General features: G+C 35.9%; 4 protein-coding genes across 34 annotated transcripts; 3 read left to right on the top strand and 1 right to left on the bottom strand.

The window, feature by feature from the left end:
• Positions 1–11,892: 11,892 nt before the first annotated feature.
• LOC132603788 (protein LEAD-SENSITIVE 1-like) lies at positions 11,893–58,577 on the bottom strand. 4 transcript variants are annotated; one of them, XM_060317021.1, is made up of 3 exons: positions 58,567–58,577; positions 15,863–16,035; positions 11,893–12,919 (listed from the first exon to the last, which is right to left on the bottom strand). In XM_060317021.1, exons 2-3 carry the CDS (start codon positions 15,954–15,956, stop codon positions 12,246–12,248), a joined length of 768 nt encoding a protein of 255 aa, XP_060173004.1. In that variant the 5' UTR covers positions 15,957–16,035; positions 58,567–58,577; the 3' UTR covers positions 11,893–12,245. The 4 variants fall into 4 exon arrangements, with proteins under 4 accessions (XP_060173004.1, XP_060173002.1, XP_060173003.1 ...); XM_060317019.1 differs by lacking the exon at positions 58,567–58,577 and adding an exon at positions 16,222–16,410 and having other exon boundaries at positions 15,863–16,058; XM_060317020.1 differs by lacking the exon at positions 58,567–58,577 and adding an exon at positions 16,222–16,410 and having other exon boundaries at positions 15,863–15,999.
• On the top strand, positions 19,158–26,555 carry LOC132603786 (uncharacterized). Of its 28 annotated transcripts, XM_060317006.1 has the most exons (9): positions 19,158–19,441; positions 19,984–20,022; positions 20,632–20,676; positions 21,457–21,517; positions 23,090–23,139; positions 23,567–23,650; positions 23,991–24,134; positions 24,396–24,440; positions 26,142–26,554. In XM_060317006.1, exons 5-9 carry the CDS (start codon positions 23,131–23,133, stop codon positions 26,196–26,198), a joined length of 339 nt encoding a protein of 112 aa, XP_060172989.1. In that variant the 5' UTR covers positions 19,158–19,441; positions 19,984–20,022; positions 20,632–20,676; positions 21,457–21,517; positions 23,090–23,130; the 3' UTR covers positions 26,199–26,554. The 28 variants fall into 28 exon arrangements, 11 of the variants coding, with proteins under 11 accessions (XP_060172989.1, XP_060172990.1, XP_060172996.1 ...); XM_060317007.1 differs by lacking the exon at positions 21,457–21,517 and having other exon boundaries at positions 26,142–26,555; XR_009568532.1 differs by lacking the exons at positions 23,991–24,134; positions 26,142–26,554 and having other exon boundaries at positions 19,163–19,441; positions 23,090–23,385; positions 24,396–24,598.
• On the top strand, positions 30,580–31,840 carry LOC132601735 (uncharacterized). Its single transcript, XM_060314799.1, has 2 exons — positions 30,580–30,751; positions 31,437–31,840. Exons 1-2 carry the CDS (start codon positions 30,580–30,582, stop codon positions 31,838–31,840), a joined length of 576 nt encoding a protein of 191 aa, XP_060170782.1.
• On the top strand, positions 32,379–33,368 carry LOC132602414 (small ribosomal subunit protein uS12y-like). Its single transcript, XM_060315271.1, has one exon. The coding sequence runs from the start codon at positions 32,381–32,383 to the stop codon at positions 32,693–32,695; it is 315 nt and encodes a 104-aa protein (XP_060171254.1). The 5' UTR covers positions 32,379–32,380; the 3' UTR covers positions 32,696–33,368.
• Positions 58,578–72,089: the final 13,512 nt, after the last annotated feature.

Below are 72,089 nucleotides of genomic sequence, written 5' to 3'. Positions count from 1 at the left end.
TATCTTTAGAAATAAAATTTGCTTCGGCATCATTTTCTGCCCTTTTGAGAGAGGCTTGATACAAATCAACTAGGTGTTTTGGCGTACGACAGGTACGTGACCAGTGCCCCTTTCCTCCACATCGGAAGCATTTATTTTCTGAATTTTTCTTTTGCACAGTTTTATGCTTTTCATCCTTCCTTTTACACTGCTGGTGGTGAAGGATATTATTTGGTGCAAGACGAGAATCATGATTAAAATTCCTTCCTCGACCACGACCATGACCACGACTGGGGCCACAACCTCTTTCACGCCTAGAATGACGAAAATTTGCCTCATTCACTTCAGGGAATGGGGCAGTACCAGTGGGTCGGCTTTCATAATTTTTTATTAATAATTCATTATGTTGTTCAGCCACTAAAAGATGTGATATTAAATCAGAATATTTCTTGAATTTCATCTCTCGGTATTGCTGCTGCAGGAGCATACTCGAGGCAGGAAAAGTGGAGAATGTTTTCTCCAGCATATCATGATCAGTAATATTTTCACCACATAATTTTAACTGAGAAATAATTTTAAATATGGTGGAATTATATGCCTTAATAGATTTAAAATCTTGTAGCCTTAAATGGAGCCAATCAAAACGTGCTTGTGGAAGTATGACCATCTTCAGGTGGTCATATCTATCTTTTAAATTATTCCACAGAGTAAGAGGATCTTTAACAGTGAGATATTCCATTTTCAAGTCCTCATCAAGGTGATGGCGGAGGAATATCATAGCCTTGGCACGGTCTTGGTTTGATGCCTCATTTTTATCTTTGATGGTGTCTGCCAGACCCATCGCATTAAGGTGAATTTCGGCGTCAAGAATCCAAGACATATAGGTATTGCCGGATATATCTAAAGCTACAAATTCACGTTTGGTAAGATTTTTCATTAGTAAAGAAAGATAAAGAAAGATAGAAAATCAATACCTTCGAGGCTTTAAAGTATTTGCTCGGAACGGCAGAGTCTCGTGCTGATAACGTGTTATAAAATGAAGCTAAAAGAGTCACAATATTAAAGGATGAAAACTATAGAAATAGAATGACAAAAGAGGAGAGATTTTTACTATTCTTCCAAAATGTGTTACAAGTGTATTTCATATGAAAACTTATGCCTCTATTTATAGTGCTACATATGCATTCAATATATGAGAAAATGGAGGAACCATTAAGATGGTGGAGGAAAATGGAGGAACCATTAAGATGGTGGAGGAGAAGCATTATATTTGTGTATTGGACATCCATAATATATTTCACAACATTACCTAAATTGTATAAATATTCTTAAGACAAATAAGACAAATACTTATATGTTAGCATACGAAAAGGACAAATAACACCACTTTGGGCTATAAATACTTATATGTTAAATCATATATGCTGTCTCTAATCTAAAAATATTGTAATCCTAATACACTACGAAGAACGAATCAAATTAGTGGCAATCCTAAATCATTTCTTTTAGAAAAATCAATCCCCTCCCTTCCATTGTTCACAAATTTTCACTAGCACCACATATATATGGAGATGGTGATTTTTATCGTCCGTGAAGTTTGAAGGTGATGGGAGTTGAATCTAGCGATTATTCTGAAATTGACATCCATCATCCAATAACTCTACATGTTTCTCCATCTATCAATTCTTTTAATTTCTGCAAATTTTTCTTTAAAGGGAAAAAATGGACTGATAAAATAAAGAAACAAAAATGGCCACGAAAAAATTATCTTACAGTAAGACCCTTTTTATTGTCTGAGAAATCTTACAGTCTTCTTGTTTTACATTACACTATTCAGTTTGAGCAAAACAAATTGTACATATATAGAAAGTAAAAAAGAAGATTAAAGAATAAATATAAAAGGCAAGATATATATATATATATATATATATATATATATATATATATATATATATATATATAAGGGAAAGATACATATGTCAAAAATAACATAGAAAAACAAATCAAATTAGAAGACTCACATATTGTTTTATAGAATTACTCAACAAAATAAAAAGGTAAAATACATAAACCCCCCCCCCCCCCCAACGTATAGTCGGATTAATTATGACGCACCCAACCTTTACGGGCGACCTATTACCCCCCCCCCCCCCAGTCTTAATTTTTCAGTAGTTTAGTGACCTTTTAGCGCTGATCTGGCAGTGTGCGTGACTACACGACCAAGCAACGCGTGAGGGGGGCATTTGACCTGTTATTTTTTGCCACGTGGATAAAAAATAACGGGAAAAAACCCGCCCCACCCCACTCCCTTTATTTTCTCTTCCTTCTCTCTTCATTTTCTAATCTTGATTCCATTGTTTCCAAAGCTTGAAGGAAAAAAAATTGAAATCTGTGTCATGCTTTCTAGTGGTAAGTAATATTTTCTCCAATCTCATTATTATTCTCATATTTTATTTATATGTTATATCTTTCACTTAATTTTTTTTCTAGGGTTCTTAATGAAAGAGTTCAAATCGGAGTTGAACAATCTTTGTACTCAAAATGACGATCCAAAGATGAAGCGTCAAGTGCGATGCCAGCACGGAGTATTATTAAAAATGCAGATTTCTTGGTCTCCTAATAATCCCGGAAGAAGATTTTGGACATGCCCATTCTATGGGGTACGATTATTTATTTATTTATTTATGTTGCGTGCCTTATTTCTGCCACACATTACAGTGTGCCTAACATGAGTTGAATTTATTTTATAGTCTAAGAAATGTAAGTTCTTTGAATGGAGGGATGATCCTATTGATGAAAGGTCTAAGTTTGTTATTCACAAATTGATTAAGAAAATGGAAGAGCAAGCAGTGGAATTAAAGAAGAAAATGGAAGAGCAAGCAGTGGAATTGAAGAAAAAAATGGTGGAAGAAGTTGGTTTGACAAATGAAATGGAAGAAGGAGAGTCTTCTTGCATTGATGGAGATATTGATAATGACAATAGTGAAATAGCCATCGGTAATGAGAATATCACTACAAATGAAGAGATGAAAGTGTTAAAGGTTGAAGAAGAGATGAAAGTTTCAAAGCTTGAAGAAGAGATGAAAGTGATGAAGCTTGAACAAGATAAGAGTGGTAGATGCTTTACTATTAACAAATTTTTGTTTTTGTGTTTCTTTGGTGTTGTTCTTTGGTGTTGTTATTTGGTTTATTGAGTGCTTTTGAACAAGCATTAGCAATGTCGATTGCCATAGTAGGATTACCTATTTGTATGTTGAAGGATGTTTAAGTGATTGTTGTTCACTTTATGTATGTAAGTTGAAGAAGTTTCTTGTCATGGATGTTTAATTAAAAAGTTGTCTTCATTCAACTTGAGAAGAGAAACCATAGATAAAGATAAAGTTCATAGATATAGATTTCATTGATAATTCATAAACTTTACATAATAGGGAGAAACCTAATCTATTTCGATAACTTCCCTCTTGATATTAACAAAGAAGGTTACTTTCTCATTATGTTCACAACCATTAAAGCATAAGACGTGTCCCTCCCTTAGAAGGTTTGCATCAATGAAATCCTTCCATCCTTGGCAGAGGCGGGTATGCGCGCCAAACTTATACATCATATTGTATTCACGCTGCTCGTAGAAAACAACAGCTTGTGTAGTTGTGTTTGGAAGAAAATCTTGTATGTTAGAAGGTAGGATCTGCACAAAATATATGAGGCATTATGAATAATTAAACACATCAATTGAAATAAGTTTGCAAAATACACTTACAAAGTCATCGTTGTCAACGTATGATTTGGTTAGTTTCTTCTCGAAGTAAATCACTTCATCTTCACCTAGAGGCATTTTGCTATGAAATTCGTTGTTTGAATGAGAAAGAATGGTGTAGGGATGAGTTGAAATGGACAGCTTAATAGGCTATTTATAGGCTGATGATATTGAATGGTTACAATTCTTATTAGCCTTCCCAACTACCAGTCAATGTACATGAATTCAATTAGATTGAATTGAATCGTCCAATGCAGACTGACTGAATTCATTTCAGTCAATGTACCTGAATCCAAGCCACCACAGAAATCTGCCCACATTTATATGTACACACACTGCACATTTAATTTTAGTGCTCAATGTACACACTGCCCAAATCACAGTACCACAGCTAACAGAGCACAAACAATGGACACAAACAAGTATGATTAATAAGTTATTCTAACACTTAATTAAATAGGAAACATTAAGTCATTGTAATTGCTAATTCAAGTTTTCCAAACTGCCGAATTCATACAAAGTGTTTAATATCCAAAAACAACTTAATTCTAGTAATCTAAATAATGGTCATCACTTCCATGGCCTCTTTCCTTTGCTGCTAGTGGCCTTGTTGAGTTTGTCCCTTCTAATCTCATCAAGCATGCTTCTTAGGTAGCATGGTTTGCATTTGTACCTCATCCCTTGCCGTGCCTTGTGACCAAGGTCTCCTGTGACTTCAGCAGATCTTATAGGCTGAGTTGCTTGATGTTTACCACCAAAATTCAGCACTCTACTAGTAGGCATGCCATGCTGCAATAAAAAAATTTGAAAATTAGTCACTTCACAACTTCACATACCAATGCCATTGTAAAGAAAATATTAAACTTACATTCAGGGATGTATAACCACTTTCAGCAACAAAGACTCCCATTCCAACTGTTTTAGATCTTTTATTTGGGTAAGAAGGGGGACCCTCGGAATCAACTCTTTTGAGAACAACAGGGGAAGGACTAGCAACAGCCTCTGTTACCTTTGTTGGCCTTCCTCTAGGCTTTAGAGTAGCAACTGCAGGTTTATTTCTTGGCCCCTCTAGGCTTTGGAGTAGCAACTGCAGGTTCTTTTCTTGGCCTTCCTCTAGGCTTTGGAGTAGCAACTGCAGGTTCTTTTCTTGGCCTTCCCCTTGGTCTTGGAGGAGCACTAGGCACATTAGGATCTTTTCTTGGCCTACCCCTTGGTCTTGGGGGAGTTTCAAGTACCATAGGTGTTTTTCTTGGTCTCCTCCTTGGCCTTGGGACATTGTTTGAAGCAGCAGTTGTTTGAGAAGCAGCATTGGTTTGAGAAGCACCAAAGGTTTGAGAGGCATCATTAGTTTGAGAGGCATCATTGGTTTGAGAAGCATCAAATGTTTGAGAAGCAGTACTGGCTTGAGAAGCAGCAAAAGTAGCCCATGTTCCACTCTACAAGTAAAATGCAAAGTCATAAAAATTCAATAGTGCAGTGCAAAGTTAAGAAATTTGTAGGAAGGACATACCCTCTGACAGCCTTTTTTATTGTGGTTTTTAACTCCACATTGGCTGCAAGTCATCAGCATGCCTGTTCTTGGCATTTTTCCAGATTTCTTTGTTTCAATGGCCTCTTTCCTTCTTGCTTTTGAGGGCCTGCCTGGCATTTTTCTGATGATTGGTGGTGCAATAGCAGGATTAGCAGACCTAGGCCACATTGCCATATTTGTCATTGGTTGAATGTAGTGACAATAGGTTTTGAACCAGTTCTTCTTGCTATAGTATTCATGGACATAGTCAATAGGTTCATACTTCTTGTACAACATGGCACAAATGGCATGTGGACATGGTATTCCTTTGAGCTGCCATGACCTACAACTACATTTCTCATTGACAATATCAATAGTGTGCTGATATGGACCATCAAGAATCTCAAACCCATGCTTACCATTAAACACAATATTATAGTTCATTGACTTCCCCATGTTTTCTTCTAATGTCCTTAATGCCATTGGAGATATTCTTGTGACCCAAGTGTTTGCAAAAGACCTCATCACGCTTATCCTAGTCATTACCTTCATCCTAATCTCTTCTAGCATGGTTATCAGGCAAGATCCAAGCCTTAAAGCTCTCAGCCATATTATTGTCAATGATGTCACACTTAGTTTCAATATTAAAGTATACCTTACAAAAAGTGCATTCCTTGTAGTAGAGTAAATCCTCAACAATCTTCTCACCACCAAGCAGCTCTAATTTGTCCAAATTTCTCCTCAAATCTGCCTCAAATGTGCTTCTAGCACATTTCCAAAAAATCAGCTTCCTTTCAAGGCCTCTCCAATTTTTTGACCAGTTTGCAAGGATGTGTCTAGCACATTTCCTATGCTCCACTTCTGGTAGGAGCTCTTTTATAGTGGAAAGAAGCCCCTGAAAAGGAACAGTTTAGTACCTTCTGCATATAAAATCAGCAAAATGTAACAACATAAACAATATAAAATCAACATTTTAGTACCTTCTGCATATCTGAAATGACTGTGTAACCAGTCCCATCCCCTAAGTTAGAGTCTTCAATCAATATTTTCATAAACCAAGTCCATGTGGTTTTGTTCTCATACTCCACAACAGCCCAAGCAATTGGCAACATCTGGTTGTTGCCATCCTTAGCCACAGCAACTAGCAGTTAACCCTTGCTACAACCCTTTAAGAAACAACCATCTAACCCAATGCATCTTCTACAACCACTCAAAAATGACCTTTTCAAGGCATCAAAACAGATGTAGAAACCTAAGAAGCAAGGCCTACCATCTTCAGCAAATTCTGTAGTAGACACTTTCACCACACAAGTACTTCCTGGATTTGTTTTCAACACTTCATCTTTGTAATCAAGTATTCTTCCAAACTCTTTTTCTTGATCAACCATGATCTCTAGTAAAACCTTAGATCTAGCTCTCCTAACAGTGGACCTGCCAACATGTACACCAAGTTCCTTCCTAACTGCCTCTTGGAGTTTGCAAATTCTGATGTTTGGTTGTTCAGTAATTCTATCTTTGTAGTGGCCAGCTAGGTACTTAGAATTGCACATATAGTTTCTTGTGTTCTGAACACATCTATGTTTAGGATAGTATGTTTTGATTTGAAAATTCTTGGTTGAATTGTCCAGTTTAGCATAAATTAACCAAGGACAACCATCCCTACATGTGACTCTCATCCTTGAAGGCTCATTGATAAACTTATCTAACTGAATATGCTTCTGAAGTGAATATCTAGTCATAGCATCTCTAAACTCATTAACACTCTGAAAAATCATACCAAGCTGTCATACTACCTTCTTACATGTAGGGTCAAACCTTATGTATTTACTTTCCCTTCTAGGTTTCATGGTTACCCCCTCCTCAGCATCATCCTCATCAGATGTACAACTATATGCATCAGAACTAAAGTAAAAGGGTTCATCACCACCTACCCTTCCTTCCAAATCTCTTTTATTAGGTTCTGTATCATCAAATCCTATGTCTTGTTCAACTTCACCTAAAGGTACATCATCAAGGTTAGGTTGCCCCTTTTTCTCTCTTCTAGTCCTTCTCTTATAAGCCCTCTTTTCAGCCCTAAATGTTCTAACTTCCTCATGTACATCAGATCCATCATCACCATCTGGACCATCAAATACTGCCACATGGTCTGATTGTACATCAGATTCAACATCTGATTCAATATCAGAATCTATTGATTGAGAGTTAACATAGTCATTACTTACTTGCTTTGCATTTTCACCATCTGCAGGTTCAGTTTGTTTGGGTGAATTTTCAGCAGCTTCTATTTGTGTGGTTGAAGAATTAGTGGGAAATTGAGAGGGTGAAGTAGTAGTTGCTGCAGTTTCAAGTGGTGTATTTTCAGTGGCTGGGTTCTCATTAGGGTTGCTTTGAGAAACATTTGGTTCACATTGGTTACCCTCACCAACTTTATTAAAAGCATCACGTTTTGTTTGGTTGTTGGGAACAATATATTCCAAAGGCAATGGGGGCACATCTGGTTCATCTACCATGTGACAGACATAAATCTCCACAATGTCCCCATCTTTCAAACTTAGGGAAAGGTCAAAAATGTCCTTGTTAGTAAGTACAACTACAAGAATGTCACTATTAGGGGACTTCACCTTAAAACCACAACTTGGACTATATCCTAATTCCTTTATGTAGTCCTTAAGCTCAAAATATGACAACCCATCAACATCAACATCTAAGAATTCTATACAATTACCACCCTCATATCTTGGCACACCACTACTTAAATCAAATACCCCACCATAAAACCATCTCAATGTAACATAAATAAAATCAGCCATACCTGAAAGTTACAAAGCAACAATACTTAACAAAACCCTTAAATTACAAAGCAACAAAACTTCTCACCAACAAGCAACATCATAGGGAAACATATGATTTTTAACAAAATCAGCAGCAAAAGTTACTCGTTCATTTACCTCATTCTACTAAAAAAACCCTAGATTAACAAACACCCGATTCAAAACCCTAGAATGCAAGCAAATAATTAAATGTGTCAAAACCCTAACAACCAAACTATATCAGTAGAGAAATACACTACAAAATACACAAAACGAAAAAATTTAAACCTGCAAAATCACGAATGATAGCCTTCTTCAGCAAAACAAACTTCACCAAACTTGAGAATGCAAAAACGACCCTAGAAATCACTAAGTATTACGCGAATTAATGTATGTGGTGGAAGATCGGTTGAAAATTATCAAAGCAAACAGTGCAAATGCTGTGAAAATCGATGAGAGAGAGAGAGAGAGAGAGGGGAGTGGAAATGAATTTTGTTTATGTTTAAGGGGGTGAAATGAAAAGGGAGTTAAAAAATAATGCTGATTTGGAAATTTAAAAGGCGCGTGTACAACACGTAAGTTAAAAAATTGGGGGTCACAAAAAATCAGTGCTAAAAGGTCACTAAAATACTGAAAAATTAAGACTGGGGGGTAATAGGTCGCTCGCAAAGGTTGGGTGCGTCATAATTAATCCGACTATACGTTGGGGTTTTTTTTATGTATTTTCCCAAATAAAAATGGTTGTAGACACAAAACAAGGCATTGGAAGAAAGATGAGGCATGACACATACGAAAAATATTAGAAAGCCGAGGAAACAAGAAGAAAAACAGGAAAAGAGGAACTATCAAAATGCTATTTTGTGCCTCTTGAATTTATTTTTTGTGAATACTACTTTCCTACGGCTCCACGAACGTGACTCTTGTCAGCATCTAAATGTGTGTGTGCCATCCTCATTTACATGGTATACAAAATCCTAATTCCATTGTGTGTTTTCTGGGACCATGTTCATTAGAATAATATAAGATTGTCTCTACTGTATATATCAAGAGTAGCATTTAAAAGGTCAAGGAGGTTTAGAAAGCAAGTATAAGAATAAACATATGGGAATTGTAAAGGATGCAGATAGCTCTTAAATTGTGATACATTCACGATAAGTTAGAAGAAATGAATTCTAATGAATGGAAAAACGATGACTCCTAGAAAAGCTGACCATTAGTCATCAAATCAAATGACAAAAATAGATGAATTAATTCTTCTCATTTACTTGGTCTTTTTTGTAGTATAAATTTATTATTTGCTTGCTAGTAAATTTACTGTTTAGTCCAAGATATTGTAGGAGTAAGATTTAGGGGAGGGGTAAAATGGTCGTTTAATTTTATAATGGGCGTTATTTTAATTCAACTTTTGCTTTAGATACTTCCTACTTTTAAGTCTAGTATGATGATATGATGATTCTTTATACCTACCTTTTTGTTCTAAATACATACATTATATACTTAATTTGTACCTAATCTTACTTTTAAAGTTGGTCATATGACCTTCGAAGTTCAAATGCAGAGATTAGCAATGGCAAATAACTTGATTAGTAAAATTAACTTTCAAGTATAATTTTTACGGAAAAGCAAGGATTTTTCATGTTCAAATTCTATTACAATATTAGAATTATACGATTAGTGACGGTTAGCCATATGCCGGTCCAAATGAGTTTCATGACCGTTTGGATAGATGAGCTTATGTAAAAAACATAACTGTTCCATATTTTAGAAATATTTACAAAAGTTTAGCATCATTTTTGAAATTACTAGCTGTGTCAACTATAATTTGATTCCTTAATATAATCCTTCTAAAAGTTAACGAGAATCACTTTTCCTTCCTATATTTTCGCCCTAAAAATTAGCCTCATGAGTTACAAACAAATCCTGATATTCCTATAATTATGCTTAAGCAACCAATTTCCAGCCAAACTCTTCCCCAATATATAATACGTGTTTATTTATGCATCTTCTCTTTCACTAATAAGACTTCCCCCTCCCCCTGTTGCCATAGTTAATTAGTGATATTTAATTATATAAAAGGTTTAATAACGGAATCAATTATATATTTATAAAATAATTTTAGTATATCGCAAATTCTATTAAGAATATTCAATTATACAAATGGTATGATAATGGTATAAATATAACGTGTGTGTTTATTTATGCATCAATCATCATGTATTATAACATGTATGTAAAATATATACATCAATAAAAATCATAAAATAATTAAATTATACAATGTATATTAATACATTAGCATACCTCTCGAAAAATAAATTATACCATGTATATATAATATATACATCAACATAAATTATGATATAATTAAATTATACATTGTATATTAATACACTAGCATACCTCTAAAAAATAAATTATATCAGGTTTATATAACGAATAATATTACAAAAAACACTCTGCACGTCTATCCTATACAAATTTGTAAATACTTAATTTTATTTTATTTTTTGATTAAGCACCGGGTGTCCGGGTCTCTTTGAGCCCCGACTAATCCTGGGGGTGCATAGGCCCTCGGCAAGGAGTTTCCCGCAAGTGCACCACGGGTAATTCAGGGTTTTACCCCAGTCCGATGGCCCTCAGAAATTCAGGGTAAATACTTAATTTCAACTGAAAATATAAAATTTTATGCTCATAATATTACTGGTATAGTTGGTAATAAATATATATTATACTAATAATATTACTGGTATATTAATAATATACATATATACATGAGTTCAAAAAGAACGGAAAAACAAGTATCAAGATATACTAATCAATTGGAAAAAATGAAGAATTAGGAGAAATCAAAGCAAACCGCTTAAGATTCAAACATGCAAACTGCCATCTTTTTCACTCACCTTGTCTTCTTCCATTTTTCACAAAAATCTCATTTTCTCCATTTCAATAGTAAAAATATAGAAAAACATTTGGCTTATGTGTTACTAATTTTAGCGAGAGAAAAGAGTTTAGGGTGGGATTAGGAAGAGATTAATTCCTTAAAATTATCGTTGTCCATAAATTTTTCTCGCCTGACCCATCAAAAACTTCACCAAAATCACCATTAATCTTTATTCTAAAGCATATAGAGGTAGTGGGTTTGAGGAGAGAGAAGAGAGAGAGAGTGACTTTGAGGGTGAAAGAGAAAGTCAGTTTCAAGGCTATACACGGTTGAAATTTGGAATGTAGTGATGAGAGAGAAAGCATAATATATTTTATATTTAAGGACAAAATTAATCCCTTAATTTATGGTGTTATTTTTGAAGAACTTTAAAAGTTGTGTTATTTATGTGTATAACTTTAAAAGCTTGACCCGTGGTGTAATTTATCCTTTCATCATTGACCCATTCATCCATTCACTTGTATTATGGAAGGTACGTACAAGCAATGAGCTTATATGTTTCATCAATATTGCATCACTTGTTGTCAGGGGCGGATGTAGGGGTGAACATCCTGAACAAAAAATTACAGTGCATATTTACGGTTAATTTTCTGTGTTCATATACATATATTGACTTTTAAACACCCTAAACAAATGCAAAAGTTGATTTAATTATTTTTCCGAATACCCTGATTGAAAATCCTGAATCCGCCACTGCTTGTTGTCTAATACCCTCCTTTGACGAAACAAACATCTAGATAAAGGTTGTGTTTGTTATAACTTCAAGTTGTATTTTTTTTCTTTTATAATGTTGGTTTGAGACGAATTTAAATGAAGAAAGATGGTTGTGAGAAATCATCTAACTAATCTCACGCCGGACTGACGCATACTAAACCAGCAAATGAAGTGGCAGCAAGAATGGTAACAACGGAAATTAAGGTAGAAGTTAGATTCAGCCAAAGTTAGATATACATATCATCGGCTGGACACAGATAAGGAAACGAAGGACAAAAGACTAGTCCGGCTATTTATAAAGACTAATCCCAAACTTAGTCACACCCCCAATATATCTTAACGTCGTTATTCAGCAAATAAAAAAAGTTTTCATCTAGCTAGGTGGGGGTACCAAAAAGAAGACAGTAAAATACCACAACACATGCAAAATGAGAAGTCTGGCCCGCTGCTGATATTGTTCCACACATCCTTGCCGCTTTTCAGCAGCTGGTTGTATCTGTTTGATTAAGAGTGACCTCTCCAGTAACGGAATGATTCTCATTTATGGTTTTTCTTCGAGGTTTTCTGATCACGGAAGGAAGTCAGTTCCTCCACTTCCACCTTAGTAACACCACTGCTCACACCAAGGTCGCTTGCATACCTGCTAAGACTATAGATTCCAGCAGTTAAGACTACGCCAGCTGGATTTGACACGAATAACTTCAGGGGCAATGAAACAATAGCCGCAAAAGGAGCACCAACAACAGACGCAATTTGACCGCTCCTTCCAATAGCTTCTTCGTGAACACGGCCCGTTTTACAGTACAAGGCAAAATCTTCACAATTATTCATGATGGCATCATAGCTTCCAAAACCATGTTGAAGCAAGTACATGGCTCTATAGATCACTTCCTCGGGAGGATCAGATTGTGCAGTGGTGCATGTACCGCCACGGATTCTAGTAAAGAAAAATGATGGGTTGACTCCATATTCAAAGCGATACAGTTTTCCACCACCCAGGAAACAATTCAAGCAAGAGAGAACAACCCCACTTCTCTTTTGTTGAAATAAACACTCAGGTATACTACAGGTTGTCGACACCTCTGTACCCAAACATACATTTGCACTCGAAGCAGACGAGCATTTAAAGGGAGCAGAGGAGAGAATTGGTTCTCCTGAAACACTATTTTGCTGCGTATAATGGACAACTTTGCCGTCACCAACATAGATTCCTGCTCATGAATTTCAGACATTTGAAAATACTTTGTCAAGTGAAACCAGCCACCACTCAGACACCAGAATATCACTAGAGAATATTTGACGAGAAAAGAAATAATAGGAGATAACGTATACCATGCCAAACGTATACTGTGCCTTTTCACTAATTACCAGAAAGTGTTATCATGATCAGTGTCCAAGATTCAATAGACATGCATGTTAACACTAGGATCTAGAAGTATTTACATGACACATATCTGACACTTCCTACTATATACCCAATTTATCTTTTTTATAGAATATCTGGCTGGCTTCTTTTGATAATTGGAGAGTACTCCATCAGCTCCAGGATGTTTCCTTTGTTATTTACATCTCCTACACCAAAAGTATAACTGTCTAAGATATCTAAATTAAATGGGCAATATGTTCCTTTTCCTTTTCCTCAATAACCAACTAAAGTTTCCATCCAAATCGTCCAGTGGTCATAGAGGTATGCTAGCGAATTAACATCTTAGCAAAGATTGGATTAATAATTTAGCACCTCCAAAAGCAGCACATCAAATGGACATGCTTCTTAATGAGAATTGTGTTATCACTAGTATCCTTCTGTTATGCTTAATCAACTACGTGTTATAGCTAAGGTATATTTTCTTGGCACGACATTGATCTGATTCAAATGCAAAAGTAAAGGCCCATGAGATCATAGAACACCAAATACTCTAAGTCATACTATTTTTTGGTTCATCAACTATATTTTCAGCAATTTTGAAGATCCGTATGTAATGGAACTGATACTATTGGTGTACCTAATTGGCAACCAAACGTCACTTTCATGTTTATGAGTTCCATAAGTGTTTAGCTAGGGAGAAATTGAGTTTAAATGGATAACCTACAAATGAAAATTGTACCGTAGGCATTGTAAAGCCAATGCAAAGTAAAAGATGGAGTAAATTCACAGATTGAAGAAACATCTTGTAATACAAGTGAGTTAGGTTATGCACCGACGATGGGTCCTACTGGTCAATGAAGAAGTATGAAAAGTATGAGGTTCAAATTCGAGTGAATACAAAAACACTAAGTGATTTCGTCCTACCAGTCGAAGTCGTGTAACTTGTAAAATTAGTGTTGAAATTTACTTCAGTTAATACAGTAATTTTTAGCATATTAAGTTGCTTAGTTTTTGGATGAATTTGAATTTTTCTATTAGATTTGTTTAGGTTGTTGAGATATTTTAGGCTTTTGAAATTATCTTGCAGATTTGATGCAGATTCTTTGTTGTTAAGTAGGCTATTTAAAGCCCTCCTATGCTTAATAAAAATATTGAGACACATTTTCAATCAATACTTTTCAACTTTTACTGCACCATCTTTTAAAAACCAACAGTGATATCAACTATAAGAGCCTCATTCATCTTATGGGATGTGAGTTCATCTAAAGAACCATTTTTCAAAAACCATTTTTAACCGATACCTATTTTCAACCCGTGCTTACTTTTAAGGCATTGAGCCGGGGGTCTTTCGGAAACAGCCGTCCTACCTTGGTAGGAGTCAGGTCTGCGTACACTCTACCCTCCCCAGACCCTACGATGTGGGATTTCACTGGGTTGTTGTTGTTATTGTTGTTGCTTACTTTTAAGGCATAACTATTTTCAACCAATACCGACTTTTAACCAATATCAGTTTAAACCTTTTTCAAACATGTCAAGCAACAACCTCTCTTTGAATGCCCCAACAAAAATCCACTGACGAAAACTATCAGATTTGGTCAGTAAAATTGAAATCATATCTTGAAACCTATAATTTATGGGATGTTGTGATGGAAGAAAAATTCTTACAACTTTTTACAAATCCTACAATTGTCCAGATTAAAGTACTTTCAAAAGAATTTTTAGACAAAACAATGTTATTGAGGGTGATTTTTATGCACAAAATCAAAAGAAGGAAGAAAAAAAAAAGAGAGATTAAAAAAGTGGGCAAGTTCAAAAGCAGTCAAAAGATTCAACACCAACTATCAAAGCAAAGATTGAGGAGGAGCAATTTTTTAGATTGCACCTCAAAGGAGGAGTGTTGAAATTTACTTCAGTTACTGCACTAACTTTTAGCATATTAAGTTGCTTAGTTTTAGGATGAATTTTATTTTTCTATTAGATTTGTTTAGGTAGTTGAGATATTTTAGGCTTTTGAAATTATCCTGAAGATTTGATACAGATAATTTGTTGTTAAGTTGGTTATTTAAAAATCCCTCCTATGCTTAATAAAAATATTGAAAGACATTTTCAAAGCACAACCTTTTAAAAAACTAATAATTAGTCAAGATAAGCACAAGCCGGCTAGGATACCTGGGTATTCAAGAAAGTCCTCAGTATTTATGTACATCCACCCCATAAAATGTTGTGGACCTCAAGATTTGTGAATGACTGTAGCACCTTAATTTTTTCCTTTTCTTTCACAATATTAAGAGAAAGATGCCAACAGCCAAACATTTTTTTTTAAAGCTCCCATTACTATGGCTACAGACACAAGAAGAAATAGAATATTTTTGGAAAAGCTGCAATTGCTTCACTAATACAAGAGGACCTACGAACAATAAGTCAAAAAAAATTGCTGTTTTTGGTCATTTACAAAGCAAAAAATTACTCTCTCCGTTTCAAATTATTTGTGGTGGTTACTAAAAACAGTTGTCTCAAATTATTTTGTCGTTTTAGAACTTCCAGACATAATTAATTATTTTTTCTCCATTTACCTTTAGTAGAATTTTGTAGATCACATATAAATTGAGTAAACATGGATAAAGATTATAACTTAAAAATAAATAAGAGTAAAGTTAGTCAAAGACCCATTCTAATTAATATTTTTTAAGTAGCGTGTAAAATAAAAAAACACAAATAATTAGAGGCGGAGGGAGTATAATCTTACAAACTGAAAGTGAAAATTAGTCAAATGTGATTGTAGACTAACCGTGATGAGAATATGCAAACAAAGTTCTCCAAGTGTAGATATGATCACCTGCTACTAACTCACTCCTTTCTACTCTCTGAGTGAGCAAACCCATCTCTTTCTTTCCTTCTCCTTTCAGCTTTTTTCAATAGCAAAACCTGTTGGTACTCCAAATACTGTTTAAAAGACCAAGCTTTTCCACTTCCCACTACTACTACTGCTTAGATTTGATTGGACACATGTTTTAAGAAATATACCCCTCTACTTTAGTTAATTTAGATAGAAATCCTTAATCGAAGTTAACCCAAAACTCCAACCTATAAAAAAAAAAAACAGAAGAGAACTTGACATAATCGGAGACGAATAGTTAAGTTTCATACCTTATGAGCGTTTATATGAGCAAGAACAAGGAAAGAGCTCTAGATCACAGTGATACACACAGCTCTCTCTCTCTCTCACTCGAAAATATATAGAAGCGTAAACGGGTATATTAGGGTGGGGTAAATTTATTTGGTAATGGATCGGGCGTCAACATATGACTGACATGAGGAATGGATATTATTAGGAGAAAAAGAACATTGGAAAACAATTTATATATTCGTACCCTCTTTACTTTGACCCCACTCAAACGAATATTTTTAGGAGAAAAGAACATTGGATGCCCACTAAAAGCAAAAAAATTATATTCATACCCTCTTTATTTTCACGCCACCTAAACGAATCATTTTTTTATTTTTTTTGCGCGGATTGCCCTTATTTTGGGGTGGTCTTTAAATTTTGCCTCTGATATTTGTGATCTTTAAATTTTGACTCTCATATTTTTTGTCTTTAAGTTTTGCTCTTCGCTTGAAAAGGTGAGGGAATACCTGAAGTTCTGAGTTCGAACTCCCGCTCAGGCATAAAATAAAAAAATAATTTCACAAGGCAGCGCTGGGAGGCGTGTATGCCGGATACACCTCTTAAGGAAAAACTAAAGCTAAAAGTCTGTCTCATAAGACAGAATTTTTCCTTAAGGCATAGTTTAATTATGCCTTATGGGACAAGTTTTTAGTTAAGGTATAACCAAAAGCATGCCTCATAAGACAGAACTTTTCCTTAAGGCATACTTTTAGTTATGCCTTGAGAAAAAGTTTCACCTTATGAGGCATACTTTTGGTTATGTCTTATCGGGCACACTTTTAGTTAAGGCATAACTAAAAGTATGCCGCATAAGGCGAAACTTTTCCTTAAGGCATAACTAAAAGTTTGTCTCGAAAAGTAAAAAAAAATAAAAAATATATGCCTTAAGGCAAAGTCTACCCCCTTCGGCAACTTTTAGTTAAGCACAACTAAAAGTCTGTCGAAGGGGGCAGAGCGAAATTCAAATTTTACTTTACGAATTTTTTTAAAATTTTTGACTGAGCGAGGGATTCGAATCCGGAACCCATGAGTTTTAGGCGAAGGGCAAAAATTAAAGACCACCAATTTGAGGGGCAAAAGTTAAAGACCACCCCAAAAGAAGGGCAATTTGAAATAAATTACCCGAAATGCCCATTTGCTTTTTCTGGCTGACATATGCTGATGTCATCATGACGCGCACCTCAGCTATGTTGTCCTTTAGTGTTTTGTCCTTTTGTGTTTTATTTTGAAAATGCTTCGGTGTTTTCTTTCACCTCATTTGTTTATGTTTTTTCCTTTTTGTCTCTTCACTTTTCTTTGAAAAAATGAAAAAAATAAAAAAATAAATATAATAGTTAACTATTATTAAATTAATAAAATAGAGAAAAAATAAATATAGTAGTTAACTATTATTAAATTAATAAAACACAGAAAAAATACAACAAGGAGTAATTAAGAAATTTTTTATTAAGAACCTAAATTAATAAAGAAATATTTTTAATTTTTTTTTTTGCAAATAAAAATAAATTTATGTCTAAAATATATTTTGTACTCCCTCTGTTTCAATTCATGTGAACTTATTTCCTTTTTAGTCCGTGACAAAATGAATGACCTCTTTCCTAATTTGGAAATAAATTCACTTTATGAAATGATTTACAACCACACAAATATTTAAGACTTATTTTGAACCACGAGTTTCAAAAGTCTTCCGTCTTTCTTAAATGTCGTGCCAAGTCAAATGGGTTCACATAAATTGAAACGAAAGGAATATTTTTTTCTTTCTATATCAATAAGATAACTGATATAGTGTTTTTATTTTTTATTTTTCTATATCAATTATAAAAAAATACACTTATTCTAGCATAAAGTATACCAAATCAGTAACAGTTGAAATATACTTTTGCAATATATTATGATACTCACATAGTATATATCATATACTAATAGGGTATCATAGAAGATTGGTTCATTCCTTCAAAATACTACTCAATCCTCTATGATACCCACATGGTAGATCATATACTGACAGGGTATCATAGAGGGCTAGCAGTTCATTCCTTCAGAATACCATATTCAAGCAGTCCTTCAATGAAACACTCTTCAGTCCTACATGATACCATCATGGTATAAATATATACTTAGATGGTATCATATATGACTGTTTCAGTCCTTCACTTGTGTCTACTCTCTACTGTTGTCAAATAGGTGTTATTGTTACATTCCGTGTTTTCGTGCGTTAAAAAGTGTTCAAGTTAGACGACATAAGTAGCTGATAACGAGGTTATCCCCAAAATTATACGTGGTTAGAATGATAATACATATATGTTGTAATGATTAGAAGTTAAATGAATCGAAGAAAATAAGTTCCGTTGAGGTTCAACATTTATTTGAATAAAATACGGTCCAAGCTATAATACTCCTGTATTTTTAGATTAGAAAATTGAACCGTCCGACATGAGAAAATTTACCCGAGCTCGAAGGATTTGGTCATATTCAAGCATACAAATTAGAGCTCGGTGTATAGAAGGATGAAGTGCCGAAATGATTTAAGACGGAAAAGTGTGACGACGATGACAGGAAATAATATTTTGTGTGCCAAAAGAGGCTACGGGCTAGCGCTATACCACATGATCATGATAGTAAGGTATATGAAGTATGCTAAAAGGTGATTAATATTTAAGTTAATTGAGATCAAGAAAATAATTATGTGGGTATTTAGTTAAATGTTGGAATAAAGTGGGACAGTATGAAATTAATTATGGTAACTAATTATGATTAAATGGAAAAGTGTAGATGGTTGGCTGCCACATGGCATTAATTAGGCTAAAAGGTGTCATTAAGTGGATATGTACGAGTCAAGCACATAGTTTTTGTTGATGGACACGTATAAAAGCAAAATGTGTTTATTACACTTTAACATTCATTCTTTATTTTACTTTTTACTAATGTATAGGAATGGGAGTTTGGAAGGACGAACAGGGGCACTCTTGTAATTTTGATGTTTCATTCGGGGCAAAGTTGGAACTAAAATCAGTACTACGTATATGCAATTCTACTCTTCATTCATAGAACATTCTAGAATAAGACTCGATCCAGATGTCTCTCTCGCTTCTCGCTTCTCGCTTCTCGCTTCTCGCTTCTGTGCTTCCGGCCTCCCTTACTGCTCAATTTCTCTGCTTTTCTTCGAGTCTGGCTTAGGTGTTTTTGTATTTCTAAATTATGGTAACTTTTTCTTCTCTTTTTTTCCCGGACTCTCTCTTCTAACAATTGTATGTATGTGATTTGTACATGCATTTTTGAAATATAGAAACAGATACCTATATAATTTTGGATATTTGATGAATCAAAATCGGGCTTTTCTCGATAATCAAATCTGATTTGCATTTTTCCTCTTCAGAGATATGAGTTTGACAATAAATAATAGTATGATTTAATTTTCAGTGATGTTATGTTCTTTTTCTCTTTGTTAATCAGTAAGTGAGTTCATTTAATTGAGTGTCCAAATCAGGTCGTGTGGGTGAATTTTCAAGGTTCATAGTTCATATTTGCCTTATATCATGTGGTTTTCTTTAGTTTTTTTTTTAGCATTCTAAAAAAGTAAATTCTTTTCCTCTGCTTTTTCTATTTTCGGCATTGCGAGTACTTTGGGTAATATAATATTCATGTTGCTGATTTAGTATTGAAACATCATTATGTACAAATTGCATCTAAGGTACTTGATTAATATGCCTAAAACAGTTTTCCTGGACGCCTTTTTTAAACAGGTCCTACAACAGATTCACCTGCCATAAGAAATCCAAAAGGTACATTTTTTTTCACTTCTAATGGACAATGTTGGTATGTGTATGCGTGATATTTATGTTGATGTATTCTATTTGCTTGCATCTATATTTCTATTGCACTCTTGCTGTTATTGCTTTGAGTTTATGTTTTCTAGAAAGATTAGATATTTAAATTATAGAGTACTCGGAAAAGAGATGACCAACGTTCAAGACATTGCAGATTGGAAAGTGATGTTTGTTTACACCTTTAGCAATTTGCTTAATATCTTTCTCTCAAATTTCACATGTATTCTCTCCATTAAAACTGGAATGTGATATTCCGTTTATGCCTTTAGCCATGGAGACTATTAAGTTCTAGGTGGCTTTTTGATTTTTGTTATGCTTCCTCCCTCTCTTTGAGATTGCTTATGGTAGTTATAGCTATAGCTTTATCAATGCATAGATATATGTAGGAGGAATTTCTTCGCGGTATTGGTTGTTTTCATTGTACACAATACATTTTTCTTATGTACTTTTGTGCAATATCAGGTTTGTATAAATGAATTTTGGTGGTTCCGCACTGTAAACATACAAGGTGTTTGATCATATACGTGAAAGCCACTGACCAAATTTGTTGCGTTTCTTTTTCAGCGGGTTTACCAAAACATTCAACTCCATCGGTCAATAACTCAAAAGGTAATTTATTACTTCTGAAATGCAAAAAGACCAAAATTCAATGGTGTGGGATAGTTGCATCTTGTGCTTATTCTTTATGAAGTTAAGAGTTTGGTCTATCTAAGAACATCAAGCTTTGAAAATTTTACTTCTTAAGTTTTTTTGGTTGGAGTAGTGATGCATCTACAGTTTTCCTAATATTCAGTTCCTGATGTATTAGAATCAGCAGCTCTTTTGAAAATTAACCTACAATAATTTCTGTGCTGCTTCAAATAATAATGAATGATCTTTTTTTCTTCTTATAGGTTGTTTAGTTTGCACCTACAGTAATATCAACAACTATATAATTACTCTATGAGATATGTGGTTAGTCCCCTGCATATTAAGATATTAAATTAGTAGCAATTGAGTTGACATCACCTGATTTTGGCAAAGAGAGGTTATAGGACCTACAAACTATGTTTTTAGCAGCTTTTATTCTGGGGTATTCATTGCGGGAGAACCTTTTTTTTTTTTTTTTTGACCTTGTACTGAATACTATTTTCTTCTGCCAATGGAGATTTATATGTCGATCTTTACCACGTAGCTGCTTATTGCTATTTAAAATGATCATCTTTCAGTCCAAGCTTTCAAGTTTCAAATTTGACCTTTTCATTCATTTTGTGTTTGTTATTTAAAATGATCATCTTTCACTTCAAGCTTTCAAGTTTCAAATTTGACCTTTTCATTCATTTTGTGTTTCCGAAGTTATCTAGATTTCAATTGCTTACTTTTGACTAGCCTTGATTACTAACTTTACAGAAACATGGGAAAATTTCCTTTGGTTGCTCAGCTTTTGTACGACTTACCGTGGTTTGGATTGGTATGTCAATCACTGATTAATATAATAAATATAAATATTTTGTTTATTCTTGCATTTCAATCCTTAATGTATTCAGGTGTTTCTTTGTTATGTAAACTCAGTTAATACTGCTTTCTTTGTTTAAATAAATGAAGATGCGATGTGTTTCTAAGAACTTTGCTTCGATGAAGACGCTAAGGAAAAAGAAGAAGGCACTTCAGCACTTTAACGCCTCTGTTATAATTGTTAAAGTGGTCCTAAGGAGAATGTATTATTATTCTATCTGCGCATATAGAAAAATGATGCAAGAAAAGCCATATTCCCTCCGTGTCTGTATTTTGTTATTCACCTACTGTTAGAAGCATTTAGGCTTCAGATAAACATTATATTTCACGTCCATTCCGCGTATCTTTTTTTGGATTTGGTGTCTACGTTTTGGTGTTTGAGCTTTTGTGGATTTGATCTGTTGTTTTAGGTGGTACAAGATTGTTGGAAATTTGGGTATTACTTCAAATTCTTAGAGATTGAGAAAGACTTCACAGGCTTCCAAATTGTATATCTTATGAAAGTTTTTGGTCACCTCAAAGTTCTAGATTTATTGGAAGAATAAAGTAATTTTTATCTTGAGGGAATGTCATGTTCTGCTAAAATTTTGTCAAACCTTAATGTAAAAGGAACATCTTATGGCGCAAAAATTGTCTTGCCTATACTCAAACAAAACAACTATTGCTTTCCATTTAATATCTGGGTTTATAGAACTTTAGTTTTAGTAATTGTAGTCTGCCTCTGCATATGGCTATCTCTATAGATTAAATTGTGATATTCTCACCATAAGTTAACTAGCATTGATTTTTAAATACTTGTTAGTTGGTTATATGTCTGATCTGCTATTTAGTACAAATGAGTTGCGTTGAATCTGTTCATTCTAAAAAGTTTATATCCTGATGTCAATTTTTCTATGAGGCTCGAAAGTATCTATAGCTATTGTCCATATTGTTTCAAAGCAAGTATTCAAAGGTCTCTTAGTTATTCCTTTAATTATTGTATTAACAGATAAAGCTAGGCTCATATTCAGGTATAATTTTATGAATACTGCTAAATCTGAAAGAAAGATGAATACTGCTAACAAAGTCTTTTGCCTGCACAGTCTATGAGAGCTATACATTCTCTTTGCTGGGAGTTCCACTCTTTTGCTCAAGGATACTGATTTGTTGACAATATTAGCACCATTTATGATTATTGGAGTTATGAAACCTTCGAGCAACTATTTAATATGGATTGTATCCTGGAATATGCTATTTTAGCAAAATATAGCGTCATTATTTTGTATTTGCACTCTAGAAGTATAGAATCAATACAAGATGCCCAAAAGCCTATCATTTCGCAATTAAAGGGAACTGATTATATTCCTAATAATGATGACATTGTAGTTTATCAGAAAGAAATAAAGATATGGCAATGCAAAAGTGAAAGAATTCTATGCATTTTATAGTAGTTATAGTTGTTACCATTACTATTTAGCGCTTAATTTAACTTCCTTCTTGCGGATGAAATAAGTCAATAACCAAAGGGACTTTGTTTTTCTTTTTGCAGTTAAAACATGAAGTAGTTCCAGCAAAATGTGAGTGGTGCTTATGAATAAGGTAAAATTAAAGAGGTAGTGCCTCATAGATCCCTGTTTATCATGATATTTCTGGAACAAATGACAGTGAACCATTTTACACGGAGTATTACTTTTTCCAACAATTCTGTGTCAACTTTCCAGAGTTAAAGTTAATATTCAACATGGTCCATGTATGAGACTAAATTGGGTACTTGAAGGACACTATAATGCTTTGGCAACATAATGCCAAATGGAGGAAAAATACTTGCTGAGAATTTATTAGGAGGTGAGTGTTTCCAGGTACACCTGGTTTATCTCCAATTATTCCCCCTCATTGCCTGCTGTTGGCCTCAATAATACTGAAAGATTGGAAGACTGTTAAAATGTTGATATATGACTATGCTGTAGAGTCTACTTCTTAGAAGGATCTTTGGAAAAATACTTAAAATTGCTTAATCTAACAATAGGTCAAGGTCTTGGAAGGGAAACTTTACCTTTTTGTTGTTCCAAAAAAAGGTCTTGCAAGGAGAACAAAACAATCCGAAGAAATTGTAAGTTAGCTTCTTTTTCTTGGCAATAGTTGCTGCTTTGTTTACTTTGGACATTGAAATTTATGATGTGTATTGTGGTTCAGTTTTCTTTTGTAAAGGAGGTGGAATTAGTATTGACAAGTAATTTGCATTCCCACTAATTTTTAGGATAGAAGTAGGTTACTCTTCTTGACATCCCTGCTTGCTCGGAGTTGACAGGCTGTTGTCTTTTGAAATATATCGTACCCTTGTGACTATCCATTTAAGCTATAACTAAAAAAAGATTTCTTTGGTCATTTTGTACTTAGCAACCTGACAATCACCCATAGAGATTTTTATCGTTTTGCTCTGCTACTTTCAGTTTTCCTCTGGAATTGCTGATGAGATGCGCCGCCTTTGCGCTCTATCCATCAAGTATAGTTCATTTTCTATGTTGCTGCAGCACGGCCAGGTCTTCCTTCAAGGAAAGGAGAGGGTCCAGACGTCACTGACTTTAGCAGAAGATGTAATACCAATCTACAAGATATGACCATTGATTTATGCTTAAATGTTTTGTTACTGATTTCGGTGTAACAACTAAAGTAAATAGGAAAGATAAGGTCATGCTTTGTGGTTATCTAAACCCAATAACAAAATTAGATTTGTTATATGATTTATGAAATATGATAGATGTATCTTTGAAGTTATCTCTCTGTGATCTCTATTTATGCATTCCTCTGAATTTCAACTTCCTTAGTCAATGATTGGTATTTTGCCTTTTTCCCAGGTACTTCAAAATACCTCCTTGCTGTGTGGTTTTTGCAAAGCAAAGGTTGGCTACTAAGATTAGCAGATTATAGTTCTTGCTCATATGAAATGATAAATGAAGATGTACTTGAAGATGCTATTTGCATATAGTTATGCTAAACAATGTACTTATCTTTATGTACTTATCTTTTCTTATGGTATCCATTTTTCATATATAACAAATCATAGCTTCCTGCTGATGTCCATTGCATGAGTTGATAAATAAGTTGATAAATATTGAATTATCTCTTGACCATCAATTGCTACATTAACAGCAACTGTTGATTGTGTCGGGCCCGTGATGTGCACGGGCCGTGCCCATCTAGTTACAAAATAAATTACAAAGCATCCAAAACACAAATGTATGACACCATTTTTGATAGCCAACGTCCAAGAACATAAAATGTGCACAAAGAATAAGTAATTTCAGTAGTTGATTTTTTGAATATGGAAGCGAGGGTTTCACCTACAAAAACGCGGTATGCCGCCGAGGTCTTTTTGTGAGAGAACGGAGGGACTGGTAACAATTTCCAAGAAATTACGAGAGCTTTCCCGAGAGTTATGGAAGCTTTGAGGAAGGAAATCACGGTAAGAATTATCCTCTCTTAGATGTATTTAAGTTCGTCTAGGTCATAGCTAAACTGTTAGATGAGAAATACGAAAGTTATAGCGGGGAATCATATTTTGATGTTGTTGTTGTTGTATGGACTGGTTGGTAATTTCTAAGTTGTGTTGTGGCTGAAATTTGGTGGATTTAGTATGGTTATGGTCGTTTTGAACCTTGGAACCGTAATAGAAATATAGGAAATGCTGCCTAAATTCTCATAACCCAAATCATCCTTCGATATACAACTTATATAAGTTGATGTATAAATATGATGAGATGTGACTAAGGATATACCTTTCAATATATGTTGGGGTAAAGGGCTAGCATCGGAATACAGATTCATTCACGGTGACGACTCAAAGATTAAGGTATGTAAGGTGTTGTTATCCTCACTTCCTTGGCACGAATCATAGTTAAGTCTATTAGCGTGCATAGCATAATGACTCTACTCTATTTTACTCCAATGTTCCTATGAGTGTCCTTTGTTGGAAATGTTGATTGATTCCTAAACATGTTGATATGTTCTATACTAATTCTTATAATGATATTATGATTTATTCCATTGAGTCCTTTCTTGACCTCGATATGAGTTCATAATGTATTCGGAGGTTACGACCTTTCATCACTCCGAAAGACCCGTTGTTATTTCATTGGATCCTCATGCATAATATATATATATATATATATATATATATATATATATATTATGTATGTATGCACTATTTTACTACACTAAGCCGCGCTATAGTTGGTCGGGTACGGCACGTAGATGTGCAACCACTGATCAGTTGGGTATTCATACCGAGTCTTGAAAAGGCCGGATACGTTATAATGTTGATATTTCCCCGAACGTTGGAGTCCCTGGACGTGGATGATGATGATATGATGATGATACGATGATGGCATGATGATGACATATATTATATGTATATACTTGCATATGATTTTCAAAAACTCATGCATTGCATATTGTATGTTCTTCAGATGTCCCGAGTTACTACTATCCTATTATGCTTATGTCTTACCTATGTTATTATTTCCTGCCTTACTTACTTATGTTATTATCTCTTGCCTTACATACTCGGTACTTTTATATGTACTGACCGTCCCACTTCACAGGGCGCTGCATTTCGTACTGCAGGTCCTGACAGGCAGAGCAGAGGACCTCCACTGTAGGATTCCACCATTCCAGCGGGTGTCTGCAAGTACCACTACTCCGGACTTGCTCCCTGGTATATATGTTATGACTTTACGATATGTATATGCGACTTTTGGGTACGCCAGGGCCTGTCCCGTCTAGTATGTCATGTATATGTACTCCTAGAGGCTCATAGATAGTATAGTGTATGTCGCTGTCATGTATGGTTCAGTTTGGTCATGATGTTCATGTGATAGCCTCGTCGACTATATGTCATTTTGAGAATACTCGTGACAGCCTCGTCGGCTAGCATATGTATATATGTATGTATGTTTATGCATATGTCTTCTATAGTATTGGGTCTTTTTTTGCATACAAGTATCTTTCTATGTACATTTGAGTCCTACTACGGGCCGAGATAGTTGTACTACGATTATGCTAGCATACGTCAGGTGGTACTCGGTCTCTAGGGTCGGGTGCCCGTCATGCCCCTTATCGGGGTGTGACAGTCATGGTATATATTATATACTTCTTCAATAATAAAGCTCAATCATCTATGATACACACATGCTATATATTATATACTGACATGGTATCATAGAGACTGGTTTATTTCTTAAAGAATACTTCCCAAAAATAGATTCATATTTTAAATAAAAAATACAACAAATAGAGTTTAAGCTTAATTTTGATATATTAATTTTATATCTTTTTTAGCAAGTTGAAAATTTGCAAAAAAATCACAAAAAATAGAGTCATATTTTAGATATAACTTTTGTTTCATTTGCAAAATCGAAAAAAATTATGAAAATATATTTTCTATTAATTTAGATTTTAATAAAAAAATAAGTGACTTTGGTAATTTTCTTATACTATTTTTTGTAGTCTAATTTTTGTTTTTTTTATACTTTCATAAGCTAAAAATAATTAACTATTAAATTTATTTTTATATTAAACAAAAGAAAGAAAGAGAAAAAACAAAAAACAAGAAAATGACAAAAGAAAAAGAAGAATAGGTACATGTGCAGTGAGTGAGCAAGAGAAAAAGACATACTTTACCTGCTGTGATGTAAACACACGTGAGCACATGTGCTTAGCTTCCCTCCGTCAGTGCACAATGCAAAGGGGTACACGGGTAATTAGTTATAGTTGTACGGGTAGCTTATACTTATACAACAACAACAACCCAGTGAAATCCACATCGTGGGGTCTGGGGAGGGTAGAGTGTACGCAGACCTGACTCTTACCAAGGTAGGACGGCTATTTTCGAAAGACCCTCGGCTCAATAAAAGCATAAAAAGAAGTCAGATAAGGTTAAGAGATTCAGATAAGAGATTTAAAGCGATATGAAAATGAAATAATGCAAGCGACACAGATAACACAGGATAATCAGAGCACAGAAAATAACAGATAATAGCAGAAATCGGAGCAGATGACACAGGATAACCAAAGCACAGGAAATAACAGATAATAGCAGAAATCGGAGCATAAGAAATTATATTGCAATAATGCGACTACTAATAAGAACGGATAACGAGACTATCTACTTATATTTAAGAAGAAAAGGCTTTTGAAATTTGTGGTTCAAAATAAATCTTGAATATTTGTGTGGCCGTAAATCATTTCGTAAAGTGAATTTGTTTTCAAATTAGGAAAGAAGTCATTCATTTTGACACGGACTAAAAAGAAAATAGATTCACATAAATTGAAACAGAGGGAGTATTATTTATTCAGTAGGGGGTATGGGCTTGTAAATTCTTTCTTTTGAATGTGCATTTGTGTTGATTTCCCTATTTTTAGTTAAATGGTTAATTTTGGCTGAATTGAGGAATTCCATCCACGTAAGGGTACATGTATACACTTTGGCTAACGGATGGGTATATTTGACTACTTTGACTAATGGAGGGCAAAATTAACTAATAAATTAAAGTAGAGGGGTATATTTGACCCTTTTCCCTTTTAAAACATTACGCCATCCATCCCACTTTATGTGGCATAATTCGTATTTCGAGAGTCAAATAGAGTAATTTTGATATTGAATTCTGGCATAAAATCTTTACGTTTTATGAAATACTCCCTCCGTCTCAAAATATTTGTCGCATTTTTCATTTACACGCCAATTAAGAAAGCATTTATAAGGTTAGTATTTTGACTATTTTACCCTCTTAACATATTTCATCATTTTCTCTCTCCATAATAAATATTTAATCTATTAATGATGAAACCTCTTAAATGTTGGTATGTGAACTTACAAAATCAGCCCATTGATATAATTAATACAAGGGTAAATGGAAAAAACTACTTAATTTTATATTGGGTAAATAAAACAAGTGAGACAAGTATTTTTAGTAAGGAAGACAAATATTTTGAGATGGAGGGAGTAAAAATTGTTGTCCATATTTGGAAACTAATTGACACTTCAAAAAATTTAAAAGTATATGAAAAAACTACAATCAATGAAAGACTTATTTGAATATCGAAATCAGAAATGTGTCACATAAATTGGGACGGAAGGAGTATATGATGAATGTTATTGTTTTATGAGCAAGTAACTAGTTTGTTGGGTAAAAGTTGCAGCATTTTCCAGTTCGTTAGCTAGTTGAGTGATAGGAGAAGTTAGTGGACTACTATCCTATTTTTATTTATTTTACTGTTAGTAGAGCTCTATTTAAGGAGCTCAACTGCGGTAATTCAGTATTATGAGAGATTTAGCCAACTGAGTAGAATTTAAGTATTTCTTCTCTTAATCTCTGTCGCTGTTTTTACCATTATTGGTATCCGACACAGGTTATATTAACCTTTTATGAGAGAAACACATAAGAAAAAGAATTATTAATAGCCCATTATCACTACTAAAAAACTGGCAAAAACCGATGGAATCAGTTAGTTTTTCGATAATTTTTTTTTTAAGAAAACAGACGGACAGCATAAGTTATTTTTCGTGCAAAAATGCGCGAAAAGTATAATTTTTTTTTATATTATTTTCTAAAATAAACCGACAGACTCCGTCGGTTTTTTACTTTTATTTATATATAATTTAAATCAACATAAGTATTTGAACAAAGAACATGAGTATTCTAGTAGTAGAGCCCTTTAATGTCAAGGAACATACCAGAGTTCGATTCCAAGTTGCTACATTTCATTATTTTATTCTCAAAAAAATAAAAAAACGACGAAGTTAGTCAGTTTTTTTTTTCTTTTTCTTTTTTGACATAACCAAAGGAGTCCGTTGATTCAAAAAGCGACGTAACGTAAACTGACGAACACTGATACATCTATTTTTCATTAGTTTTCACTAAAAATTCGATGCAGTTGGCCGTCGATTTTTGCCTTTTTTTTTAGTAGTGTATAGCAATAAACTTAAAATAACGCTATTCTTTTTTAATGTAATAGCATGTCGGGCCTCTTTCATTTAATTTATCAGCCAAAATTAACACCGCTTTTCTTATCTCCACAAAATCTTAAAACCCCCTTTTTGGCTTCCTCTTCACCATCTCCAACGGCTCCCCGACAGCCAACAAACAAACAAAAGCTGTTTTCCTCTCCCTCTCCATCGTCGACACTCTCTCCTTCTCCTCTCTCTCTCTCTCTCTCTCTATTCATGGTATAATGTGGTTGTTGGTGTTTTGTAAGCCCATCTCAGAGAAAAATAAGACTTTCAAATCTAGAATCGAAATAAAAAGGCTTTCAATTTTGTGATTGAGGTGTTGAATTTAAGGTGTAATGGCTGCTGGTATGTAATGGCAGATGTGTATAACATTTGTGTTTGTATTGTATAACAGTGCTATGCATGTTGTTATACACCTTGTATAGTACTGTACCTTGTATAGTACTGTATAGTAAGGCTAGGACTTTAAATGGTGATTTAGAAGAGTTCATAGATGTATACATTGTTATACAGTGTATAACATCTATATAAACATTGTATAACAGTGTATAAAACAGTGTATAAAGATATGCATACACTATTTATATAGAGTGTATATAATTATACACTTAAATGGCGATATGAATGTATTGGGTGCTAAAGGACAGTGATGTAATTTCTTTTTCGTTTGGTGAATTTCAAACAGAAAAATGAAGATAAGATTCGGAAAGAAAGATGTGAGAAGTGAAAGATTTATTCTTCTTTTTTAATTTTATAAAAACAAGGAGGGTGAAAATGATGAAAAGCAGGTATGGTCTTAAGGTCAGAGGAAATGGAGGTATATTTTGTGAAGACATGGGTTACTTTGTCCACCTAAATTGAAGATGTGGCTAAGCGGTAGTAAAGAACAATATAGCGGTGCTTTTTATCGGGATAGAAAGGTGTAAGGTTATTAGAATGAGAGTTTATGGCTAGGCTGAGAAAGAAACACTAATGGGCGGTTACTTGTGTTTTTTTCCCCTAAGAAAAATTGCAGCAGCAAGGTGTGACCTATGACTTCAGAAAACTTTATGCAGACAGCCATTCCTCGTTTTGATGGTCACTATAACCATTGGAGCATGTTTATGGAGAATTTTCCAAGATCAAAGGATTATTGGCAAGTGGTTATGGATGGCATACCGGAATCAGCTGAAGGCACAACAGTGTCAAAGCACAGGCAGCAATGTTGAAGGGCCTCAAGGCGAAGAATTATCTTTTCCAAGCAATTGATTGCTCAGTCTTGCAAACTATTATTTCTAAAGACACTTCTAAGTAGATTTGGGATTCTATGAAGATGAAATACCATGGATCAACAAAGGCAAAGAGGCAGCAGCTTCATGCACTCCGTTCGAAGTTCGAAACTCTTCAAATGAAATCTGGAAAGTCAGTTAATGACTATTTTTCACTGCTGATGACAGTCGTAAATAAGATGCGGATCCACGGTGACAAGTCAGAGGAAGTTGCAATTGTTGAAAAGGTTCTTAGGACTGTGACACGAAATTTTTTAACTTTGTGATTTGTTTTACTGAAGAATCTCATGATATTGATGAGCTTTCAATTGATGAACTACAATGTTCCTTGTTGATCTATGAACAAAAAATTACTCGGCCAGAAAAGTAGGAGCTGGCATTGAATGTCTCCACAGAAAATCATTTTAGAGGACGAAGGTGCAGCAGTGGTAATGGCAGAGGCAGAGATAGAGGCCGAGGCAATAAGGGTTATCATGGAAATCAACAACAACGTCAATACCATGATAATTAAGGTGGAGGAAAGGGACGAGGTGGCTACAACTCAAAGTTATCAGACAAGTCTAAAATTGAATGCCACCGATGCCACAAGTTTGGTCATTATAAATTAGATTGCCGAGCAGATTTGTCTAAGTTGCGTGGAGAGGAATCCAATTTTGACGAACAAGAGGAAGAAGAGATATCCTTGTTGATGGTTTGCTACATGATGAAGGAAACAAGTAAGAATTTATGGTATCTCAACTCTGGATGTAGCAATCATATGAGTAGAGATAAGTCAGTTTTCTCCACCTTAGATGAATCTTTTCGAGATAGCGTGAAGTTTGGGAACAACACTAAATTTTCAGTCATGGGAAAAGGGCAGGTTGTAATTCAGACCAATAGAGATTTCACCCATACAATTGCTGATGTTCTCTTTGTTCCAGATTTGAGGACTAATCATCTGAGCTTTGGTCAATTGCAAGAGAAAGGTTATGAAATATCTATAAAAGATGGAGTTTTTAGAATTTTTTATACCAACTTGGATTAATTTCTCAACTTAAAATGACTAGAAACGGAATGTTTCCTCTATATCTCCATAATATTCATCTTACATGTTTTTCTGCAAATTAAAGAATGACGCATGGTTATGACACTTCCGTAATGGGCACTAGAATTTTAACGGACTGAGAACGCTACATCAAAAGAATATAGTGAATGCTCTTCCTCAAATTACTGTTGGGTTTTTGGGCCTTTTTTTTTTACCTATGTGGATAAATAAAAGGAAATTTTACTTGTCATAGCTACTTCTAAGACCTATTTATTAATAGTAACTACCTTTTATTTTATTTATTGGTAATAACTAGAATATTTTCTTAAATTACACATCATAACTAGTGTCTTGTATTTCACAAATTTCTCTTTTAAATTAGTTTTCTCTCACCTCTCAAATCTATTTCTCCCTCACCCTTCTTTTTCTCTCTCTCCGTTCCCTCTCTTGCCCCCAGATCTGTGGGATCTACTACAGATCTACTTCCCTTGCCTGGACCCTCTATATATGGCTGCTGTTCTCCTTTAGCCTTATTGATCTATGGCCCTTGTATCTAAACAGTCAAAATTATTTGAAATGACTTGCAGAGGTATTGAGGCTAAGCATCCCAACTCTGCTATTCGTAAATGTGCTAGGGTTCAATTGATCAAAAACGGGAAGAAGATCGCTGCATTCGTTCCTAACGATGGTTGTTTGAACTACATTGAAGAAAATGATGAGGTGTTGATTGCTGGATTTGGTCGAAAGGGTCATGCCGTAGGAGATATTCCTGGTGTCAGATTCAAAGTTGTGAAGGTTTCTGGTGTATCTCTCTTGTCTCTCTTCAAGGAGAAGAAGGAGAAACCAAGATCTTAATTTGCCATTTTGCCAAAATACTGTTTCCATGGACTTCTAGTTTTCAAAGGAAGTAGAAGAATTTGATGAAAAAGAAGAACTGTTTTCAAAGTTGTTAACTTTTTATTCTTCTTGGATTTTTGGTGAATCTGTGATTAGTGTGGAAGTTGTAGAAACACCATTGATGAGAGTTGTGGAGCTTCACGCCCACCAAGTGTTTGATAAAATGTTTCAATATATTTCAGTGTATTATTTCATTGTATTTATCTTCTTTTTTTTTTTTTTTTTTTTTTTTTTTGTGTAGAGCCTATTTTTGCTCCACTTTGTTTTCACGATTTTTGTATTTCACTGTATCTCAATGTAATTCTGCATTTTGTATTTCTAATTTATGAAATAGTTTCTGATATATTTCATTGTATTCCATTATATATATGCATACTACAACTTTATATTTCTTAAACAATCAATCATGTTTCATTGCATTCCAGCGTATATTTTTCTATATTTGGAAGTTTTCAGATCTTTAGTGGTTTTTGAATTCAAAAAGTTTTGATTGTGATAAAAGTTGAGAGAGATTCGTGAGCTGTTATGGAATGCGTAAAATATGGTTGATTTAATTTAACTTACCATTTAAAAAGAAAAAGAAGAATTTGTTCAAAAAATATAGCCTATTTTTACTCAACCCGATTTTGTATTTCCCTGTATTTCAAAAAATCTATTCCATAAATAGCTCCTGATTTCACTGGAGTGTGTTTACAGTTCACTATATTTCTCTATATTTCAAAAAAATAGAAATACACACATTTTTAAAGAAAAGTAGCTACACTTGGTAATTTTGCATTTTATAGTTATATCTAGTTAGAGGCCAATAAAAGGTAGCTATTTATGTAAGTTGCCCTAAGTAAAACACCCTTTGGTCCTAGCCCACATATCATTTTGTCCCACATATATATAGACTTGAGTGGTCTGATTTTTAGGGTTGGCCACAACAAAGAGGGAAAAGAAAGGAGGCAACCAAGTGAGAGAAATAGAGACTTTGTCTTTGCTGAAAATTATGTGTGAACATTGAAAAATGAAACATCTGAAAATGATGAGAAAAGTGCCGATCGAGGTATCGTGATCATTATCCAAAGTAGTCAAAATTGGTTCAAAATATATATATACACACACAAAAGCACACACTTACAGGAAAAGAAGAAAAGAAGATGAATGATTATTCGCGAGGAGCCGGAAAAATGGCGGAATCGACAAAATTAATCCTTTAAAACAAATGGCAAAAGTGCCACACAGGTATGACATTTACAATAAAGAAAATTTCAAATGAACTAACACGTAGGACTCAACATTTGGAGGCGGGTTAAAAGCCACCAATGGGGAAGCAAAAGCCGGACTCAAAACATGCAGAGCTAACGTGGAATTTTCCTTAGGCAACCGGTCAAAAACCGTATACGAAAGTCAAGCTTTCTACACTAGGATTGAAACATCACTTCAAGCAACTGAACTCATAAATCCTTCAAAAAACCATTTCCGGTTGGATTTTTCACTGGAAATTGTCAAAGGGATTCCCACATAAAGGGATATTCCTTTTCGGGCTATCGAGTCGAACTACAATTGGCCTGATTCCTAAAGCTAGGGATATGTAGGCTGCTCAAATTTTGAGGATCGGCCATATTCCTATGATTATCTTGGGACATCCCAAGATAATTTAAAAAATTCTTTATTTTCTAGTCCTCCCAGAGTCAGAACTACAAACGGCCTGAATTCTCATATAACTTGAGATATGTAGGAAGCCCAAAGATCAGGGTCTGGTCATATTTTCGAAATTTTGCGCAAAAAGAAAGTCGTAATTTCTATTATTTGGTAAAAATTAGGGTTGTCAAAATTCGTAGCTCAAGTATGGCCTTGCCATCCTCGAACTCTTTGTTAACACCTAATTTTCACCTCATAAGACATGTATTTTAGTTTCAAGCGAGTCAAAGACGGAGTAAGGATACACCCTTAAAAAGGTTAAAATTTCAAAATCCCGAGCAAATGGAAAAACGACGCCTAATTATTATTTCCTTAAAAAAAATGACAACTGTGAGAAATACGATTTATTTACTTTCATCCCACTCCGTCTAAATTCGGGAAAATTGTTAATTAAAATGACGTATAAGTTACAACTCATTTTTTACCGCATTTTTTCATATTTAAAATATTGCTCAGAACAATATCAATATTGGGCTCGTTTTAAAGCTTGGATTTTAATTTTACGAGTTTTAATTTTTATTTAGCCTAAATAATTATTTTATTTAGAAATATATGCATTTATAATATATGGTTTATATTTTAATTAAATAGAGAGGCTTTCTTTTTGACATTTTAATAAATAGGAGGGGGATATCTTAAAAAAAAGGGGGAGTGAAAGTTTGTTAAAACAAACTTTCACCCCCCACCCCCCCCCCCCCACCCCCGATTTATTTCATTTACCCGACCCTCTCTTTACCTCTCAAAAGAGGCAATATGGCGATTTAGGGTTATGCCGCCTCTGGTGTTGTTTGGCAGCGGATTGTAGGTCATTTTGAGCCAAATTGAGAGGGATTTTATGTCTTTTTCATGTGTTCTTACGATTAGGTTTAATTTCGTTTAAATTTTAGTTATTTACACCATTTGAGCCATGTTTCTCGTGGATGTTGCTCGGGTTCCTATGCGTGATGGTTGCCATGGGCAGGACCTTGAGTCTTTAGCCATCTTGTACACCACATGCATTTATGTGGGAACCTAGGGTAGTTTCCAAGAAGGTTCATCGGTTGTGTACAAATTTTGGGGATTTTATCTCATTGGTACAATTTCGGTACAATTGTACCATTGGAATTGTATCATGTGGTGATTTGTGCTGGCAAGCATACTATCCTCGTATTTATCTGATTTTTTGTGGATTTTATTGATTTCAGGGTACAAGTTTGTTAGATTTTCGTTTTGTCCTATCTGTGTTATATTTTAAATTATGTTAAGGTATAATTTGGGGAATTTTTTGGGGGGAAATGGGAGGATAGGTATCCTTTATTTTCATCCTAAGGATTCCTATACGAGGAAGATATAAATAATAAGTAGAAGAAAAAGAAAATGGTGCAGATTTTTAGTCCATAAAAAAATAATTAAAGTTTCATATATACTAGCTATACAGTTGATAGAAAGGATATACAAAAATACAATATTTAGGAGAACGGAAACGGGCCTAAAATACCCTCGAACCATTAGAATTTGTACAAAAATACCATTTTATCCACCTTTGAGCCCTCAAATACCCCTGACGCCCACCTATGGGGTCTAATATACCCCTGTCGTCCACCGATGGGGTTTAATATACCCTTATTTCTAATAGTCTCATCTCATTTATGACATGACATGACAATATTTAATTGGTTACCTCTTATAATTAACTAATCTAATTATTTTTAAACTATGTTGACTGGATCCCAACCCACCTACTTGACAAACCCGCCCCGCCCCAAGTATACCATAAGTATTTCCTAGTAAGTGTGAAAGGAAATGGTTACCCATCACTCATTCCATACTGGTTTTTTTTTTTTTTTGGCTAATTTAAACTATTTTTTCCTTTTCTTTTGTTTTTTTGTTAAATTACTCTTCCTTTTAGAAGGTTATATGAGGGTTATTAGCTAGATGAGAATAACTGAGCGAATAGTGGATAAACTATTATGCATTCTGATATTAGTGCTTGAATTAAGCATTAGTGTACCGCAATTTTTATTGTTTCCAGCAGAAATAAGTGATAATTTGATAACATTGCTTCGCTTTTAGCCTCATTTAATTTGGGATGGATCCGGTTTGTCAAATAGGTGGGTTAGGATCCGGTCAACATAGTTTAAAATTAATTACATTAGTTAATTATATGGGGTAACCAATTAAATGCTGACATGTCGTAAATGAGATGGGGTTGTTAGAAATAAGGGTATATTAGACCCATAGGTGGACAACAGGGGTATATTAGACCCCATAGGTGGACTCAGGGGTATTTGGGGGCTCAAAGGTGGATGAAGAGTATTTTTGTACCAATTCTACTAGTTTGAGGGTATTTTAGGCCCTTTTCCGATAAGAGAATATAAAAATATAAGAAGAAAGGTGATTTGAGGATTTGTGAAGGGTTTTGATGTTTGGAGTGATTGAACCAATTCCCTTTTGATCTTTAGGTTGCCTCAACAAAAGGTAAATTCTACATTCAATCCTTGTTTTCATTTCAAGCTATGGTTATCTATTGTTTGTGATACTTGTTAGTTAGAAAAAATGATTGTATATTAGTGTGATTCTGTTTAGTGATTAGGTAAGTGTTCTGTTTCTGTTGTTGTCATTTGAAATTGAAAAATGAATTAGGAAGTTTAAAATTAGAAAATGTTAAGTAATTTTGAGTTGGTTAAGTTAATAAAAATGAAGAAAAAGATAGTTTAAGTTAGGATTCTTATACCAAGTTAGTAAAGTTGATATTTTTGACTTAAATTAGCCACTTTTGATAGTTCTTGTTAAGTAACATTAGTTGGTTGAAAATCTGTCCTAGTTTATAACCTTATACCTTCTTAACTTTGATTGATATTTCAAAATCATTAGTTGGATTGGAGAAACTGCTTAAATGGCTTGAAAGGTAGATATGATTAAGTTGAAAACACCTCTAAGTCTAAAAATGTGCCTTTTTGAACCTGTTTTAGCCTCAAGTATTAAAATAAGACTTCATTCCTACATTATTGAGTGAATGTTTATTTGTTTCAATAGCTTGATTCATTTTAGAACTACATGACTACTTCTAAGAATGTTAAAACTGTTTTAAATAAGTAAGTTTTTTCTGATAACTAGATCCTGGAGTTTTGTTTCGAAGTTTAATTGCAATTTGTGAAAACTTGGATGTCTTGTGTGAGTTTGAGTGTGAAAAAACAGGATTTGCAAGTCACTCTTGACTTTAAAACTGCTAAACTTGATAATCTAGTGAATTTGAAGGTCTTATAATTTGATTTGTAATCTGTTAGCCTCTTGTATTGTCAGGAAAATGATTTTTAAAAGAAATAAAGGTCATTTCTGGGATGTAGTTTAGAGATTTGAAGTTTAAAACTGGCTAAGTATGAATTATAGTTTAAAATGAAATTTGGATGTCTTATTAGCTTTTAATTTTAACAAAATAAAGGAAAAGGGTGTAAGTTAGTCTTGTGTGTGGATTATGGAGTTGTTGAGATTTTAGACTTAACTAAGTGATGCTAAGCTTAAATTTTGGAACCTGTTTTTGCTAAACTGTTGTCTTATAAGCCTGTGTAGTTTTATATTTATTCTTGTCTTGAAACTTTGGAAGTTTTAAAAAGTAAAGTAGGCCAAAAATACCCCTTTGTTTTTACATCTGTTCTGTTTTAGGTTATTTATGTTATGAAGAAGTTGAAAACTGAATTGTGTTTTTCAAGAAATAAGTGTAAGGGGTTCAAACCAATGTTAAAGTTGAAAGTAATCCATGAATCTGTAGAAATTGTTTTTCCTTTCCTTATATGTCCCAATTTGTGCAAAGCCGTTTGTTTTATAGCTTGAGTTCTCCAAAACCAACTTGGCTTGATCACAGGTTCTAAAGCACTCAGTTTTAGGAATTTTAACAATTAAAGGCTTGAGAATTAAGTAGAAAATGACTTAAAACCATGTGACACTCTTACTAGTTCAGTTTGTCCTCCTTTGTTTCAAAAGAAGTCTCAAAGATGTGCATGTCCATCTTGTTTTGTGTTGTCTTAACTGTGTTAATCTCCATCTGCCTTGATGATCCTAGGATAAGTACCATGTACCCTCTATGAGTTCCTTTTAGTTTCTTTGAACTGTTGAATTTCTTGTTTTGTAACTGCCTTTGTTGTGTGACTTGCAATATGAAAAGATTTAACTTAAAACCTTTGCTAGGCTAGACTATGTCCCTTATTAGCCTTATTTAGACACTGTTAAACATCTTGAAACCAATCTAGTTTGGAATATCTCTGGTGTGATAGTATTTGTAACAGTACACTGTTTAGAGTAATCTTACTATTTTGGAAGAAAATTGAACCTTTTTAAATAACTAGAATATTTAAGACTGAAGTCTTTTAAAAAAAAGGGTGAAAACCTGTTTTGGCTTAAAACCAGTAGACCATGATTGCGATTGTGTTATAAGTTTGCATTTTGTTCATTTTTTCCAAATCTGAAAAGGTAAAGTTGAGTAAAACCGCTTCCCATGTAAAACTGCTTTTGTGATTCTTGCTAAGTGATTAGGGTGCACATTGAACCTGGTATCAGCTATTTGTACTCAAAACTTGTGAGTCTCACCTCTGCTTACCATTGATCACAATTTTCTGTTGACTAATAGGCTAGAAGCTATAAAACTAGAAGATATGAGCCTATTATGTATAGATTGTGTGTTCCATGACTCATTTGAATGATTATTTTGACTTTGCACCTAAATAAACCCCTCTAATAGTGTAAAACTTAGCCTATAAAATTGGTCTTGACAAGTAAAGCCTTTTGACATAATATTTGGTTCTGAGGGGAGTCTAGGATAAAATAGGATTTTGAAAAGGTCCCTCTCTTTTTATTTACTTGAATTCCCTTTACCTGAAGCCATTAGGCATTTCTGTTAGTTTAAGTGCGCATTATAACTTGATTTTGAGACCAAAAACTGATTTATAGGGAGGAAGAAATCTTGTATTGGTGCTTCATGTGAACTGTTCTTTTTTTTTCCTTTTTCTTTCAAAGCTGAATTGGCCTACTTGTTTGTTTGCCCATCTTGCTTCTTCCTTTTTGACTGCCTTTGTGATAGTTGGAATTTTAAAACTTGCTTGAAATATGATTGGAGAGGTGTTAAGTACAAAGACTGTGAACTTTTTCTGAAATGTGTTGTGTTGACTGTTGCACCTTATTTTTACCAAGGCTTAACAAAGCACAACTTATGGAGCTCTAAAATAATTAATTATGTACAGAGTCGCCACCTAGCATTTAAGGTATACTAGGGTACCTATAAATTATTAATATATGCAGCTTAACATGGTTTACGAAAATAAGTGAGATTCTAGGTAAGGGTTCAAATTATTCCGAAGGGAAGGTGTTAGGCATCCTTCAGAATCCACAAATGTGGTTCCCGGCTGGACCAATTTAACTATACGAGGGATGTGTAAAAAGGCTTGATTATTATTTACAAAAATTAGTAGAATTTAGACTAAAGAATAACTAATATGACTATTCACATAAATAATCGTGCAATACATATTTTATACATATGTGATATAATAATTATTTCAAAAAAAAGTTATGTGCAACTTAGAAGCTTGGGTATGTGAAAAGGGTATAATGAATGGACATGAAATTATTTTGCACTCAAAGTGAGTTAACTAATTTAACTAGCTAAGTATGTACGCCTAATCAATTAATTATGAGAGTACATTCTAAAGCCTAAATATTGAGGCAAATCACCCTATTTATTTACTTAAGTGTGCTAAGCTATTGAATTAAAACTCTAGCGAAACATGATAACTATAAGAATATTAGCTACGAAAATAATAACTGCCTAATATTGATTTGTCTAAAACACATAAAATTTAAATCACCTAAGCAGATCATAAATAAATACCATCAACCTGCACCGTAAAAAGTAAAGTTTCACTATATTTTATGCTTGTATAATTTAATATATATATATATATATATATATATATATATATATATATATATATATATATATATATATATATATATATATATATATAAACAAAGAATTTAAGAAGCTATTTGAACTTCTTTTGAGTGTCATCTTCAAAAAGTAACTCCGGATACCTGCATGAGACTTAATAAAAATGTTAGTAAGAAAATAAATAACTATCAGGTGAATTAAAGAAATAATGAATAAACTTAAAATAAAAAACCCGTCTTTGTACATGGAAGGCCTTGGAAATCGACGGAAATTTCTTCATCGGCCATGTATTTGTTCGAAACGGTGGGATTTTTCAAGTGAATCTGTCATTTCCACCTCAAGTGTAGCATATGTTGAGTAGCACTAAAGTGCAGCGTCTATTCAAGTTAAAGACAATACACCAACTCTCAAAGTGTAGTAGTAGCAATTTCTTCTTTGAGGCAGCAACAAGGTAGCCTTAAAAAATAGCTAAACAACCTTAGAAAGGCAAACCAATGACCCCAAAAAAGGCAGCAAACAATTCATCACTGAGCGCGACATTTGGCTCAAAGAACAGAACAATTAATTTCCACAAGATATAGCAGTCCACCCTTTCGAAATGCATCAATTACCAAGCTCACGAACATCAACCAATTAACTACAGATTTAAAGTCGTAACGACAACAGCAATTTGGCCAGAAATTCTCTCACAAATGCAACTCATTTCAGCCATAAATATGCAGCACATTTAGTAGAAAAAGATGCAGCATAAATCCTACTCAAAATGTAGTAACTCGTGACCCTAAAATGAAGTAATCATTAGGCCAAAATCTAGCAATTACAAACCAGGTAGCACCATAAATTACTCAAGGAGTTACAACTCTTTGAAGGCCTTAAACAGTAGCAAATGGGTTCAAAACTCGTGCCAGCAAACTCGCATCAGGTGCAGCAATTTACTCCAATTAGTAGCAGCAACACTAACCCAAAGGAACAACCCATTTTTGTCAAGAAGAAAACCAATGCAATTATTACTTGCCCAAACCGGGCAGACCAAAAATAGCGCTTGCCAAAAAAACAAAGTTCATACGGTGCAAAATCAATACAAAGCGACAACCAAAAAATATAAACACGAAGACTAGTTAAATACTCAGACAAATCAATGATAGAATGAGCCAGTTAGCAATAATAATGTATAGAAACTTAGGCAGCCAGAAAATCTCAACTTCATCCAGAAGCAATCAAATCACAAAATTAAAACAAGTCGGAGAAGCCATAACTTAAGCAAAAACGGAGCAGAATAGTACATTTTCCGGTGGTAATGACGGAACTGGGGAAGGGGAAAGGGAAGGCTAGCAGTGGCTATGAGTGGGCTGTTCGTTGGTGGGGACTGGTGGTTTGTGGTGTAGGAGAAGATGAAGGGCTGGTTTTGTGGTGGTGGGTGGCGGCTGTTGTGTGAAGAGGATGGTTCGCCGGAGCTCCGTGGAGAGGCAGCGGTGATGAGATAGGCGTGGTTGGCGGCTGAAAATGGATAAGGGAAGAGAAATAATTAGGTTTCCAAGAGGAAGGTGAAATCTGTGGTGTGTGTGTGTATCTGTAGAAGATTAGATCAACCCCTCTTTTCTTATAATGTACACAAACTCTTTTTTGCCCAAAAGCCATACCCCTTTGTGCCCTTATTTCTTTTAACTAATCAAAATTGAACCCATCACCTCAAAATGTCCACTTTTAAAAAAAGTGACGAGACCTTGATTTGATTGAATTTTTGCTCTGCATTAAAAAAAATTAGTTACTCTGCTTTTCTCTGCACTGTCGGGCTGTACTAAAATATAGTTAATTAATACATGTATAAATAATAATGTAAGTATAAAATATAAATATTAATGTGTAAGATATGAAAAGGTATCGCTATAAAATTAAGAAACAATTATTAATTGCACAAAAAATGGTAGTATTACGCTGTACATGTGCAAAATAATGATTCTTGAGAAATGACAATAAATTGAGAAAATTCCTAAACTAAGGATAATCATCAATAAATTGTTAAAAAAATATAAAAATGTGTAAAAATATATTTCGTGCTCTTTAACGAATCAGAGCCCCCAAAACGTTAATTTTAAGCACGTCGAGCCAAAATTAGGTGTCAACAGCTTGCCCCTCTTCGACCGGAGACGATGAAAGAGTTCTCGGACGAAGACGTTGACATGTAGCCTATTTTGGCTCGACAAAGAATTGCTAAAAGGATATGTACGGAGAAAGAGGCCAGACGTTGGTAGAGCTTTGACAATACTCTCAGTCCGTCGACAGGGTTGTGATAAAAAGAAAAATGATAAAAAGGGAAGGATTGTTCAGGGCCGAAAAAACGTTCGCATACCCACGTCGTCGCTTTCAAAATTGCCCCAGTATCGAGCTACGAGATGATGGGGGTGCAAGATTGTATACTTGCTGTGGGAAAGAATGATTCTCGTCCCGATGTGACCGAACTCTGCATATAGGTTCCTACATACCTCGTCAATCACGAGAATCAGGTCAATGTATTTCGAAAGGTGATAACTAATGGATGTTGTGGCAAATTTTGATCGTCCAATCAAAATTTTGCCCCAGTGTTGTTAGAATGGTCCTAGCAAGTGTAGGATGAAGAACAGTCGTCCTCAAATTTGAGCTAACCTACATATCCCTGAGATGGGAGTCAGACCGACTGTAGTTCGGGATGTCATGCTATGTAACGCCTTTGCTTCGGTGAAGAATGCAGGTGCAGAAGATGATGCCTTTGCTTTGGCGTGAATGCAGGTGCAAAAGATAATGCCTTTGCTTCGGCGTGAGTGCAGGTGCAAAAGATAACGCCTTTGCTTCGGCGAGAATGCAAGTGCAGAAGATAACACCTTTGCTTCGGCGTCAACGCAGTGCTGGTGCGAAAAGTAACTCCTTTTTTAAGCCAGCATGATGCAATGCGTTTGAAGGGTATCTGAAAGTGATAATGCAATGCATGTGCAATGCGTTTGCGAGCATTCGCAAAGTAATGATGCAATGTATGTGCAGTGCATTTGTGAGCATTCGCAAAGTAATAATGCAATGCATGCGCGATGCACTTGCGAGCATTCGCAAGGCATTTGAAAATGATACAATGCAAGTGCGGTGCGATGCGTCTGCGAACATACACAGGACATTTAAAATAAAGCAATGCAAGTGCGGTGCAATGCGTCTGCGAGCATACGCAGGGCATTTAAAATAAAGCAATGCAAGTGCGGTGCAATGCGTCTGCGAGCATACGCAGGGCATTTGAAAATAAAGCAATGCAGGTGCGGTGCAATGCGTCTGCGAGCATACGCAGGACATTTAAAACAAAGCAATGCAAGTGCGGTGCAATGCGTCTGCGAGCATACGCAGGGCATTTAAAATGAAGCAATGCAAGTGCGGTGCTATGCGTCTGTGAGCATACGAAGGGCATTTGAAAATAAAGCAATGCATGTGCAGTGCAATGCGTCTGCGAGCATACGCAGGGAATTTAAAATAAAGCAATACAGGTGCGGTGCAATGCGTCTGCGAGCATACGCAGGGCATTTGAAAATAAAGCAATGCAAGTGCGGTGCAATGCGTCTGCGAGCATACGCAGGGCATTTAAAATGAAGCAATGCAAGTGCAATGCATCTGCGAGCATACGTAGGGCATTTGAAAATAAAGCAATGCAGGTGCGGTGCAATGCGTCTGCGAGCATACGCAGGGCATTTGAAAATAAAGCAATGCAGGTGCGGTGCAATGCGTCTGCGAGCATACGCAGGGCATTTAAAATGAAGCAATGCAAATGCGGTGCAATGCGCCTGCGGGCATACGCAGGGCATTTGAAAATAATAAAGCAATGCAAATGCGGTGCGGTGCGTCTGCGAGCATACGCAGAGCAGCTGAAAATAATAATGCAATGCAGGTGCGGAAGATAACGCCTTTGCTTCGGCGTGAATGCAGTGCAGAAGGTAAGGTCCTTGGGCCATGAAATGGTGCCTTTAGGCGATGAGAATGATGCCTCTAGACTATGACGCCCTCGGTGTCCTATTGTGGAGCTGGACGAGCCAATGCAGTGTCCTACTGTGGGGCTCGACGAGCCAATGCAGTGTCCTACTGTGGGGCCGGATGAGCCAATGCAGTGTCCTACTGTGGGGCTCGACGTGCCAATGCAGTGTCCTACTGTGGGGCTGGACAAGCCAATGCAGTGTCCTACTGTGGGGCTGGACAAGCCAATGCAGTGTCCTACTATGGGGCTGGCTGAGCCCGTGCCTTTTCTCTCAAAATGTGCCATTGGTGGAATTTTTGAGGGCCCCCTCAAAAATTTTGTCCCAGTTTAAACAAACAAAAAATTCGCATACTTCCGGCGAAATATGATGTGCACTTGCGTTTTTTTTTTTTTTTTTGAAGCTACTAAAAAATGTTGTCCCAATTTCATGCTTCAGCGGAGAAATACGAGGATCTTTCATGGTAAGAGCAGATGTCGATACCTCGTAGAGTTAGTAACAACACAACAACATTGAACTATATTTACTGTGCAATAATAAAAAACAAAATTAAGAAAAAATAGCAAAATCATGAGAGCAAAATCTAGCAAAAATGATTTTTTTTTTAATAACAATGATTGATATAACATGCCTCAACTTCAATTGGTACGAACAATTAGTATTGTGCATAAGAATTCACCATTATTTATCGTCCAACAAACCAAGATCGACTTATTGGTAATTCCTACAGTTTCAAGTGGTACCTTAGACATACCTAAGGATCGACAAGATTGGTTCATTTTGTTTCAAACAAAGACTTTGAACTATACCTATCCTCATATTTCAAGTGCCCTCACCAGAAAGAAAGTCCCTTTTCACACGTATTCAATATTTTTGAACTTTGGGACGTCTAGAGAAGTACACTCAAATTGAGAAAGATGTTCAATGCTTGCAATTGTGATATCATAAGCTTGGCCATCATGTAAGTATCCACTAATGAGATAAACCTTAGCATATGATCACGTAGGGCTTGTTATGGGGTTGTAATGTAGGCTTGGGAAAAGGATAGGATATTATTTGGGTAAGGAGTGACTAATCCTTCCCTAAGCGTTGCACTATGTCTGTGCTTAGTATTTGTGTGCTCTGACGCTGATCTACTTGGTTTTATTGTCCCTTTCTTTTGTACTCGTGCGACTTCTTTTGCAAGTTAAAGCCCTTTTTTCCTCTTTTTTCTTTTTATTGAGTTTAGGATTGCATGCCCGAGACTCTGTGGGGATTAAGAGAATTGACCTGGGTTGTATGTCCGAGGTTTTGATAATAATTCCGGGTTGTATGCCTGAGTGTGAAAGATAAAAAGAAATAACGGGTTGTATGTCCGAGATCCCGAATGACTGAGTTTTTTTTTTTTTTGTGTGGGCTCCTTCTTGCTTTGGAGGTCGTTCTTAGCCTTTGTTTTTCTGGGACGGTCGAATCCTTTTTTTTTTAAGCTTCAGCTCAGATCTCTATCCGCGGTTGCACGTTTTAGTGCGCTCATGGAGGTTGGGCCAAGAGAGAGATAGTGCATGTAAGCACTCAGAAATGGTATAGGCTTATGATGTGGTGGTAAAAGAAAAGGCTTTAGGCTCAAAGGGGGAATGTTAGGGATAATGTCATTTGGTAGGCTAGAAAGGCTCTAACGGGTCAAAGAAGACCTACGATCCTTTTCTATGCTGAGTGTTACTCATAATTTCGCCTCAACAGACATTCAGGCCAAGTTCTAGATCACAATGCAATGCAATTGAACGCTATCTAAAGCTCACCATACAATGCACATGAAACAATAAGGTTGGTTTTGTTCTTGTCTTAAAAGCATACAAGAGAATTTTTCAAGTGTCACATAAAGTGTGAATGAGAGGTACCAAAAGAATCTATAGTTTACCACGAAGTCAGTCCTCTCTATCATATTGATTGTTACTTGTTTCTTTTCTATGCACATTCTAACTGTGTCGGTACCAACCAAGTCAAAGATATGAATCTAAAAAATATTTTTGTATTTTTTGAATAGGGGTACCGAACCCAAAAAGGGTTGCCTACGTATCTCATCTTTGATGAGAATCAGGTGCGCGTAGTTCGTTCAGATAGGATTGAAGGAAATAAAATATTTTTGTGATTTTTCAAAATAAAGGATTTTTTTTTGATTTTTTGAATAATGAATACCAAACCCAAAAGGGCTGCCTACGTATCTCATCAAAGAAGAGAATCAGGTGTGCGTAGTTCTTGCAGATGGGGTATAAAATGCATGATTGAAGAAAAAACATTTTACAAAATGCAGGGTTCAACACAAGTCAACTAAAAATAGTTAGATAAAGTGCTAAGGTAGTGCAAAGCAAATAACAACAATATTTATTTAAAAACAAAAACATGTAACAAATAAAGAGTATGAAAAATGAAAAGACTGTTCGAAATAAAGGATAAAATTCAACCTAGCTAAAAACAACTAAAAAATGGAATGTACAGTAACCTAGGAATTCTAGGAGTTGGTTTTATCTAAACACAAGGTTCTCCCAAGCGGACAACTTGGGAGTGGAAAGTCCGTGGCTGTCGACTGCACCGCCGATCGACTAAATCCACAAGATCGATCCAACTAAAGGGTGATTTAGTAGTGCGCGGCCGCGAACCGCTAAACCGCTTTAAGTGTGTGATTTTGTGTGAATTTTCCAGGATTTGGAAGAAGTATGAACGGATTGACAATTTATATAAACCGATAAAACATATGAATATTAATATAAAACCACAAAAAGATAGCAATTAAAGAGAAACAGTAAAAGCAAGATGCATAACTTACAATAAAGTAAAAAAAAAAATGAGTATGGTAAATAAACTTGTTAGTGAAAAAAAAAAAGGACAATATTACAGTGTATGAAAAAAAAACAGATATGTACGTAAACAAATAAGGGAACAAGGGGAAGGATATACATGACGAATAAATACAGGCAAGTAAAATAATAAACAAAAACTCAAATAAAGATAACATACCTCGAATAACAAATTGAGTCCATATGGTTAGAACCTAAGTCTCCGCAGCAGAGTCGCCATGTTGTTGCACCTTATTTTTATCAAGGCTTAACAAAGCACAACTTATAGAGCTCTGAAATAATTAATTATGTACAGAGTCGCCACCTAGCATTTAAGGTATACTAGGGTACCTATAAATTATTAATATATGCAGCTTAACATGGTCTACGAAAATAAGTGAGATTCTAGGTAAGGGTTCAAATTATTCCGAAGGGAAGGTGTTAGGCATCCTTCAGAATCCACAAATGTGGTTCCCGGCTGGACCAATTTAACTATACGAGGGATGTGTAAAAAGGCTTGATTATTATTTACAAAAATTAGTAGAATTTAGACTAAAGAATAACTAATATGACTATTCACATAAATAATCGTGCAATACGTATTTTATACATATGTGATATAATAATTATTTCAAAAAAAAGTTATGTGCAACTTAGAAGCTTGGGTATGTGAAAAGGGTATAAGGAATGGACATGAAATTATTTTGCACTCAAGGTGAGTTAACTAATTTAACTAGCTAAGTATGTACGCCTAATCAATTAATTATGAGAGTACATTCTAAAGCCTAAATATTGAGGCAAATCACCCTATTTATTTACTTAAGTGTGCTAAGCTATTGAATTAAAACTCTAGCGAAACATGATAACTATAAGAATATTAGCTACGAAAATAATAACTGCCTAATATTGATTTGTCTAAAACACATAAAATTTAAATCACCTAAGCAGATCATAAATAAATACCATCAACCTGCACCGTAAAAAGTAAAGTTTCACTATATTTTATGCTTGTATAATTTAATAATGTAAATATATATATATATATATATATATATATATATATAAACAGAGAATTTAAGAAGCTATTTGAACTTCTTTTGAGTGTCATCTTCAAAAAGTAACTCCGGATACCTGCATTGTTACACCTCGGAAATTGTTCCGTACTTGTATGATGAGTGGAATGATGAAGAGTTTGTGTGAAGGATGTTTTATTAAGTCGGGAATGACTAATTAAGAATTTTTGGAAATAAGAAAGTCGCGGAAAAGTTTCCAGCACAGTGGTCGTATATGGCACTATACGGCCCGTAAAGTGATTTACGGACCGTATAGTGCAATCGTCCTCCAGCTTGTCAAAAATCCCAACCTTCTGAAAATGTTGAATATGGTTAAATACGACCCAGTTTACGGCCCGTAAACTGGTTTACGGACCGTAAACCAGGTCGTAAACTACCATGTCCATCAGCCAAAACTTTTTGTCATTGAATGGTTAAATACGACTTGGAGGACGGCCCGTAAACTGGTTTACGGACCGTAAACCTCAGTCGTAAATTGTCATAATCCCCAGCCAACCTTTCTGTTTCTGGGATGCTTAAACACGACCACAGTGGACGGACCGTAAATCAAAACACGGTCCGTATATGGTGGTTTACGACCACTGTTCACCCCGACAAGAATTCATTAAAGATTAGGTTTTGTGATTTTAAAAAGGGACTTAGGCTTCATATTACTTCATTATTCATCCAACAACTCAAGAGACCTCTAGAATATTCCAAATAATTCCTCCACAAGAATTCAAGAGAATCAAAGGAGATATCAAGATTATCAAAACCAAATTCATAAAAGTAAGTGTAAGAACACATCAAAGGATCTTCTAAGTCAAGAAATTCCCAAGAAGGTGGAACTAGGGTTTTGGCTAATTGGAGCATTTCAACTTAAGGATTGTTCAACCATCATCCAAGGTAAATTTTATGATTATTCCATGTAGTTTGAAGTATTGGAAAGCTTAGACACTTGAAATGTAGAAGAACATAGAAATGGGTCATTATTGAGTGAATAGTGGCATGAATGAATGATAGTGGAATCGAACCATGAATATTGAAGTGTTGTGAGTACTAATACGTTATAAATGATGTTTTTATCATGAAACAAGCATTAAATGCATGAAAACGCAAAGACTAGTCATAAGGCTAAATATGGGGGAAATTGGAGGAAAATGGTGAGTTTTGCTAAATGTACGTAAATGACGATTGTCGATGACGATATTGCGAATAATGTTATGAATGTTGGAGTTGAGATAAACATGAGAAAAATGGCATGAGCAAAGGGAGCGTTGTCCAACTTCTCCTAGAATTCGCGACGCGTTCTTATAGTTAGTTTACTAATGGTGATACGAATTCTCTTATGAAGGTAACGACGTGATGTCGACGGAGAACAAGTGAGCGATATCTTAGATAAACGACCAAGGTATGTGAGGCTAGTCCTTCTTTCTAATGGCATGAATCCCTTAACTTGAATCCCTATTCCTTTCATAAGTTCTTGCATTCTAAGAAGTTAAAAGCTTATACTTATGAATGCCTATATGAGATGAGTTATACGATATGATGACACTAGAATGAGGATGATGATATTCCTTGCCTACACTCACCTTATGTACTAGTCCTTTCAAGGTGGGGCAGAATGTCCATGATGGTTTCATAATGTAATCGGGGGATCACGACCTTACGTCACCCCGATAGAGTAAAGTTGGTCATGAGTCTTATATACGTATTATGATAAGATAAGTATTTTATGATAAGCATATTACTATGAGCATTTATATTGAGCATGTCATGAGCATTTCACACCGGGCCTAGTTGGCCGGGCAGACACCGCTTCGGCGGGCGGCGATATGGATACACCACGACCTACGGGCATGGGCAGACACCACTAGTGGGCGGCATGAGATGGTACCCCGGACGCGGGAGGCCTGGACGCGGGCTAATATTATTGATTATCACACCGTTCCGACATGGACGGGCAGCTTGCATATGATGCATACATGTTATGATGATGAGTATGAGTAAGATAGCATGCATTACTTCATTTATGATTATCAGTCAGATCCATATGTCTCATGTTGATGTTATTCCCATATTACTGATGTTCCTTTCATTATGTATGCCTCTCATACTCGATACAATATTCGTACTGACGTCATTTCTTCGGACGCTGTGTTCATGCCCACAGGTAGACAGGGAGGAGAGCTTGGCCCAGGTCCTCAGTAGCTGTCAGCTGATAGATAGCACTCCATTGTTCGGAGGTGCTTATGACTATTCTTTTGATGTACATTCATATATGCATATTTTGGGCATGACGGAGTCTTGTTCCGTCCATGTATTCATTATGTTAGTAGAGGCTCGTAGATACGCAGTGTGGGTTAGATGGTCTCATGAGATGTTTTCATATGTATGTGTATTATTTTGATGACCAAGGGGCTAATGTATATAAAGTATTTATATTTTGATTAAATATGATTTTCCTACAATTGGTATGTAAAATTGATAAAAGAGTATTAAATGAGCAAGATAAGCAGTAGAATGAGCGGTGCTCGGTAACTAGCTCCGGGTACCCGTCGTGGCCCCTAGCTGGGTCGTGACATGCATGAGACTGAATAAAAATGTTAGTAAGAAAATAAATAACTATCGGGTGAATTAAAGAAATAATGAATAAACTTAAAATAAAAAACCCGTCTTTGTACATGGAAGGCCTTGGAAATCGACGGAAATTTCTTCATCGGCCATGTATTTGTTCGAAACGGTGGGATTTTTCAAGTGAATCTGTCATTTCCACCTCAAGTGTAGCATATGTTGAGTAGCACTAAAGTGCATCGTCTATTCAAGTTAAAGACAATACACCAACTCTCAAAGTGTAGTAGTAGCAATTTCTTCTTTGAGGCAGCAACAAGGTAACCTTAAAAAATAGCTAAACAACCTTAGAAAGGCAAACCAATGACCCCAAAAAAGGCAGCAAACAATTCATCACTGAGCGCGACATTTGGCTCAAAGAATAGAACAATTAATTTCCACAAGATATAGCAGTCCACCCTTTAGAAATGCATCAATTACCAAGCTCACGAACATCAACCAATTAACTACAGATTTAAAGCCGTAACGACAACAACAATTTGGCCAGAAATTCTCTCACAAATGCAACTCATTTCAGCCATAAATATGCAGCATAAATCCTACTCAAAATGTAGTAACTCGTGACCCCAAAATGAAGTAATCATTAGGCCAAAATCTAGCAATTACAAACCAGGTAGCACCATAAATTACTCAAGGAGTTACAGCACGTTGAAGGCCTTAAACAGTAGCAAATGGGTTCAAAACTCGTGCCAGCCAACTCGCATCAGGTGCAGCAGTTTACTCCAATTAGTAGCAGCAACACTAACCTAAAGGAACAACCCATTTTTGTCAAGAAGAAAACCAATGCAATTATTACTTGCCCAAACCGGGCAGACCAAAAATAGCGCTTGCCAAAAAAAAAAAAGTTCAAACGGTGCAAAATCAATACAAAGCGACAACAAAAAAATATAAACACGAAGACCAGTTAAATACTCAGACAAATCAATGATAGAATGAGCCAGTTAGCAATAATAATGTATACAAACTTAGGCAGCCAGAAAATCTCAACTTCAACCAGAAGCAATCAAATCACAAAATTAAAACAAGTCGGAGAAGCCATAACTTAAGCAAAAACGGAGCAGAATAGTACATTTTCCGGTGGTAATGACGGAACTGGGGAAGGGGAAAGGGAAGGCTAGCAGTGGCTATGAGCGGGATGTTCGTTGGTGGGGACTGGTGGTTTGTGCTGTAGGAGAAGATGAAGGGCTGGTTTTGTGGTGGTGGGTGGCGGCTGTTGTGTGAAGAGGATGGTTCGCCGGAGCTCCGTGGAGAGGCAGCGGCGATGAGATAGGCGTGGTTGGCGGCTGAAAATGGATAAGGGAAGAGAAATAATTAGGTTTCCAAGAGGGAAGGTGAAATCTGTGGTGTGTGTGTGTATCTGTAGAAGATTAGATCAACCCCTCTTTTCTTATAATGTACACAAACTCTTTTTTGTCCAAAAGCCATACCCCTTTGTCCCCTTATTTCTTTTAACTAATCAAAATCGAACCCATCACCTCAAAATGTCCACTTTTAAAAAAAGTGACGAGACCTTGATTTGATTGAATTTTGCTCTGCATTAAAAAAAATTAGTTACTCCGCTTTTCTCTGCACTGTCGGGCTGTACTAAAATATAGTTAATTAATACATGTATAAATAATAATGTAAGTATAAAATATAAATATTAATGTGTAAGATATGAAAAGGTATCGCTATAAAATTAAGAAACAATTATTAATTGCACAAAAAATGGTAGTATTACGCTGTACATGTGCAAAATAATGATTCTTGAGAAATGACAATAAATTGAGAAAATTCCTAAAATAAGGATAATCATCAATAAAGTGTTAAAAAAATGTAAAAATGTATTTCGTGCTCTTTAACGAATCAGGGCCCCCCAAAACGTTAATTTTAAGCACGTCGAGCCAAAATTATGTGTCAACATTGACTATAGAAGTTTAAAAGAAAGCTATAAATATTTTGAAAAGCCAAACTGCATAGGCTTGTTTTTAACTTGGCTGTTTTCTTCTTTTCTTGACTGATGTATGATCCTACATTGAACTTCAATGATACTGCTGAAAATCTTTCCTTTGAACTATGTATGAATTAGCACACTTAACGGGTCAGGAAAATGAACATGAAACTATTATAATTCTGCTTCTCGCTTTGCTTTTCTTGATGGATACTGTGCCCATGAGTGTGACCCCTCCATGGTCATTTAGGTCTAGACTTACATTTGAAACTATTGCCCACATTTACCTGATTCATGTTGGAAACTACTTGAAACCTGTATAAATGGCTTTGTCTGAAAATTGATCTCTAGAATTATGTGTGTAATTGTCATTTGCTCCCACTAGTTTAATAAGACAATTTGAAAACAAGTTGAGATTTGAAGCATCACTTAAAGGTCTTTGAACACCTCACAGAATTTTGCATTGTTGGATTGCTTGTAACTTGTCTTAACCTATGTTTGAAGACCCTATATGTGTATCATTTTAAACCTGTTAACCTTTCTATAATTCTGGAAAAATGTAAGTTGGAACCTTCATTTTGAGACTTGGTCTGGGACCTGTTGACTGTCTGAATGAATTTCAAAACCTGTTGAGTGTGGTTTGAAAAATCTGGAAATTGAAAAGCATATTGATATTAAATTGGTACTGTTTCACTCTTGCTTGAATTTGCAATGTGCTGGTTTTAGTTTTAGGTGATAATTCATCACTATGCCACTTTCTGATATTAATACCTCTTCAAAAAGTTTTGAACATTGGCTCATGTACAACTTGTTTGCTTGAAATTGCTTGGTTTTCCCTCCTGTGCTAGTGGAAGTACTCTGTGACACTTTTGTTTTTGGATTTTTTGATAACTGGCCTTAAAACTAACTTATGGAGAACTTTTGATTGTTTGTTAGTCTTAATTAGTAGCTAAATACGTAAGTTTGGAATTGTGGCATTTGCTGGGTGGATTTGAAGTTTTCTATGTGAGCTAAATGTGGTGTTTGAGAGTTGATATTAGTTGAGTATATAGTGTATATTGAGGTGTAAAGAGGGTATGCCCTTCATGGGTTTTGCTCTCTATTTTAGTAGGTATATCATGTATATTGCAGTCTGACACTTAGAAAATTTTAAGAAGAAAATAATTTTGGGCCACAATTCTGGGCCTGTCCTTAGTCTTGGTGATCTGATAAGTGTTATATTTAGCAATTGATGGGCTTTTGCATAAATTTTCTGCTATTTTACGAGTATAATAATTTTGGGCTTAGCCCTAAAGCATTGTAATTCATTTTTTGGCTTTGTAAATTTAATTATCATTATCGGTTATTTTACTAATATTATATATACCTATTTGTTGTGATTACCCCTATACGTTGGTGGGTCCATTGAGGCCCACTAACAATTCTAGATCGAGTCTACCCCTATTATGGAAGACATAAGCATTGGAACACATACTGGAGCGAAAAATATTAATTCGTGCATTTTTCTGTTGGGCTTGGTCGGCCCAACTCCCTATCCTATTTAGTTTTGTATTTCAATTCATTTTGTGTATGATTTATTGGAACCTTTAAAATTATCACATATTTAGAGTCACAAAAATCATTTTTGAAAACTCAAAAATTGACTTTGGAACATTCTTGTGAAAAACAACCTTTTTGGACTGATTATACTTGTATAATATTGATACATCTTTAAATTTGAAAATAATGATTTTTTGGGACAAAAATTGACGAACTTAACCAATTTTTAAAATAAAAATGACCATGGACCTGTGGACTCTTGGACCGTTTGAACAAGATTTGGACTTGGACTATTTTTGACTATCTTAGACTAAAAATGACTAAAAATCTAAAAATATGAAATATGGTTAAAATATGGATAATAATAGTATGCCAAAAAACAATTTTCCTAAAAAACCTAACTTAACTAAAAAATCTTTTTGTAAACTCGGGTGGGCTGACGTAGTCTTCTACTTAGGTTAACTTCTTCTGGTTTTAAGCTAGGTGTTCTAGTCCGAAACCCAAAATGCCCAATTTTGGACAAAACTTTACCACTTTTATTTCTTGAAAGTGTTGTATTTTGCATAAATGACTAACCTTTTATAGCGGGAATCTAAAACAAAAGTAGTTTTTATCAAAAACAATGTATATTCACAAGGCATACTATTAGAACCCGTAGGTAAATCGTATTTTACGGATCCTTAATATCGGGGTGCCTAACACCTTCCTCGGGGATCACCAGAACCCTTACCCATACTTTGGCTTAGAGTGGTTTCTTCTAAAATTTAATCGTTTTAAATGAACCCTTTCGAACTAATTTTCCTAACTTACCTATAAGTTAGGTAGTGACTCTAAAACAATATCCATTTAGAGCACCATCCATGTAGAAGTATATTTTTTCCTTTTTCTCGGTACGATTAAGCCCGTACTTTCCCGAGACACTTTCCTTTTTAAATGAGGCAAGTGAAAATCTGAATAGGTAAAAATAGAACTGCTACAGATCTCAAGCATCGTCTTTTTCAGCTTCACACTCTGATGTTTTGGTTACTGAAGACAGGGGGAGAAGCAATTTCAGAGGTCAAAATGACAGAGGCAAAAGTAGAAACAAGTCAAGATCTTCCAGGTACAAGAATGTTGCATGTGACTATTGTCACTTGAAAAGACACATCAAGAAACATTGCTACAGGTTTAAGAGAGATCAGAAAAAACAAAAGAAAGATGGCGATACTGAAAATCGTATTGCTGTTGTTGATGAAAATGGTCTTCTTGTTTCTTGTGGTAAAAATGATATCAATCTTGTTTATGATGAGTTTACCTGGTTTGTGGATTCAGGTGCCACTTCTCATGTTACGCCAAAGAATGAATTATTTTTCCTCTTATACGCCAGGTAATTTTGGAATGTTACGAATGGGCAATGATAGTGAGGTTGATGTATTTGATATTGACACAGTTTGCTTGGAAAGTAAGAATGGTACGAAGTTGGTTCCTAACAATGCAAGCATGCTCCAGATGTTTGACTGAATTTAATTTTTGTAGGAAAGCTTGACGATGAGGGTTATGATCAAGCCGTTGGTGGTGGCCAGTGGAAGCTTCTTAGAGGTTCAATGATTGTGGCTCGAGGTTACAAGATATCTGATTTGTACTTATTTCAGGGCTTCATTTGTTGTGACTCAGTAAATTTGGTAGAGAATGATACTTTATCAGAGTTATGGCATAAAAGATTGAGTCATATGAGCGAGAAGGGGATTGATAATTTGGCTAAGAAAAATTTTCCTTTTGGAGTGAAACAATCAAATATAAAGGGATGTGTTCATTGCTTAGCCGGGAAACAGAAAAGGGTTTCTTTTCAAAGTCATTTGCCTTCAAGTAAACTTGATTTGCTGCAGTTGATACATTCTGATTTGTGTGGTCCCTTTTAAAGTAAGCTCTCGTGGTGGTGCACTTTACTTTGTGACTTTTATTGATGATCATTCTCGCAAACTCTTGGTATTTTCTTTAAAGTTCACGGATCAAGTACTTGATGTATTCAAGACTTTTCAGGCCATGGTTGAGAGACAGACAGGGAAGAAACTAAAATGTATCCACTCAGACAATGGTGGTGAATACATTGGTCTTTTTGATAATTATTGTAGACAGCAAGGGATTCAGTATCAGAAAACTCCTCCAAAGACTCCTCAGTTAAATAGTTTAGTAGAGAGGATGAACAAAACTATAGTTGAGAGGGTTAGATATTTGCTTTCAGATGCTAAGCTACCAGATTCATTTTAGGCAGAAGCACTTAATACTGCTGCTTGTATTATCAATTTATCTCCTACTGTTGGTTTGGATAGTGATGTCCTGATAGAGTTTGGTTTAGTAAGGATGTCTCTTATGCTCATTCGAGAGTTTTCGGGTGTAAGGCCTTTATGTACGATCCTAAGGATGAGAGATCAAAGCTGGAAGTTAAAACTAGGCAGCGTATTTTCATTGGTTATGGTCAAGACGAATTTGGCTTCAAGACCAGACAATTGAAGATCTGAAGAAAGCTGAGAAGGCTGATTCTCAGAGCAGTGAGAGCATAGTTGATGTTGATCCAGTTCCTGTGACAATTGCACTTGAAGAAAATCTTCCAAATAATGAAGATCAAGTTGATAATGAAGATAGTGATCATGTTTAGAATGACCAACATGACGTTATTGATGCTCCAGTGGAAGATGATGTGGCTGGCCAGCAACCATCTGCTATTGATGCTCCAGAGAGTTCTCTCAAAAGATCTACTAGAGAGAAAGTACATTCATCTCATTACTCCCAATGAGTTTGTACTCTTGAGTGACGGGGAAGAACCTGAAAGTTTTATGAGGCCATGGACAGTGAAGAAAAAGAAAGGTGGTTTGATGCTATGCAAGATGAGATTAAATCCTTGCATGATAATAATACATTTGATTTGGTTAAGCTTCCTAAAGATAGAAAAGCTTTGAAAAATAGGTGGGGTTTCAGGGTGAAACATGAAGATGGTAACCCAATTCCACGGTACAAGCCTAGATTGGTTGCCAAAGGATTTAATCAGAAAAAGGGAGTTGATTTTTGATGAAATCTTATCTCCAGTTGTGAAGGTATCATCCATTCAGGTTGTTCTGGGCTTGGCTGCAAGTCTAGATTTAGAGGTTGAACAAATGGATGTTAAAACTATTTTTCTCTATGGTGACTTAAATGAAGAAATTTATATGGAGCAGCCAGAAGGTTTTAAAATTAAGGGTAAAGAGAATTATGTTTGCAAATTGAAGAAGAGCTTGCATGGTTTGAAACAAGCTCCCAGACAGTGGTACAGGAAGTTTGGTTCTTTTATGAGTCAACAAGGTTTCAAGAATACTTCTTTTGATCATTGTGTTTTTTGTGCAAAAATTCTCTGATGCTGACTTTATCATTTTATTGCTTAATGTTGATGACATGCTTGTTGTTGGTAATAATGGTTGCAAAATTCAAAAGTTGAAGCAAGAATTGAGTAAGTCTTTCGCTATGAAAGACTTGGGACCAGCAAGGCAGATTGTTTGTGAAAGAAAGGCCAAGAAGTTGTATCACAAGAGAAGTACATTCAGAAAGTACTTTGCAGGTTCAACATGGATAAAGCTAAGGTTGTCAGTACACCTTTAACTATGCACTTTAAATTGAGCACGAAGCAGTGTCCTTCCAGTGATGATGAAAAGGAAGATACGAAGAAAGTTCCTTATGCTTCAGCTGTTGGTAGTCTGATGTATGCAATTATTTGTACAAGACCAGATATTACTCATGTTGTTGGTATTGTTAGCATTTTCTTTTCTAATCCAGGAAGAGAGCATTGGAATGCTGTGAAGTTTATTATGAGATATCTTTGTGGCACTTCTAGTCTGAGTTTGTACTTTGGGACAGAGAAGCCTATTCTTTGTGGTTACACTAATTCAGATATGGCCGGTGATGTTGATACTCTCAAGTCTACTTCAGGCTACTTGGTTACTTTTGCAGGGGGGATTGTATCTTGGTAATTTAGGTTGCAAAAATGTGTTGCTCTATTTACTATAGAAGCTGAGATTATTGCTACCCTTGAAGCTTATGAAGTGTTGCTCTGGATGAAGAGATTTATGGAGGAACTTGGCTTTGCTCAAGAGAGGTATGTGCTTTATTGCGACAGTCAAAGTGCTCTTTATCTTGGCAAGAGCTCTACATTCCATGGTAGGTTGAAACATATTGATGTAAGATACCATTGGATTAGAGATGTGTTGGATTCTAAGTTGCTTGAACTTGATAAGATTCGCACTGATGATAATGGTTCAGACATGATGACTAAAGCTTTTCCAAGAGGGAAATTTGAAGAGTGTTGCATGATCGCAAGGATGGCGGTCTCCTCCACGTAGTCGGGAAGGGGAGAATGTTTTGGGCTTTTTTTCTTCCTATGTGGATAAATAAATACGCAACTTGGTCCAACCCATTTATATATTTGGCCCATACATTAAACGAACTATAGGTCTGAATTGGGGGCAAGAAACATTGAGAGTGAGCAGCCTTTCAACTCAAAAATAGAGAGAGTGTGTGCAGACTTTTCTGCTTAAAAATTAGCTTGTGCACAGTAGCTGTGTTTTGGGTGATTTTCTTCCAATCTTCTCTTGTTTGATTTTCTTCCAATCTTCTCTTGTTGTTATTGTTGCTTTGTGTTTGGGGTTGATATTGTAGCCATTTGGAGAACACTTTGAAACTCTCTCATTTGATATAATGGAGCTCTGGACCCATGGTTGTTTTCTCTTCATCTTAAAAGGGGTTTTTCACATAAATTGGTGTTTCTTACATTTGATTTATTTTGCTTGCTTTACTATTTTACTGTTAGTATAATTGCTATCCAAATTTCCATTTGTGCTTGAAATTAGTTTGCTCCTCATGTTCAAATAGTGTGGAAAGTTTTAACTTGAGTATTTCTTCCATTGTTACTTTGTCATGCAATTTGGTATTTGCATGTTTCTTCCCAACAATTACTGCTCCTTCAGACACTTGTGAAAGTTGTGGTGTTAGGAAATAACCTCGCAATCCATTTCAATTTGGTATTTGCATATTTCTTCCCAACAATTACTGCTCCTTCAGACACTTGTGAAAGTTGTGGTGTTAGGAAATAACCTTGCAATCCATTTCCACAAGGCAAATCATGGAGAGCAAAGACGTTGCTGGAAGTGGAACACTTGAATCTCTGTGGACCAATAAAACCAAATTCCAATGGTGGTAAAAGGTACTTTATAACCTTCATTGATGACTTCTGAAGCCTTTGATGTTTTTAAACGTTCTAAAGTACTTGTTGAGAAAGAAATTGGTAGTCCATTGAAAGCTCTTCGCACTGATCGTGGAGGAGAGTACAATTCTTAATAATTTACAAAATTCGGTGAGGAAAATGAAATCAAGAGGCAACTTACAGCAGCTTACACACCTTAACAAAATGGTGTTTGTGAGCGGAAGAATCGTACAATCCTCAACATGGTGCGTAGCATTTTGAAAAGGAGTGGCATCTCAAAAACTTTTTGGCCGGAAGCTGTTAATTGGAGTGTTCATATTTTAAATAGAACTCCAACTTTCTCTGTTCAAAATATTGACTCCGGGGGAGGCATGGAGCGGGCAGAAACCAAGTGTGGACCATTTCAGAATCTTTGGATGTGTTGCTTATGCTCATGTTCTATATCAAAAGAGAAAGAAGCTAGATGACAAGGGAGAGAAATGTATTTTTCTCGGTGTTAGTGATCAATCAAATGCTTACAAACTTTATCATCCTAACACAAAGAAAATGTTGATTAGCCGAGATGTCATCTTTAATGTAAACCAGTTTTGGTCGTGGAACAAAAATGTTGTGGGAGAACAAGTTCCAGCATGCCTTGATGAAGAAGCAATTTAGACAGAGCAACAACAAGTTCTAGCAATTGCAGTCTCTGAAAATGCTCAAAATAACAATCCCAGAAGTTTTGAAACTTTACAAGTTGTGGACGAGCAGATAAAAACTATAGTTGATTCACATTCCCCTCGTGTTCGAAGATGGGCAGCATGGATGACATATTACGAGGTAAAAGGAATTGACCAATCTGAAGAACCTCTCACTCATTTTGCTCTATTTTCAGATTGTGATCCTACCAGTTTTGAAGTGGTTGTTAAAGACTCAAAATGGCGAAAGGCAATGGATGAAGAAATTGCTAAAAATGATACTTGGGAATTGACTGAGCTTCCAAAAGGGCATAAGACAATCGGTATCAAGTGGATATACAAGAAAAAATTAAACAAGGAAAGCGAAGTCGAGCGGTACAAAGCACACTTAGTAGCTAAAGGCTATAAGCAAGAGTTCAGTGTGGACTATAAAGAAGTTTTTGCTCCGGTAGCACGACTTGATACTATTAGATTAGTGATAGCTTTGGCTGCTCAACATTCATGGCCCATTTTTCAAATGGACGTCAAATCGGCTTTCTTTCATGGAGACTTGGATGAACAGGTATTTGTTGATCAATCTCTTGGTTATGTCAAAGTTGGAGAAGAACATAAGGTGTGTAAATTAAAAAAGGCTTTGTATGAACTAAAACAAGCTCCACGAGCTTGGTATAGTCATATAAATGCTTATTTTTCTAAAGAGGGATTTAGGAAATGTTCATATGAGCATACACTCTTTAATAATATTAATGATAAAGGAAAAATGCGCATTGTTTGTTTATATGTGGATGACTTAATTTACACGGGAAACGATAGCTCCACGGTTGAAAGTTTTAAGAAGTCCATGATGGTGGAATTTGATATGATTGATATTGGAATGACGCATTATTTTCTTGGCATCCAAGTTGTTCAATCTGCTTATGGAATTTTTATCTCACAAAAGAAGTATGCTCAAGAGATCTTGGACAGGTTTGAGATGAAGAGTTGTAACTCGGTTAGCAATCCCACCAAGTTTGGTTTGAAGCTCACTTAGGAACCTGGAGGAAGAAGAATTGGCAATGCTCTTTACAAACAAATAGTGGAAAATTTGACGTATTTAATGGTGAAAAGGCCTGATTTATGCATATTGTAAGTCTTATTAGCAGATACATGGAAAGTCTCAAAGACATGCATCTTCTAGCTACAAAGAGAATTTTTCATTACTTGCAGGGAACTACTGATTATGGTCTGTTCTACACAAAAGGAGAAAATCAGACTTGTTTGGCTTTATTGACAGTGATTATGCTGGAAATTTGGATGATTGGAAGAGTACGTCCAGTTATGTCTTATGATGGGCTCGGGAGCTATTTCATGGTCTTCACGGAAGCGATCAATTGTGACTTTATCATCTACAAAAGCTGAATTTGTACCAGCGACAACATGTGTCTATCAAGCAATTTGGTTGCGCAAGGTTCTTGAAGAAATTCATTGCAAGCAGAAAGGCTCTACTACCATATATTGTGACAACAGTTCAACAATAAAGCTATCCAAAAATGCTGTTCAACATGGGCGATGTAAACATATTGATGTCAATTTTCATTTCTTAAGGAACCTCACAAAAGATGGAGTAATTAATCTCATCTAATGCAGAAGTGAAAATCAGATTGCTGATGTGTTTACCAAATCTCTCAAGTTAGCATCCTTCCTGAAGTTTAGAAAATTACTTGGTGTTTGCACTTTGAAAAATCAAATTTGAAAGAAGATGTCTGGCGCAAACATGTTAAATTGAAAGTATGACTTTCAGTTTAAGGGAGGGATTGTTGAATGTTACTGTTTTATTGCTGAATGTTTTATCGTTGAATGTTACTGTTTTATCTTTCAGTTGTTAGTATTTCAGTTTTTCAGTTGACCTAATCTTTAGCAAGTAACTAGTTTGTTAAGTAAAAGTTGCAGCATTTTCCAGTTTGTTAGCTAGTTGAGTTATAGTAGGAGTTAGTGGACTACTATCCTGTTTTTATGTATTTTACCGTTAGTAGAACTTTATTTAAGGAGCCCAATTGTTGTAAATTGTAATTCAGTATTATGAGAATTTTAGTCAATTGAATAGAGTTTAAGTATTTTTTTCTCTTAATCTCTTCTCTGTTTTTTCCATCAGTACCATTCTTTCTTAAATAAAAAATGAAATATTTATCTGACATATAAATTGGAGTATAAGGAGTAACATTTAGTTACCTATATAGTGAGGAAAACGTGTCCTTTTCAATTTTTCATCTTACTCACAATTAGTAAGATCTATTTAGTAGTGATAGACTATGTAATAGTCTACGTAAATATTATAAATATTAGGATAATCTTTTCATAATTAGCAACTGTATATTAGACATGATCTCTTTCTTATGTATAGTAATTAGGTCCTATAATTTAGCCTAGTATTATGCTGATAGTTAGATACCTACTTTGTAGATAATGACTTTCATACATCAATACAGATTACGGAATGATTTCCTACATGGTATAAGACTAGGTTTCCTTCCTCACCTCCTAAACCTAGCCGTCCACTTCCCTCTCTCCAAACCCTAGCCGTAGCCGCCCCCCTTCCTCCTCCCTCTTCTCTCTTCAATGGCTGACAACAAAAATTTCCATTTTGCTTTAACTGTCACGAATGTGAAATCTTTAATACCAATCACTCTAGACATGGAAACTGGCCATTATCACGAATGGGCGACACTATTCAAAGTTCTAGCCCGCGTCCACTCCGTACTTGAGCACATCATACCACCAACTGACACCACGGAACTCACCGCGTACAACGCAACGAAGGCGGCTAATCTTCCGCTCTAGAAACGGCTAGATGCGGTGGTCCTTCAATGGATATACGCAACCGTATCCCATGACATTCTTACCTCTATTCTCGTGGCGGATGATGTTGCGGAGAAGGCTTGGAATCGAGTTGCTCAACTTTTCCAAGATAACAAGCACTTAAGGGCAGCGTACCTTGAAACTGAATTCACCACCACAAAAATGGCAGACTTCGGCTCGGTTATGGCCTATTATAATAGGCTAAAGTCACTCGCGGATCAGCTTGCCAACGTGGGGTCGCCGGTGTCCGACCAACGTATGGTCTTGCGCCTCCTTGCAGGCTTACCGGAGACATATGCACACTTTGTCACCACCATCCAGCAGAAGGATGTGCTGCCCTCTTTCTCTGAAGTATGCTCCAGACTCAAGCTCGAAGACGCCGCAGCCAAGGAACGTGCCCGCGATTCTAGTCCCGCGGCTCTACTTGTTGACAATGATACTCCCTCCCCGCCACCTGGCAGCACCAATAATTCAACTAACCGTCGTGATAATAATCGTGGCAGGAATTCGAACAGGAACAAGGGAAACGGGAACAACAACAACAACAACAACCGCGGGAAATCCGGCGGCGGCGTTGGCGGACAGACCAACCACGGCCAGTGGCCAACGGGACAGCCACCGGCAGGGGGCTACTACTGGCCTGCCTGGCCGCCACAGCAGTGGCCACTGCCCCCCTTCCCGTATCCAACAAGGCCGTGGCAGCAGCGTCCCACGACGCTACGGCCCGGCATCGACATTCTAGGTGCGGGTCCACGACCTCAGCAGGCCTATTCCATGCATGGCCCGTCCTATTCTGGGTACACTCCAACAGACGTGGAGGCAGCCATGCACACTCTGTCCGTGCAACAACCGGATGATAATTGGTACATGGACACCAGAGCGACTTCCCATATGAATGCCAACTCAGGTACTGTTGCACCCCGTAAGATTCCGTGCTATTTTAATTAAGACAAGAAATAATGAGTTAAGAAAGTTCAAGGAAAGTTAATCAAGTTAGTAAGAATATCGTTATATATATATGGTTGCCTTAAGTATCCCGAGGTGACATGGTAACCTAAAGGATTTGAAATCACGTTATGAGTATGTATATGAGTGTGTATATGTATGTATAGGAGGTTACATGAGGTTGGAAGAGGATTAGAAGTTAAACGAAATGAATCGGAACAACTTCAATAAAATCTCGGACCAGATTTTTAGCCCATATTGTTGGAGGAATATCTCCTTGTATATGAGGAGTTTTAAGGTGTTTCAAAAGCCTAAAATTAAGTTCATCGAGTCTAGTTTGCAACGCAACAAACCGCTCGTCAAAATGATATCGGGATAAGGAGATATGGACGATGCAAGTTGGGCTGAGTGGGGATTAAGACTTAAATATCCACAAATTTATCACTAGTGGCCGTGTGGGCCCCACTACCACATGGCAAAAATCTGATTTTGCCCATGCTTTAGTGGGGGAAACGTTCAAGACCATCTTGGGCAGCAAAATGGCCTGCTTTGTTGACCAAAGTTGCATGCCACAACTCATTTTCCCAATTCCACAAATTGAACAAGAGAGAGAAGCTCTCATCTTCACCAAATAGAGAAAGAGAGCCACGGCCATGGCAGCTCCACCACCAAAACCGGCCAGCCTTCTATGTTCCTTCTTTCCATTAAACCCCTAAAGTGTTCTACACCTTCACCATTATGTTTCAAGTGAAGAAGAAACCATAAACATGCCATTCATGCTCCTATAAGCTCACAGACAGATTTGAGTTCTCCAAGTTGATCAAAATTCAGTTTCTCAAGCAATTTAACCCCTTTGAAGGTGTACAATAACGTGTAGCATTCATTGGAATAGCAAGAACAAGTGTTGAAATTCAAGAAGTGAATTTGAAGGGCTAGCCGATTGAAGGATTGAGTGACAAGGTAAGAGTTGATCATCTTTCATATGTTTTGTGGTGAATTGAATGTTTATGATTGTGCATGTTGGTATTGGACTGTTTTCTTAAAGTTGAAGTGGGCCGTGTGCTATAAACTTAGGTGAAATGATGCTTAATCTTCTTGTACATGTATTGGGAATGGATTGAATGTGTTGTAGTATGGATAAATGGATGAAAATCATGAAGTTGTTGTAGTTGTGTTGAAGCCGTGTAGGGGACTGCTTTAGGAGAAGTTATGGACTGTTTTGTGTCATGCTTTAATTGTTGTTGTTATGGACATTGTGGTGCATTGTATGCCTTATGAATATGTGAGTTGAGGTGCAAAAGAAATGAATTATGTTGAAGTAGGAAAACAGTCCCAAACCGTGGACTGTTTTAATTATAGCAGTGGATTAGTGCGTTTTGGATGTGAATTGTTGTTATGAACGTATAGTAAAAGTGAAGCTTAATGATTCAAGTTGAAATTGAAATGGTTTGTGGGCTGTTGTAAGAATAAATATGATGCTAAAACAGTTCCAATAATTGTATAAGTAATGTTGTAAACGTGTTGTTGTCGTTGTAGTTGAAGTTGGAAAACTGCGAATTGAAAATGGTAATGTTGTGCGTGCTGTTTGGCCGTGAATAGGGGACTGTTTTGAATGATGTACGGACTGTCCAAAGTTCGCTTAAGTCATGTTTAGCCAAGTTCGGATTGATACTTGAAAGTATGATTAGCAATATTAGTTTGTAGTACTAGTTGGTTTGAATACGAACGAAACGTCGTCTAAATGTTAGAAAGGGATTGTTAACGTTAAAATACATATTGAATTCCCTCGTAGACTAATCGTAGCTCTTGATATCTTGATATAGGATAAGTACCATTGGGCAGCAAGTACAAGTTATAATACGACTAAACGCTAAAGGTATGTAAAGCCTATTCCTTCTTTTTCTTGGCATGTCCTAGACGTAAGTAAGAAATGATATGAACCTTGGGGTAAATTCTACTCTCTAGTTCCAAGCATGACTTATGATTCTATTCATTCCTTAATGTTATTGTCGCGAGCCTACTATATGATTGACTAACAAATGAAGTATGGAAATTCCTACTCTTAAAGAATTGCATAATTAGAGTCATATTTGACTTTCAAAAGCCATGTCATGTTAGATTGATACAAGTATATGAATCCTGAAACGTTCCTTGCTATGATTTGTAATAAGATTTAGAAAGAACTGAATATGATTATTATCCTGACACTTGAAAGCTGATTAGTTACTTATCAATTGAGTCTCCAAAGATGATTTGCATGTATGTGGTTGCTTATTATTCTGCTCGTGCGTACTGTTACACCATTCACTGAGTCCTGGGCCAGGACACGTTTTCGTGCGCATATTTATTACATTATTCACCGAGTCCCTCACTAGAGGGCCGAGACACGTTATATATATATGATGATATGATGATATGATGATATGATATGATGATATGATGACATGATGATATGGGGATGGCGGCCAGGAGGGCATATGTTCATTATTCACCGAGTCCCTCACTAGAGGGCCGGGACACGTATATGTATATGTTTATGATGCTATGATTGTAATTACCGAGTCCCTCACTAAAGGGACGGGACACGTTATATATGTTATATACAGAATGATTATTCAGCTTTGATTACAAAACTCTATATTGATATTGAGATGAGAACGATACCGATGAAATATGTTCAAAGGTAAGTTTGATGAAATTCTGTTTGTTGCATTGGGTTCTACACACATTGTCTCAGTATGAGTCGATTACTATATTTCATGCTTTACATGCTCAGTACATATTCCGTACTGACCCCCTTTCTTCGGGGGGGGGGGGGGGGGCTGCGTTCATGCCCGCAGGTACAAACGCTCGTTTCGGAGATCTACCAGCCTAGGATATCTATTCAGCTACTTTGGAGTGCTCCTTTGTTCCGGAGCCTAGCTTGTGGTATAACTCCCTTTTGTTGTATATGTATGTGTTTATTCGGGGTACGGCGGGGCCCTGTCCCGTCATATGACACTGTCATTACTCTTAGAGGTCTGTGGACATTTGTGTGGGTCTGTATATAGTTGTTGTTGCGTTGTATGAATACGACTTATGTTTGGGGCGTACCCATTCGTAATGGCAGCCTTGTCGGCTTGCATATATATATATATATGTTTGGGATGTTGCGTGTAGTGGCAGCCTTGTCGGCTTGCGTAGATATATATATGTTGTTGTTGAAGATCGTAACTCCTCAGGAGACAGGTGCCTACGACATACAGAATTGTGACAACTTTAAAATAACGTCCTGCCTTTTTATACAAATAAGTTCATAATATGCGGGTTATAAAAGATTATAGTTAACAGGGGATATGAGTGTCCAACTCGGGCACTAGTCACGGCCTACGGGGTTGGGTCGTGACAAAAGTGGTATCAGAGCAGTTCGTCCTCGGAGTGTCTACAGACCGTGTCTAGTAGAGTCTTGTTTATCGGTGTGTTGTGCACCACATCTATAAACAGGAAGCTACAGGACATTTAGGATATTATCCTTCCTTCTGTCTTAGATCGTGCGATAGAGCCTGGACCTAGGAAAGATTGTTTCTGACTTCTTTTCCCGTCGGTAGGTGCAGAATTGCGAGAGATGAAGAGGCCAGCTGCAGATAGTGGGGGTGCTAAGAAGGCCCCTAGGGTAAATTCAGGACCCTAGCCTCTAGGACCGAGTAGGAGGAGCCTCAGTTATTCTATCGAGACTGACCCCTCGGAGGACCCAGCGACAATTCCTCCAGAGTTTTTGATATCCAGGGAGGCAGCCCCTGAACCCATACCAGTTGCTCCTATGGCAGGGCACCACGTCAGACCGGCTACCCCGGTAAGTGTTACAGATTATTCCAGCCCCCTGTCCTGGTCATCGGTAAACCAGGAGTTGCCCGGTTATCTACATTCGCCGGATTTAGATGAAGAAGATGATGAAGGTCAGACGAGTAAATGGCGGGCAAACGATGACGAGGAGCACACTTCACCTTCTAGATCACCGGATCAGACTAGAGACTGATCGACTACAGGTATATGAGACCTTATTGAAATTTCCTATGTATGTGCATTTGTTATAGATTGTTACCTAATCGCGGCAAGCGAAAATCAAAGGAGTCAATAACCAAGTATTTACGAGTAACAGTGACCAAGGCGTTCCCACCCGTGGGAATTTTGGAATCTAGAATGGAAAATAGTTGCACGTACAGGTGAAAGTTGGATAGCAAGGGTACATAATGAGAATTTATATATGCGGAATGGCAAATTGGCCATCATTATGGTGAGTTATGGTAAGTATAGTAAGGAAACGGGTTGAATGGATACATTGCAGATAAGTCCAGTTAGAAAGTGTGCACAGAAGAAGCTAAAGGGACCAGTAACTGTAAACAGAATATATATTAGACATAGTACGAATGCTGCAGGTACGTTTGAAACCTGCAGTTAAACATGGAAAAGGAAAATAAACAAGAAAGGGTGACAAGTACAGTTTGTGTTGGGTATACGAGGCAATTTCGTCATTTTCATCTTGCGATTGATATAGGAAGCCCTGTGCGGCCACAATACGATATATATATGTATGTGTTGGCCCTGTGAGGCATTGTTGGTATTTCCTGCGTGCAGGTTCTGGGATAGTAAGAATTACAGAGGAGACTCTGCCTAAATTTTCCCAGAAGTAGGAAAAAGAAAAGAATGAGACATAAGTTCATAATAGGTTATGGAAGGGTGACACCAGTATGGTAAATCTATCATGTTGGACTAGAAAACTAACAAAATATACCCCCACCTCATGCATAAGAGGCATCATTCTTATTTGGGGGACGTTGTGTTGAAGAAGCTTATATGAGCAGCAGAATTTGGAATTCATTTGAATGGATGAGAATACCTGCAGTCACATTTTTGCCTCAGAAAAAAAAAGAGCTTATATTGAAGGACGAAAATGTCCGGTAAAGAACAAAGCATACAATAAGCAGTCTGTGAACTAAACGGTTCGTCCACGACTCAAGAATAAAATTGGAGATGAACTATGTGCATCAAGCACTAGAAGTCCTGTGGTGATTGTTAGATCCTAGTTTTCTTCTGGCGGTGGTTGGAAAATGCTTCATGGTGACACTTTATTAGTTCTTAGTCAATTAATTGGAGATGGAATTCGTGGAAGGAAAACTCAACTTGTGAGCTGTTATGAATCAGGTGTTCCACGTGTTGTTGATGAAATGCTAGGACGACTCGGAAGAGCTTGCGACCCTAAGGGATAACTTATGATGAGTTTACAGTTAAAGGGAGTAATGGTATGATTGAGATAGAAGTACAAAGAAAGAAGAATTATAACAAGTTATGAAGATAGTAGTAAGACAGTTTGTGAGATACTAAGGGTAAAATCTATCAGAAAGGGTGAAAGGTTAAGTACGCCTAGTCCGCAGAATGTAACTAAAAACATAGAAGAATCGTGAATAAGATTAAGAAGTATTACGTCATAGGATGGATTACGAACAGGATGTACTGTGAACACCATAAGGATTGCTATAGAAATGAGTAAAGCCTAGCAAGGAAGAAACTAAAGGAAATGGTGTAACTAGTGTGAAATGGTAAATCGAATGTAGAACGAATAAGGAAGAACTTACAAGGTCCTACAGGGAAAGTTCAGAATAAAAGTCAAGTGGTAACAAAAGTGAAAGTGCGCACAGGAAGAGAAGGGGGTTAAGAGAAGGAGGAAGATAAGAAGAAAGCGAGTGGGATTACAGTGTAGCAATGTGTTATGGCGTGTATAGCTGAGAAAATGAGTTATATAAGTGACAGAATTGTGAAAGACCGAACCAAAGGAAGATGAGCAACAAGACAGAACAAATACCAGAAATGACTGGTGTGATAAGAATAAAAAGAGATAAACAAAATATGATTTGAAAATGAGGAAGGGCTTATGTAGAAGTTGTGTTTTCTGAAAGATACGGGAATAGCATGAGATTCCTCGTGCACAAAATAAAAGATGGACGTAGACTGGAGAAATGAAAGGAATACTAAAGGAAGTACCCAAGACAGACGTAATCAATTGAGTATGAGTATAGAATAAAAGGGAAACATATAGTTATGGACTTAAAGATGTAGTGCGATGAAACGATGCTAAGACAAGACCACTATTAAGACAAATTCGATATGATTTCGAGTAAGTTAGAAGTTAGCATTTGATATACAACAAGAGAGAAAGAGTATGAGGCATAAAAGAGTACTGCGTATATGTGACTTCACCTCGGGAATAGTGAAATTTTAAAGGACAAGGATTGTGGATTTGCGAAACAACTGATGTATTGTGAATTTATTAGAGGAAACAGATGATATCCGTTGGGATAAAGATATTTTTATAAGAAAGCTTGGGACATTTATCATCAGAATATAAGTGCTACCTAATTGGAATTTAAAACGACTATAAACACTAGCTCATTACTGATCGGAATAAATGGAATGTGACTTTGGATAAATTGTTACATTACTTACATTACTTGAGTACCAACCATCATATAAAATTTTGTACTATATAATCGAGAGTTCTCATCGCCTCGTGATTTTGTTAAGGTCTCGTACGAAGATAATCAAGTTATAGATTATAAAGAAAAGACATGGATACGGTGTAAGTACAACCCCAAAGGGGGGAAGCGGGTGAAAGTAAAGTAAGTATAAATGGAAACAATTGACACTGCAACAAGTTTGATGTGAATTCTTAAACTTTAAGTGAGATCCCTTGCAGAAACAAGTTAGTAAGATTTGAAGGCCAGCAATAAATGGATAGAAGTCAAGATGGTATTGGAGACAGTGCTGAGAATTATTGGTAGGGGTCTTGGATAATATGATATCAGAACGTGATGCTTGTAAAAAGGAAGAATACGACAAGAGAATGGTAACGAGTAACTTAAAGATATTATAAAAGATAGCAAGGCTATACTGGACTACAGGTTAAGATATTGACAACAGAGTTATTGGCTAATGATATTGTGACATATAAGTAGCAAAGGAGAAAGGATAGAAAATCTCTCCTATAGCAAGTTATGAGAAAACCAAATGGTGAATAGAGGAAGGGAAAGGAGTATGGCGAAATAGACAGCAAGTGAGTGATAGTACAATAAGATATGTAAAACAGGATGAACCAGGAAAAGGAAGGACTATGACTATGATTAGATACCCTTTATACAAATTGTACAAGAATAGTTATGCAACCTACAAATACTTGTATGCTGAGGATAAGACCAAGTAAGTACTTGATAAAAAGGGTAGGAATTCAGTAACAACAGTGCAGTTGCAATATTTTGGATACGTCAAAGAAAGGTGTAAGGTGGTTTAAGGAAAAACTACAGAGACATCATTAGTACGGAGAGCAAAAGCCAAAATTGGGCCCCGATACTATTGAAAGGTAGGAAGGAAGAATGTAAGGTAAAGCATAAAGACTAGTGAGACGACGCTAAGATATTTTCTGGGCTGATTTGAGTACCTACACATACTCGTGTAAAGCTTGCAATAAGATGCATGATAGGAGAACTAAGAGCAAATCTGAGTAAAGGGGCGATAGAAGAGTTGAGTCAAAAATAGAGAAACGACACGAGATAATATGCTTAAAGTGTTATAAGTGGGATTAAGGGAAATTGCGAAATGGTTTAAGTGAGATGGTCAGAACGAGCTAGTTACTAGAAGACAGTGAATTTAAAGAGAACGAGCAAGAAGAACTCGACTTAAGCTTCAAGTATAGATGGATATGGTAAGTTTCTGTCGATTACGGAGGTAGCTAAATCGTGTCTACTATATTTGGAAGATCAATATTAACAGATGTCAGGTGGAGAATGGCATTAGGCTAAGTAAAGAAAGACACAACATGATAGATGAGTTCAAGTTACAAGTGATTCGTTATAAGATCACCAGAAGCAGTATACTTATGTAGGACTAATTTGACATTCGGGGACGAATGTTCCTAAGGGGGGAAGGATGTTGCACCCCGTAAGATTTCGTGCTATTTTAATTAAGACAAGAAATAATGAGTTAAGAAAGTTCAAGGAAAGTTAATCGAGTTAGTAAGAATATCGTTATATATATATGGTTGCCTTAAGTATCCCGAGGTGACATGGTAACCTAAAGGATTTGAAATCGCGTTATGAGTATGTATATGA

Source organism: Lycium barbarum, chromosome 7 (genome assembly GCF_019175385.1).
Source record: "Lycium barbarum isolate Lr01 chromosome 7, ASM1917538v2, whole genome shotgun sequence".
Taxonomy (NCBI): Eukaryota; Viridiplantae; Streptophyta; class Magnoliopsida; order Solanales; family Solanaceae; genus Lycium; species Lycium barbarum.
This window is presented reverse-complemented; position numbering and strand designations above follow the sequence as displayed.

Coding starts and splice junctions, on each gene's coding strand:
- LOC132602414 (XM_060315271.1), top strand. CDS start 32,381: ATGGCCCTTGTATCTAAACAGTCAAAATTATTTGAAATGACTTGCAGA.
- LOC132603788 (XM_060317021.1), bottom strand. CDS start 15,956: ATGGGTTTGCTCACTCAGAGAGTAGAAAGGAGTGAGTTAGTAGCAGGT. Junction 12,920..15,862: donor GTTTGCATATTCTCATCACG/GTTAGTCTACAA, acceptor ATTCATGAGCAG/GAATCTATGTTGGTGACGGC.
- LOC132601735 (XM_060314799.1), top strand. CDS start 30,580: ATGACTTCAGAAAACTTTATGCAGACAGCCATTCCTCGTTTTGATGGT. Junction 30,752..31,436: donor GTCAAAGCACAGGCAGCAAT/GTTGAAGGGCCT, acceptor ATTGCCGAGCAG/ATTTGTCTAAGTTGCGTGGA.
- LOC132603786 (XM_060317007.1), top strand. Junction 23,651..23,990: donor CAAAACAATCCGAAGAAATT/GTAAGTTAGCTT, acceptor TGCTACTTTCAG/TTTTCCTCTGGAATTGCTGA. Junction 24,135..24,395: donor CACTGACTTTAGCAGAAGAT/GTAATACCAATC, acceptor CCTTTTTCCCAG/GTACTTCAAAATACCTCCTT.